General features: G+C 35.1%; 1 protein-coding gene and 1 long non-coding RNA gene across 3 annotated transcripts; one reads left to right on the plus strand and one right to left on the minus strand.

Annotated features, from left to right (window-relative positions):
- Positions 1 to 11,592: 11,592 nt before the first annotated feature.
- Positions 11,593 to 44,201, plus strand: LOC105842375 (uncharacterized). 2 transcript variants are annotated; one of them, XR_009974255.1, is made up of 4 exons: positions 11,593 to 12,164; positions 26,953 to 26,989; positions 38,012 to 38,082; positions 40,578 to 44,201. It is a non-coding gene; the product is annotated as an uncharacterized LOC105842375 (long non-coding RNA). The 2 variants fall into 2 exon arrangements; XR_009974254.1 differs by lacking the exon at positions 40,578 to 44,201 and adding an exon at positions 38,618 to 40,107.
- A 19,334-nt stretch (positions 44,202 to 63,535) lies between these two features.
- On the minus strand, positions 63,536 to 67,700 carry LOC101741894 (uncharacterized). Its single transcript, XM_012697196.4, has 2 exons — positions 65,475 to 67,700; positions 63,536 to 63,678 (listed from the first exon to the last, which is right to left on the minus strand). The coding sequence occupies exons 1-2, from the start codon at positions 67,545 to 67,547 to the stop codon at positions 63,586 to 63,588; spliced, it is 2,166 nt and encodes a 721-aa protein (XP_012552650.2). The 5' UTR covers positions 67,548 to 67,700; the 3' UTR covers positions 63,536 to 63,585.
- Between the last annotated feature and the right edge of the window lie 4,389 nt (positions 67,701 to 72,089).

The following is a 72,089-nucleotide window of genomic DNA, read 5'->3' on the forward strand; positions in this document are numbered from 1 at the left end:
ACGCATTACTGCTTCACGGCAGAAATAGGCAGGATGGTGGTACCTACCCGCGCGGACTCACAAGAGGCCCTACCACCAGTAAATGTGTGTTTGTGTGTCGCGTATGTGAATGGTTTCCGTGCTTATAAAGGCAAATATTTATTGCAATAATAAACAGCGTTGATGTCGAATAGATACGTAAGCATACTCGTCCAACACACACAGTCTAGTTAACAAACATAAATTATAATATATTGCAAATCTTGTCTGTGTTTCCGTAATACCAAACAATTTGAATGACAATCGCCTAAGAAGGTAAGCGCTTTCAAAGGGCGAACATTTCTATCGCCCGCTCATTTAACGCACGACAATAATAATGCTTCAATCACGACAACTGATTTGCACTAATAAACCATTACCGCAACACGATCGCTCAACATATAATCTCCAAGGAAATATCGCATCTATCACCATATACATAAGGACTTGCGCATTTAGAGATGGTATGTCTCGATTCGCGTAATCGTTAATGACATTCCAGCTGTGTGCTGATCAGTCACTTTTCAAGGTTAATACGAACAAAGCCCGTTGCAAGTTCTAGAACAAAGCTTCTACACATGTGCCACAGTTTATGAGATAAAACATAGATAAAATATAGAATCGACGCGTGTCTTATTTAAACATTCAATTAATACTTTGTAATTTTCATTCGCGAATGACACATCTGCACGTGTAGATGATAATGCTATTAGAAAATGTGTGGTGAATCATTGTATCAGATCAATAAAATAATGAAAGAGACAGAAATAATGTTACAGTGATGCATAACATTTGTCACATAATTCCATGCAGACGATCGTATTTGTATTGTCCATAGCTCAAAAGATTTTTTGAGTCTACATTCCGATCCTGCGGGCAGAATGGAAAGCAGTCGACGTCGCCCCAAACACGTCATCTCGGATCCTCCCGATCCACTAACGTTGCTTCTAGGTACCTCAAGCACCGGTCATCGTCCTCGTCGAACTCGTCGCTTGCGACGAAAGGGTTCGAAGAGTAAATTAACCCTCAGACACAGCCCACTGAGTTTCTCGCCGGATCTTCTCAGTGGGTCGCGTTTCCGATCCGGTGGTAGATTCTGCGAAGCACGGCTCTTGCTAGGGTTCATGTTAGCAACGTCATCAGGTTTGAGCCCCGTGAGCTTACCTACTAGTTAAGGCTACGCTGATATAGCCGCTCAAGGCTCTCAGCTTAGGTAGGAAAAAAAAAGTGAGTTTACAGAGGTATTGTTTCTATGGCTCTAGGATTATTATTTCAGATTATCCTGTTCCATCTTCTTTTTGCAGTTGCGCCACCCGCTAATGGAACGAAGCTACTCATTCTGCTAGGTTCATGCTGCTAGGTTCATCTAACGTGTCCGGAAATATATCTCTATCTCTTTCTCTCTTAAAGGAGGTTTAAATAGACCCCAGCGGTAGGCAAATTTATGTGCCCTTCATTGTAAATTTTTCTGAACTATGATTTTTCTGAGCAATGAACACATACCCAATAAGGAACAAGCTCCAGAGCAGTCACGATGTCGCTTCATCGAAGTTCTAGAATCTACGAATTCCAGTCATTAAGAACGTATGTGAATGAAAATCATGAATTTACATTAAGCCAGTCGATGTGATACTTCGGGACAATTTTTTCCTAATTATTTTCCTTCTTCAGGCCTCTACACACGCCACTTGTTGACGCTTCCAAAGAAACTTTGTGTGCCACAAGAAAAAACTGGAAACAAAAAATGGCTGTAAAAAGTCACGAAGTTGGAGCCAAATTAATGAAATTTCGGCAAATTTCCAAATATGGCCAATTTCCAAATATTCACCGGTAGGCAGCGGCTTGGCTCTGCCCCTGGCATTGCTGAAGTCCATGGGCGACGGTAACCACTCACCATCAGGTGGGCCGTATGCCCGTCTGCCTACAAAGGCAATAAAAAAAAAAAAATAATATTGTTCATCAATCTGCTCAGAAAACTCTTTGCCTACTACATACCCAATCCCAACAATAATAAACATATAACTCAACAAACAAAGCTACTTTAAATCTCAGTTTGTCCAATAAAATACGTACAATTAGGAACATTTGGTTTGCCTAGAGAATAAAAAATACACAGTTCTTAAGTAAAAAGTGAAAAAAAACCACACCTTTTTCATTTGATTATTTTTAATTACATGAAGTCACGTTTGAAGATAATTATACTCCTTTGTTCGAAAAACTATTGAGTCGTGTAAGAAAACAAAAATATTGAACAAATCAAATACACCGAGCGCATATTTCTTTTGAAATAAAATGATTCACCTAAATTCCAGTGCTTGGATGATTCAAAATGTAATTATCAAACAAATGGCGGTTACTGCTCACGTATTTGTCTAAGGAATTAATTTTAAATACAAAACAAACGCTTTAAAGAATTCATAACTAAGAACTGTATTCTTTACAAACAGAAAGGTGATTTTTATTATTATTTAGAAACTTATCACAATAATTATTCTGGCGCTCTAATCGGACACATATTGTATGTCCATTTTTGCCAAATATAAAGGTTTCTATTCTTATTTATTTATTTGTTTTTCTTTGTTTAAGTAAAAACCATACGTTTCGTTAGTATTACTTATAATCTATATTAATAATTTAAAGATATGACACATTAATATCCGACTCTATTTATTGGTATTTTTTTGAGTCTTTCCTAAGTTTCTACTGAAAAGGCTATTACGCTCGTAGTACAATTGGTGCAATTAGCTTATTGCACTAGATCTGTGGAACCCGGATCAAAAGGTCTTAAGTTCTAATTTTAAACACATCATAATCTGAACATCTCCGCCTACCTTGAAATATATGTATGTATTTTCAAAATTTGATTTATCTGCTTTTACAACAGTAGTTCCATGCTGCAACTCGGAACATATTATAACATCTTCACGGCCGAATCAAGTAAGATGTGTTAGGTAAATAATGTAATCTATGGCAATACTGCCAGACTACTTCCGCCATTAAAACAAGTCACACGCAGAGCTCATGTCGTTTTATTATAAAATATAGTTATGCCACAACCCGGCCATCCTATGATTTCATAAGATGGAGATATGCCAGTATACCAGGTATAGCTTTAATGATAATAATTTATACTATTTAATTTCTTTTCTTTTTGTCTGTTCATTTTACGCCGACAGATGCCAATTCGAGCACTGTCACTTTTCTATTAATGCGAACATCTGTGTGTAACTTAAAAAATAATAAAATTAAATAAAAACAAACACTTAGTGGCGTATGTCCATCACCAAATATACAACAATTTATTGGTATCAGGATCTCTTGTGAGTCCGCACGGGTAGGTACCACCCCCCTGCCTATTTCTGCCGTGAAGCAGTAATGCGTTTGGGTTTAAAGGGTAGGGCAGTCGTTGTAACTATACTGAGACCTCATATCACAAGGTGGGGGGCGGAATTTACGTTGTAAATGTCTATGGGCTCCTATAAACACTTAACACCAGATGGGCTGTAGGTTCGCCCACCTATCTAACCAAAAAAAAAACCTTCCTTTATGGCCTTCAATATGGGCTACCACCACTAACAGTTTGGTAAACAAGCGCATCTATATAAAAATACTCAGCAACAAATAAAAGTCATTTGATTAAGACTGATATGAGTTCATTGCACACTCGCGTCCAGTTAAACAGGATAAAGGTTAAGTAGAATAATGAAGTTCACAAACAAAGAAAACGGGTCAATTCGACCAAATGACATTTTAGCGCCGTCCGCAACCCGAGATGTGTTAATTTGTACAGATGAGCTCAATAGCTTTGTTTTGTACCGGCTTTTGCACTTCCAATGCTGGTGTTCAAGGATGGGTTTTGAGGATTTAACATATTTTACTGACAGTATTTTACGTTCCACGTTATGTTGAACCTGACTCATCATCGTCTTCCATAGACATTAGTAATGCCTAGTCGAATACGAGAAAGAGTTTGACGTGCGATCTAGCCTATAGATACAACGCACTGAGTTTCTCGCCGGATCTTCTCAGTGGGTCGCGATCTGGTGGTAGATTCTGCGTGGGACTGCTCTTGCTAGTATGTACCTGGAATAGTCCCTTAGGCTACCAGCTAATAATAGGTAGGAGAAAAAAAATGCCGGTGCCTTTTGAGTGGTTGTTGATTAAATCAAAAATTTGAGTAACTGAACTCCTGCGTCGAACCCAAGAAACTAGACCAGTTTTCTCGAAAGATTATTTTGATCCTTTTTTTTGTTTTTGTATTGACTGTAACTTAAGGTCCCCCGTCTTGATTATTTAAAACTTGTAATTAGTTAAGCCATTCCCGAAAAAATACTTGTCGAATAAAGCTAAGGTAGACAGACGATCCTGAGAAATACGGTTTCATCAGACTAAAGGAGACCATTGACACGACAATCTAATAAGTAGATTGAGGGAATCTTAATTAAATTAGAATTCGTCCAGTTCAGTTCTGAAAGAAACGATAACCATTTTGGATGACCACATAAAATTTACATAATAGTTAGCAAATAATACATAGTTATTAGATTTGTAGGAACCGTTGGGAATAAGAAAAAAACAATTTAGAATCCATAAATAAGCTAATTAACCTTTTTTTAATTAACTTATACTTAAAGTAATTTTCTTTGAAGCACTAGAAGTTTCTTCAGGAATTATGTAATAATACGTAATGACTACATATTTTATTCAATAGAAATCAAACAGAAAGAAAATACTTTAATTACGATAGAATTAATTATATTGATTATCAATATTAGTACAAGGCCAGTCAAAGGTCTAACATTGGTGACGTAGAGGCTTGTGTGACATAGTCTCTCTTGGCTCCATATTAGTATGTATTAGTTGTTTATTTTCATTCTAAATGACGTCACACATAATAAACTTATGTTTGAAAAGAATTCCCGGGTTCCTATGACAACTAAATACGGTTGAATATTGTTCAAATCGGAATGCTGGATTGCTTCAAACTAGGAATAGGCAGGAGGAATAGGTACAAAATATGTAACTGGCAGTAAAAAAAAAAATATAATTAATATATAGTCACAGAATGCACGTTCAGTAGACCCTGGTACGATGCACAAGTTATTTTTACTCCGTTTCTAAATTAGTATGACCTCAATTAGCACGGGTGTGAGTAAAAGATAATTACCGCTCGTTATGGACTTGTAAACGTTTGTTGTTCGCTCGCGAATTGTTATGTTATTATTATAAAACAACTTTAAAATCTTCGATATTTATGACAGACATTTATACATAGCTTTCATGATAATAATTTATCTACATATTAATACGTGAAGCAAAAACTTTGTATCCATTTTTACGAAAATTGCGCGGACGGAGGAGTATGAATTTTCCCAAACTTACAGAGAATATAGAGAAGGAGTGCAGAATGTTAATATTTTTTAATAAAAAAAAAGCGATAATAATACATTAAATCAATAAATAAAACATTATACACACTACCATATATTTGACATACACACATATAACAATATATTATACTCTATGTTTATTGTCAAAGTTTTGTTATTGCTTGATGTCTGTGGTCAAATTGAGAATAGGTTATTCAATATTTATCTTTAATATTATTTGTCTATAACGTAGCATTGGCGAAATATAATAGTCTTTGACAATAGAACCATAATGATGTTCAAGCTTATAATTTTGATTAATTGTAGTCGAATTTCGACTACTGCGGGACAACTACTGCGGGATGGGCTGTGAGCTCGTCCACTAATTTAAGCAATAAAAAAAACCGCTTGCAAGTGAATCACGTAATATTGATAAATAATTCATTTACTTCGAACTCGTATTGTAAAAGTTTCCTTTCCAAAACTTGCATCTACTCTGTGAAGTGATTTCTAATGATTCCAGTGAACAAAGAAAATGCGACAAGCACTCATTAGGACCGTTAATTTCTCTAAAAAAAAAAAAACTGCTCCTAACTCGCCCCTAAGTCATTTCCATCAACTTTAAATCCATATAAAGCTGTTCTTAACATATCATTTACATAAGCCGTGGCGAGAAATGTTGGACCGCGCCTAAAACGGAGCAAACGAGCTGGCATTAAAATAAAAATCTCCATTTCGGTCCTACAAAGATGTTTTCTTGGTGACATTCCGCGCGTCTGACTTTGGCTTGAGACGAGATCCACGCTGTAAATGTTGATCGTAAGAAACTGCACGGTTATAATTAGCTAGTCATTGATGAACTCGAGAAAAGAATAGTTTTCACCAAGCTACGTTGCCATCGAAGATACAATTGCAATTCAAAAGATCAAATATCTAAGTAATAATAGCGTGGTATGAACATGTGATGCGTAGAGAGAAGATGCATGTGACTAGGAGATGTATGGAAATGGTACTGCAAGCCTGCAAGGTAGAGGGGGAAGAGGTCGACTAAAGCAAGACATGGATGGAGTGTGTGAATGACGATATGAGAGAGAGAGGAATGAGTGTTGAGATGACGGCTGATAGAAGAGAAAAATTAACTGTGCGGATCCCACCTAGTGGGATAAGGTGGAGAAAAAGATGAAATATCTTAGTAATATAATATATTTAAGTGCGCATTAGATATATTTATTAAATTTACATATTTCATATTTTCGTATTATTTATGATATTTAATACCCATTAAAGAATTTGTAAAAATCTATATTTAACTTTTTAAATCCTCGTTGATTATAAGCATAGTGAGTATATTATTATAGAGTACGTATTTTTCCTTTATTTTATCCAAAAAATAAATAATGACACAATCAATGTTAATTCGTTAAGTGTATTGTTTGTAATTAATAATTTTAATTTTAATTTCATCAAGTGCTTTACGTACGAGAATTATGTTTTACGTCGTATCGTAGCTACGCGACAAGCACAAGGTATTTTAATTTTATAATTTACGGTAACTGCTGACTCTAATAAAATTGTGCTTAATCTCCATTAACCTATTCCAGTGGCTTATTACATCGGCCCACGCGAAGTATTTTTTGTACTGCTCTCTCGCATTTAATATAGTTGCTCCCCGTGGAACAGACTCACAGCGCCCCCTGCTGGCAAACACGGCGAAACGCGCAAATTAAATGCAAATTCTCGACTAAATCTGTTTCCATTAAATGAACAGACAACAACATTATTTTTCTTCGGTTGCGTCGAGTCGGCCGGTTCTATTAATTGATTCTCGGGCGCATTAATAAGCAATCTCGTTTACAAAGCCGCACGCCGCTCGTTATCAGGGCATAGAGATTTTATAGTTCGAATACTCGTATATGTACAAAGCGCCAGTGGTGCGCGGAAAATTCCAGAACTAATTTGACTTAGAAATAGCCCCTTTCACGCAGTGCTGCCGCCCTCGGAGAAATGCTTTCTTTTCCTTCAAGTTCCGCTATCCAACGCTAGGTGGCGGCAAAAACTTGGGCTCCCGAAGCATTCGACGGTGCGCTGATGTGTGCGTGAAGGAACGAGATAGAAAATAAAAAAATAAAAGGAGTAAGACAGACAGCGATATAACATGTGTATACTAAGGCGTGGTTACGTGCATGCACGTGATTTTTTTTATCGCAAAAATGGCCGGAACTTTACACTTTTTGCATTAGACAGAAAAGTCGCAACTACGTCGTGCAGTTGATATTTACAGCTTTATGACAATGCATTAAGGTTCATATTAAAGTTTAACACGATTATAGCGCCGTTTAGAATGTGAGGTATAGCAAAATAATTGGCGTCACCGGCGTCGCGTCGTTTTAGAAAGAGAGAACGTTAAGCTACCGGTGTTACGATGGAGCAGTGCACATCGCCGACCGTTAGATGGAGGGGGACGGAGATTTAGCGACGAGTGACGTTAGAAAGAGACGTAGTGAAAAAAATGACAGAAAAAAGCCGTTTTCAAGGTGCACGATAGAAATTACAGAAGCATGGGCGCGGTTTAAAAAATGGCAGGGGCGCCTGCGCCCTCACCAAAAAGCTGGTGCGGAAGTAAAGGGGAAAAGAGACGTTAGCGAACACAACGCGAGGACGAACAGTTTAGCGGCGCGCCGCGAACCTTTGCCACTTAGGTACGCGACCACTGAAACAATACACCCGCTAATTATTACGCTCAGTTAGATAATGTCGTACGAGTGATCAGACAAGTGAACGTAGATAACAAATTCGCTAAATTAAAGTGCGCGTGTGTGTTTTTTTTTTTTTTAATGATTATTCCGACGTAAACATTCAAGAGAAAACAGACTTAGTTGATACGTGTGTTGGCAACCAGTGTTTGTTCGATATCGAATGCTGTTAATGACCACGCCGGTTTTCCCGCTAAATATGGTAATGATCGAATCATTCTTGACAAGCGATTATTTCGTTATGTGATCTCTTTCAACATTTTTTATGGTCGAAACGAAACTAAATTACGTTTATAATGAACTTAGATTCATGTATCGAACGTCCTAAAATTGTGATAATGATATATGTAGCCATTTTTATTCCAATGCCGAATACAAATTACGATCTATCAAAAATAAAATATTTATTACATTGATTTTATTAGTGGGTTTTGTATTAAATTTGAATACATTGAAATTTTAATAGTTTGTGTTCGAGGCAGGGTAAATGTTATTTAAAACCTATAAATAATAATAGATGTTTATAAAAAATATTAGTATATCAAATACATTTTGAATTAATATGTGAAGCTAATATTCACTCTACTGAAGCCAATTTTATTCGTATGTAACCATAATATATTGCCGAAATTATAATTTAATAATTCTTGATGCATGAAATAAAATTAAATGTAATTTAGTAGCTTCAAAAATATATGAACTGCTCTTTATTAATAATATTGAAAAACAATTTTACTGTGCGAGAAATTTCTCGGTACATAATTCACAATTTCACACAAAAATGACAGTGTGTTTAAATCGTATGAAAATTATTTTGGTATCCTAAATTTTAGTATACCTACAGATATATATGCTGTCCTAAAACAACAAAAAAAACACAATACTAGGTACAGGTTTATTTAAAATTAAAAAGTAAACTCTTATTGAAATATTTTTACCTATAATAAAAATTATACAACACGGCCGAATTACAAAATAGCGCGTAATATCCATTTCATTTTATCATTTATCGTGAACACCGCAATATTATCTAATACTCCGCAAATAAATCAATTACAGTAATAGCAGATTTCTGGTAACAGTTTTCTTTACCGAAATTATCAATCGGTATCAGATACACTTAGTATTGTATCTGATAAAAAAAATTATCACGTACCTGGCCATCGCTATGTTTTGCGATAAAAATGGCTACTGTGGATGGCAGTGTTATGAAAAAAAAATTCGATCGAATTACTTGTAAAGTCAAAAACGAGCTATTTTCTTTCGAATTCGTTGTTTTCTTATTTTCTTCGGTTTTCGCAAGGCTTGGTAATTCAAATTACTTTTACGGTTTAATATCGAGTTTCTTATCGTCACAATAGTAACACCCACGCTTGCAATACTCTACAGTTTTCATGGTCACAGACGAACTATGGTGTTAAGCTTCGAAATTTGAATATTGTGTTAACACAATGACAGTAATAGAGATCGAGCCGTAAATATAGTTCAATCATTACATCAACAGTTTGATTACATATCTCAAAGAATCTCTGTGCAAGAATAAATTGTCTTCTATATCAACTTTGTAGACTGGAAACTGATTGAAAATTTTAAAAAATTCTTACATTCGTCAGTTTTACTATAAAATATCGTACCAGCTATTAATAATTTTATCAATAAATAGGAATTCTTGCTAATATGTTTATGACTCGATTTGTCAAAGATCAAAAGTGCCTGTCATAGTTAAAAATAATAGTTACGTTTCTTTCCACGCATAAGGACTGACTTCAGTTTTGACAATTTGTTTGACTTGGGGCTTCATGTAGATGATAAGGTGTGTCAGATAAATTTTCTATATTGAAATCCAGATATTTTAATAGTAGATAACCTTGCCCACTATTTATGGAATAACTAGTTTTTTTTTAGCTAATTTAGAAGTTGTTCGCACTGATAAACTGAATTAAAAAAGAACGAACTCAAGATTGCGGTTTTTAATTACGTCCGAATCTCGCGAAACCTGTACTTAATGTATCTGATTAGTCAACTTTCGAAAATCTTCGACCACAAACCCCGCCAATTAACGTTATAGTAAATGTACCGTAAAACGTACGTGATCATATAAATCAATTGACGAAACAATCAATAAATAACTACGAAGAACACCTGTGTGTGTCTACGCATCACGCAACCAGAATTCACATAAATCACATTAATTCTCGAATATACTAGAGAAAATCTTGTTCGAGATTAAAAAAGAAATAATAATAATACAAAAACCAGTTGCATAAAACATAAAATTTGAATATTTTAGCTGTTCGATGTAACGGCCCGGCCAATAGAAACGCATCGCTCTGTTTCTTGTGCTGAGAACGTGGGCCTATGAGTGGGTATCCACACTAACTTTACCAACTGTGTAAACGATTTTCTCTTGACGTGACCGTCCTAGTTTGTTCGTCGTATCGTCGCTGTGAAGGTTAAATGAAAAAGGTCTTTAAACTCAGCGCTCTGAACGTACGCGAGAACCAGTATTTAATCAGCAAAGACTAGATTGGCGTGTTGATCGCGGCTCGCTTACACCGTTTCAACAGTGTGCGACTAGAATAATTTAATATGAACGGTCGCCAATAATCTTTATAGAGATAGGTAAGACGATTTTGGTAAAATTTATTGGTCTGCTGAGTCACCGTGTACTTTCGACATTCTAGAAACAGTCAACAACCTCGATTTCGTCCGTGCAAATATATCTTGTGCGATACACACTCGAATATCTGTCTTGGTAATAATTAGCACTAGTATTTATCATCTAATACGATGCTAGAGTGGTTACAAACAAAGCTACTCGCTCGTGTCATGATGTCTCAAACGAAATTTTCATCAAGTGCTTATTTTTATATATACATAATATATCGGAGTGATTGTGAGCTTCAATTCTGTGAAAATATAGCCCGATAATGATCATTGATCCGTGAATGCCGAGGTATCAATTAATATTATAGGGACCGACGACCCGACCCGGCTGTGCGCCACATGTCGCCTCACAAACTCTCACTTACTCACTCCCATCAGTCTGAAATTAAAGACAACGATACCAACAGAGTCTCTTTCATTATAATCTAATACTAAGACAGTGGTAATTCTCATCGACACCACTTATAAAGTCTGAAGCTACTCTACTGACTCTACTATTGCATACCCGAGCGTTTTGTGAGGATAAGTACACATGCGTTACGCTGTTCAACTACCAATAGTATTCCGTCCCTCTCCTGCAAGTGTTGATGACGCATCATATCTTCTCCCTCTACACGCACGATCTGATGTCGGTTGCGCTTCGTTTGTCACATCCCTCGAGTCGTATAGCTATCGCATAGGAGCTAGATTGGCGCGTCGAGTATTCAAAATAGGAACGTTAGTAAAATGGACGGAGCGGTATACGGTGGGGTGGATGTGTGCGTGAGGAGAGCGACCCTCCCCCGCGCCTCCGCCCCCGCCCGTCGACGACGCGGCCTAAGCGAGTGGCGCGCGTTTACACAATTCGTTGGCTTGGAGTGCGGATGGCGCGACGCTCTTTCGTGAAGCGTCTTCTTGTGACGAAGATCGACGCGCGAACACGTATCGACAATTGTTTTTAACACGTCTTCAAACTCAGCTCCGTGAGACTTAGCGGGTTTTAAAACATTGCAAGTAACGTCCTATAATACTACGAGTACACTTAACCAATGTTTACGTTAGACACTTCGAACTGAGATTGGAGTGACGAACGGACAGTGACATATGGCAAGGAAAATATTTAAGTAAATTACTTTACGGATAAATAAATCAGAATGAGTAAACGGCGACAAAAAGATTTTAAATTTAAATTTTATTTTTTATTTTTTGATGTGAACTAATCTCAAAAAGTGTCGGCTAGTGCTAGTGCCTGATACGATATCTGAAGAAGGCGCGACGGAATTGTGCCTAAAGAATTTAAAAAAAAAACTTTACACAAATAATAATTTACACTTAGTTAAAAGTTCAGTTCGTGACATTCAGTCAGCAGAATAAATCGGTAAGTTTTTTTTTCAAATGTTTTAGTTACTATGCTATTTCTATAAAAAATATCAATTGAATTTTTACTTTATCGCATTGAAATATAAGTAAACACAACTCCGTACTACACATTATTTTTTGCGGTCGTTTTTTTTTCTGTCGTCACAAAAAAACCGTACTGACGCTAAACTATTAATCGAGCGTAAAAAAACAGTTATCTAATAGTTACATTGTTAGTCATGCCTAATTTTTTTACCTAATGGGGTATAATGATCAAAACTTTTTGTTCTTCATAGTGACTTTACGAAAAAGCGATTTTTTAAACACCATCGCGCTTAAACTTTTGTTCTCTTTCATATTACTGGTTTATATTAATATTTATTAGTTTTAAAACCGTCTCAGAACTGTAAGAATATTTACACAGGTCACGGCCTGAACGATTAACACAATCTAAAGTGAACAGCAAAATAATATACTTATAAAATATTGAAAATAGAGTTATTTTTAAATAGCGTAATTACGTAAGATATGAATTTAAAAAACGTAGATGAGTTATCAGTACGCTTGGCAACAGAATATTCGATGATAAAAAACAGTCACATGTTTTTATCTTGTTACTACGATTACATACTTGGCCCTTATCGAACATAGGCAAACATTCAGAAGACGTACCTATTCTGAGAACTAAAAAGGATACGGCAAGTATGAAACTTTAAAATTCACAAAGAAATGTTTAGAATGTATCTCTCGTTCAAATATAATTCTAAAATACAACAAAATACTTTATCTTTAACAACAACAAAAATACCAATTGATATAATATATACCTATGACTTAAATCTTTAAACCTAAGCGCGTCAACATAGGCGCGTGAAAACTTTATAACGTTAAAAATTATGTACTACATGTTTTTGTTTTGCTAAAACTCAGTAGGTATGTAACAAATACAATATGTGTATGATATAAAAGCTAATTTTAAATAAAACACGTCATGCACAGACATGCTAATGTTTTGTTAGCTGTATCATGTGAACTATAGGTACATGTGTTATCTATGTTGCTATGGCAGTAGTCGGTAAGTTTTCCGAGTTTACATTGAAAATGTTTTGTAAAATAATACACGAGAGCAGAATATGTACATTGTAAAACTATTATAGAAATGGTTTTTTTTTTGTAATTTTTTTATTTTATTTTTTCGTAATCGCCGTATTTTTTTTCGTTTCTGTGTTCACCTATAAAATGGGCTTATTAAATTATATGTTGTAAAAGGTACTCATGAGTTCCATTTAATAAATTATTGAACACCCACTGTAGCTCGATTTATAATAATATGATAAAGAACCATTTTTACACGACTTTTAATATTAAAAAAATTATATATGAAAAGAATCCTTTCTTAAGAAGCCATTTATGTGACCAAGTCTGAATAAGTGCATGAAATTAAATTAAAAACACTGTGTACGGTTATTTTAAAAAAAAAGCTGTGCAATAAATGAGCACAAATAAGAATAGTATCCAGTTTCGGGAAGTCATTCTGTGACATGTTAAAAGATAGATAGATATGATTATGAACATTTCCTAAATTTTAAAAATAAATTGCAATTAGTATAAAACGACAATTTGTTCCCAAACACGTTTTTTGCAATAGGGAACCAGGAGGAATAAATAAAAAAGTTGATAAAAAATTAAATTACAGGACTAGTCCTGTAAGTAATTTAATTTTTTTTTCAACTATACTTCACGGTGCGCAAATGTTTTAAGTGCATTAGTGCATTATATCCACGATCGAATTAACATGATGTCATTGTTACTAATGCAGCAGTTAAAATTAATATCACATATCCACCATATCAATTTTATTAGAATTAAAGCACATGCAAATGTAGTAAGATACAAAAAAACTTATTCCCTGAAAAATTACTTAAATAACAGTGATGTTTAATAAAAAAATTGGAATCTCAAGCAAGAAAATATTATATGAACTTAAAATTAACTTTTCTATGATGATCCCATTATTGTACTTTTATATAGATATATAAATAAATACAAGTTAACGAAAATGAATAATTGAAATAACCAACAGATCGGAGCAGTTGATTTCATCAGAAACACGTGCTCTCAGCTATGTTTTGTATCTTTAAGCACTTGTATTATTTAATTTAAAAAGTACTATGATGACTTTTTATTTTGATCGAATATATACACGTGCTTATAAACTGAATCTAGTCTCTGAAATGTTACAATCATACTCTGTGGCTTTATTGATTAGTGCGTGGTCAAATCGTTCGAGCATCGCTTAAACAATATTTTTACAGCTTTTAAAATTATTAATGGCGATTCAAGGTTGGTTTCTGGTATAATATAGTTAGCAAGGGTATGTGATTTTATTTTTTTATTGCTCAGATGAATCGACGAGCTCACAGCTCACCTGGTAAGTGATTACTGGAGCCCATAGACATCTACAACGTAACCCACCTTGAGATATAAGTTCTAAGGTCTCAGTATAATTAAAACGGTTGCTCCACCCTTCAAATCGAAACGAAACGAAAGCAGGGTGATGCTGCGGACTCACAAGAGGTCCTACCACCAATGTTTGGCTTTTCCCGGTATTTTTTATTTCTACGTAACTTTAGTATAGGGCGCGATGAAGGTGACTTATTTTTAAACAAAATACTGATGACTATAATTCGTCATAGGAAAAATATTTTACTAAAATTTCATTTAAAAAAAAACTGTAATTTACACGCGGTAGAAGTGAAATCTTTAGAATTGTACAATCTCTTTCTCTCGTAGACTAAATCGTTAAGATGTAATGTTTGTCTTTGTTTTAGTGTCGCATTTACGTTTCATCCAATTTGCAAACAGTGCCAAAGATGTTTAAATTTCAGATAATAATTTAAATTAGTTTCGAACAATAGGCGTAGCCGCCGGTGAGGACTAGTTGTAATTGGTCATTCGTCGTCATTAAGTGCAGTAGTAGCTCAGGGCAACGAGTCGGACTTTAATTTGTACGTCCGAGGTTCGTATTCCGGTAGGTAATTATAATTTACAGCTTTTCTGACTTGGGGCGACGTTTTATTGAACGAGGTCTTGAAAAACAAAAACAGTTGTGGAAATCACAAAAAAACAAATCTAGCTATGTTTTTTCTTTTCTTTTAATTGCCTTTGAAGACAGACACGCGTCACCTTTTGATTGTATTTGGTCATTGTCGCTAAATAGCAGCTGCTTGGCGTTGGATATTTTTTTCGGAGCCCATTCGAACGGGACCAAACAAGTTTAAGGGTCTAAATAAAACCGATAACTGCCAGCTAAATCCAGACGCAAGTGAACGTTAAATCGTGGCTTCATTCGTAAATATCTTTAACCATACACGGTCTCGCTTCCCTAGTTTTATTATTACTATTCTAATAATCTAAAATCCAAGACCCGTCTGGATGTCTGTCGGGTATTGTCACCAGTAAAATAAGTTAGATTTTTGCTGCAAAACAGTCGGGCATTTTGGTTTGAAGGGTGGGAAACTGTTTTGATATACAATTGAAGTCTGCGTTTCAAAGTGGGTGGAGGTAATCCCGTTAAATAATTATTGGGTGCCGGCGACCTCTTAACACTCGGTATATCGGTTAGCTCGTACCTTTATCAACGACGTTCAAAAATATTGAGAACGTGACACTCGAACTATAATTTAAAAAGACAATAAAAAACGTTAAAAATAACATTCCACGATCATCAACTTATTTAATTACAATTCTTGTACCGTACAAACAAAAAATGTTGTTAATGTTATCATTAAAAATTTTAACAACGACCTTTACTGGTACACGGGTTATCGAAAAAAAATATTATATTACCTGAAGAATGATTAATGCTAATTATAAATAATGATATAAAATAAAATACTTAAACATTGTTACATCATCGCTTCGTAAGTACGCTTCTTTTTATGTCCACCCGTGTATAGTGGAGAAATAATGGATTTCCAAACTGCTATTCCGTCTACATCTTGACTATATACATAACCTTTGTTCCTGTCTATATCTGTGCGGTTTTTAGTGCACCTTGTTTTAAAGTTACAACCAGAACTTTTGGATATAGCCATGCCTTCGCTCATAAAGGGATCTGAGGTCAAGTCGATTGGTTTTTTACAACGACCGCTTATGCATACCTACCTACTACGTATACTCAAGTTAAATACGCTGAATGAGTACTGAAACTCATTGCGAATCATGACGGAAAAGCGACATTAAATTCAAAAGAAACGGGCAGTAGAAATAAATAAATTATATCTTCAATAACTCAGCTGTTTCGTCGGGTTCTCACCTTGCCGTTACGAGTTGTAAATAATCTGGCTTGATGCCATTAATGCTGATAATTGTATACATAAATAAGGTTAATTGCGAACTGTTCAACGTCCATCATTCGGTTTTATTTTTTATTTTTTAATATTCTCATTACTGTACATTATTCTCCTCCGTTTAGAATTGGTAATTTAAATTTTGCATATCATTAAAAGTAACACTGTTATCGTGACGGCTTTAAAGATTGTATTAAAAAAAAAATAGGTATATACCCAATCGATTTTAGATTGAACACGAGCTAAGTTAATAAATATGCCTAGATTAGAATGACGACTTCTTTGGCAAAGCCTTTGAATCCGATCCTGAATTCCAGCACAGACATAGTTTGATAATAAAAAAAAACACGATTGAATGTCGTCTGTTAGGCTAAAAAGTACACAATTATTGTACTATCATTGACCCTTCTTCATACGTACGCAAATTTTCAACTTCATCTATTGCGTTAAAAATTGCGTTAAATGATTCTGTTACATAAATAGATAGATTCAGGTCAAGCCAATAAAAGCATGTTCAAAATCCTTTTTATTACACTTCTACGATACATTAGGAGTATTCCCTCCAAATTTAGAATTTGTGCTTTTTTTCATTGAGTCTACGTGAGCGGCCAAACATAAATTAATTTTACTACACAGTCTTTTGTCTATGAATTTTGTTGGCATTAACATTGAAATTATAACGCTTTGAAAATGAAATAGTTAAAAAAATGGATGTATGTAAGAGAAGAAAGGTACTTACTTACCCATATGAGTCGATTACATACACAATCCTATAAAAACGATAATTTTTCTTACTAACGAGAAAATAATCGAACTTCCCACAAAAACTGTACACTGACTAACTAGCTTATAAATTGTTTTCTTAACAATTATTTTCAAGTAAATTAATGGCTTGCTATTTTAATGGAACGAATAATAAACATTTTCGTTGTTACGTCGCGTCGGTACGATGAAAATATTTTGACTTTCATTTAGCTAATGAATTGCGCTTTTTGCTGTCAAATTACGCGAAGAATTCAGGTTGCCTTTTTGGATGAAATTCGTTTGGTAAATTTCGACGCTAATGAGGCTCTTCAAGCACTGGTCACAGTCCTCGTCGAAGCCGCCGTTTACGATCAGCGAATCAACCCATAGACAATTCACTGAGTTTCTCCCCAAATCTTCTCATTAGGTCGCGATTCCGATCCCGTGGTAGATTCAGCGTTTTTTTTACCCTACCCATGCTGATAACCTTGAGAGGCTATTTCAGCTTCTCCTTGACGTGTAGGTTAGCTCACGGAGCTCAAATCGAAGTGTTGCTAACACTGGCCCCAGTAAGAGTCGTGCTTCGCAGAATCTACCGCCGAATCGGAAACACGACCCACTGAGAAGATCCTGCGAGAAACTCAGTGTGCTGCTATTCAGCGAAGTACTGCTCTTGCTAGGGCTAGTGTCAACCAACTCTTTCAGATTGAGCTCCGTGAGGCTCACCTACCGCACGCCATAACGTAACTGGAATAGCCCCTTAGGCTACCAGCGAATTGGTAGGAAAAAAATCGACGATATAGAAAAACGCGGCAAGAGCGCGCGCGTAATGAAAACATTAGCCTTTTAATGCTAGTTCGAAAAGATACGGAACATAGTCCCGATCCTGTAGAGCAGGAATGAGCAACCTTTTGAATAAATGGGCCAATTTAAATTAAAATTTTTTTTGGCGGGTCCCACGTAGAGCAACTCTTATTGATTACGAAAATTTATTTGTAAAAATTATTAAAATAAAAAACATGAAACTTATAAAAAAGTAAAGTTATAACTATTAAAATTTGACTATTTAAAAAAAGGAAAAAGAAAACTATTGTACTTTTAAAAAATTCAACGTGACTTTACCTTAAGGACTAGTAAATTAAAGTGCTGTTGCAATAATTATCCTAAAACAAACACAAGTGAGGTCTAAATCCAAATAAACTCAATAAAAAAACATACTTAGGCAAAAGTGTAATAAAATTATTAGTGTTGACGCCCACTGAGCGCGTCGGATTGACGACATAAACTAATGATGTCTCTGTGAAAAATATAAGACAGGGAATAATAACAAATATATATATAAAAAAATTACTGATTGGGTGGCTAGTGGCTAGCGCCCCTTACAGCTAAGCCGTGGGTCGTTGATTAAATTCCGGCTTCATAATAAACATTTATATGCCGAACAGGTTTGTTTGTCTGGCCGGATATTTTATATCTAAATATTATGTATTAAAAATAATTAAGTATGTTTATCTGTTTAGATTTCCAGGGAACCCTAGTTTGAGGCCAGAAGACCACATATCTTTTGTCTCACATTTTCATTATTTTAATTAAACTTACTATATCCTGTTTATCGTAACATTAAACGTAAACTTGGACGATGAGGCTTTAAAAAACGCAAACCTTTGCTTTAACACAACAGATGATTTTTGAAAAAAAAAAAAAGAACATTATCCTACAGATCAGCTGGAAGTTCTACAAAAGGGACTACTACCCTTTTAAAGTTTCAAACGAATTCTACCTTATACTAAAATAATAATAGGAACTAGCATAACGATGCTAATAGCTATCATAAAGATTAGATTGCAAAAATAAAGATGCAAAACAGTCATAAAAAAAATATCTAAAAACAAATACCGTCCATTAAGCGTACCTTTAGCTTTTAGTTGTGTCAAAACGTCAGACTACTATATCACGTTAATATGCACTGTATCACTCTCGCAATTAAGACGAATTTAACGACACCTCACGTGAGACAATGTTGTAATTCATCCAGACGTTTCGGCCGCTGATCGTGCCAAACAAAACATAGAAATACTCTGAAGACTTTAGTCCCCGTGTGCTCAACTAAAGACTAGATTTTAATATGTAGCTTATATCTTTAGAATTAAATTTCGATGATTTCTCACCAATACAATTAACAAATATACAAGTAGATCGCAAAGCAACTTGTTGTCAATACATTTTTAAAGTTAGAAAAATCACATTATTTACAGAAAAAATAACTTTATTAATTAGTAAATAAATTTTAATATTATTTTTTAACGGTAATTGAATTATAAGTACTCTCTGACGGAATGGTGACGGTACACACCCTAAGCAATTATTACTTCACCGTATTTGAATACCGCTATAGGCCAGTATCGATTTTGAGTCGTCATCATATTCAATACATTCAACGGGAACGATGCCTTGTATACATAAAATAAAGGTCAATGAACTTGAATTAATTTGAACGGTGGAAGCTTATAGAATATACCAATTTCTATATAGTATTGTTATGTATATGTATATAGTTATTTTAATACTGAAGCTTAGACTGGGTTTAGTTGAAAACTACCAAAGCCAACCAAAGGTGTTTATTGCAAAAAACCAAATAAACCGATAGTTAACAAAAGAGTGTCTAAATACAAATAAAACATATTTATGTTTTAATCACTAATCATAGTTTAATCATAACTTCGAATGTGGCTAGACGTTGTTTGTCAGTGTTTAATCGGTGGAGTTGAGTTCGTTTAAAAATATGTCACGGGATGCAATTGCGTTCAGTCGAGCCCTGTAAAATTTGCGCGCTAATTTGAATAAAATTAATTTTCACTTTAAAAATTGATGCTAACGTTTCTTTAATATTTTAATTGTGTCTATGACTTACGCTTTTGATTGGACAAGGCCTTGATTTTAGTACCTGTCAGTTTTAGTATACATTCAATATATTTCATAAATAAATGTGTAAATGGACTTTTTGGCGGGAACGCGAAGAGTGAAGTTATGTTATTTATTTTAGTTTGTCTATTTAGTGTTTCTTCAGGCTTAAATGTGTAATAACGGTGGTTTATTAACTGTTTAGAATCCGTGAAAGTACACAAATGTGAGAAAATAAAACAAAGCCGCTGGACGTAAATTCTCGGGTTCCTCCAAAAAGTCCACTGAAAAAGTCTCAGTAAATGACCACCATTTTACTAAGATTATATGTCATCACATCTCATTTGTAAATTTAAATCGTTTTTAATCATTTATTTTATGTCGAGATTAATTTTCTTCGTTTTTTATTATTCATAAACTGTACCTAAATAATTAAAACGTGGAATCATAAAAATCTTATTACTTGACGCTGGCTAATGCACAAACCAGGCCAGAGCCAAAAAATAATAAAGAAGAAGAAGAAATGTGTAAATACATTTGACATTGGGTTGGCAATAGACAAGAAAGAACATACTACATTTTACTTGGCGATGTTGGCGTACGGAATAAATAATAATAAAGATAGCTAATTGTTATTGATGTTGATTGTAAGTATTTGAATGGCTCAAACTTAGTATAGATGGGTGCCCGAGTTCACGGCCCATCTAAGTAATGTTAAGTTGTTACCGAAGCAAATAGACTTCACAGCATCAATGCGGCCAGCCAACTTGTGAGGCATAGATGTAAATTGTTGAATAATTCCACAGATTTTTTTTCGTTATTATTACACATACTTTGATGGGTTTTTTTCTTAGTCACAAAAAAATTTACCACACTCTTAGTTCCTCTTTTCCTACCTCATCTCTGATAGCCTAAGGCGCTATTCCAGCTACGATCGGATAAGTAGCTGAGTTCACAGGGTAATTTTGAAAGAACTTCCTATAAGGTCTGCCCTAGCAAGAACAGTGCTTCTACAACACCGCTGACAACATCCGGCGAGAAACTCAGCGGGCTTTGTCTATCGGCTCACGTCGAACTCTTTGCCATATTTGACGAGAATGATGTCCGGTGCTTAGAGAGCCTAAAAGGATCGAGAGTGGATCGGGAGAATCCGATAAGACATGTTTAGGGCAATGACGGCTTTAGGTTACTCTGTCGTCTGGGTCGGTTTTGTCATTAGAGGCGGCTTCAGGCGGCCACGATAAAAGGTTATCGTATCGCGCCGCTTTTTCGCAGTAACACTCTTAGTAAGATGCTCCAATTCCATCACACTGCCTTCTTGTAAAATGAATTGTATTATGATTGACTTGGGTCCATCCTGGGATCGGCGCAATGGAACTATACGTTACGGAAGTCAGCCGAGAGCTTTGATCTAAACAAGCTTACTTGGTTACTGTAGAATAAAAACCTAAGTATCAATTATCTGGCATTCCGCGTTCAACAACTAGCGATCATACGTACAGCCTATATTACTATTGAAACTCATTTAATTTTATCTCGAACAGAATGCGGGTATCGACGACCTGAATAGCAATCGCTTTCGTGTTTTTATAATAGAATAGATACGTAAATGGGCTCACGGTCCACCTGCTGCTAAGTGATTAAGAGAGCATTGAAATTATAGCAAAGAGAATAAGCAGAATCGCACTCCTAATCTGTGCACTGTCGTGATCTGTACATAATAATAAAATCTAAAGCATTTTAAATATTCTTCGCTTCATTTTTTTGCCTGCCTATGCCGATAGCCTTTAGAGGCTATTTCAGCTTCTTCTTGACGTGTAAGTGAGCTCACGGGGCTCAAACCGGAGTGTTGCTAACACTCGCCCTGGCAAGAGCAGTGCTTCGCAAAATGTACCACCGGATCGGAAACGCGACCCACTGAGAAGATCCGGCGAGAAACTCAGTGGGCTGTGTCTATGGGTTAATTTACTCGTCGAGCCCTTCGTCGCAATCGACGGATTCGGCGAGGACGGTGACTGGTGCTTGAGATACCTAAAAGCACCGTTAATGGATCAGTAATGACGTGTTTAGAGCGACGTCGACTGTTTACCGGTCGACAGGATCGGGTATAACGCTCTTATTACTGATGCATAGGACAAGAGAATCCTAGCTAGTGTGTCATGATCGCTAGCTAGTCACCTGTTGCCTTTCGAAGGTCACCGACTCTTTGGAGATTGACGCTTCAGAGACCTAGAAATCTAGAGAGCTAGTTCGGTGTCAAGAACGACTTGTGCCAAAAACAACAGAGAGAATCAACGTCGTCCCGTACTTACGACCAGATTTGTTAACTACAATATCGACAGTGTCCGAGCATGTATCAATCACAAACGGATATATTATCATACACCGTGAATGTATCGTGTGTTTGGCATTTGGCACGAACACGCAAAACTGTTTGACAAACTTTCCGCAAAACAATTTATCAAATAAACACTTAGATAATTGGCAACATTTATCCAATGAGGGACGTTTGGTAAACATGTTCCGCGACTGAGTCATTGCGGTCACAGTCGCACCCCAGAATAGAATAAATTACTGTACATAGTATTCATTATATACGGACATATTATATTGTTTTAACTATATAGTTATTTACTGCAAACAAGGATGAGTTTTATAGGATAATGACCTTTGAAGGAATCGAATTGGTTACAGAAGATAAAGCAAAAATAAAATGAGTTAGTATCTCTCTAATGAAGGCTTTTTTTGTAACCATTATTGTTTTTCGTAATTCTTTTATTAAAATAATCTTGTTCTTTATTGAATATCAAATAGTAAATAATACAGAAAGGAAAAAAAAAACAATTATATATTAAGGAAAATAATGAAAAAAAACAAATTAAAATAAAAGCTTAAAACTATCGTGAATTCAATACGTCCGTTTTCCGTCGTCGTGTACAAAACAGGAAAAATAATTTAAAAAATAATCTGCCACGAACTGTTTGGCTGTGTGACTCAACGATCCCTGTGCCGAGATTGATATAAACGAGAAAAAGATTAGTTCCATCGGGCATCACGCAAACGGTAATTGCCGCAGCTCCTATGCAATTGGCATGACAGGTGGCTAGCAACGTAAATGTACACTTACACTCGACGTTTGCGTACGTGATTTATGTAGCACAGATTACCGTACGCAAAAACAGTTCTCTTTAATAAAACATTTTCTGTTACCAATTTTTTTTTAAATATAAAAATCCGTTCAAATGTCACATGTATTTTGACGGACCACAGATAATAATACGTTCGAAGCACACAACAAATATAAAACTCTTTTGAAGCATTAAAACACACTTTTCAGTTAATTTTTTAATGATAGAACAACAAAACACAGAAAATGATAAATTGATTAATTTAATCACAATCATTAAATATATAAACTTTTAAAAAGGCGAATTGAAAAATGCCTTATTGTCAAAAGAATCTAAGAATTCATTTTTGTACACACAAAGGTTACGTTTGACAGGTAATTAAACAAAGACACGATCTTGAGTGCACCGTCGTGAATAGATCGAGGTGGTTCAAACAAAAGGGCGTAACCGACATATTACACCGAAGATTTATTGTTGTGTGATACTATTTTTAATAAATCGAAAATAAAGCCAAGGTATATTTATTTGGTGTCTTCTTCGTATTTATCTGGTTATATCGTACATTAGCGACCCGCCCTCGCTTCGCTTCGGAAACATTAAATTTTATTTTTTATAGCTGAGTCCCGCGATGTTACCCGCGGTTATTGTCGTACCGCGGATGACGCCGCGGGGCGAAGCTAGTCTAAAACAACTAAGTTACTTCTTATATGATCAGGTATCTATCAGTGAAAGTCCCTTGAAAATTGGTCCAGCTGTACTAGAGATTAGCCGGAACAAACAGACCGACAAACAGAGACAAAAATAAAAAAATAAATTCTTGGTATATGTACTGTGGTATATATACTTACGCATTTAGTAAAAAGTGCTTATTTTATTATTACAAACAGACACTCCAATTTTATTTATTTGTATAAATGGACCAGTACAATCTCAACCGTTTCTAACTATCTATATAGTAAGCTCTTCTTACGACTAAGCCACGTACAAAAATGCCAAACAATCTCACACGTAAATTCCGATCCGCGTCTTAAGCTCTTTCAATTGTGAAACCCCCAAAATTTACTATTATCGATTGCACAATGAGTTCAAGGGCCATATTTTGACATTTACAAATGAATTTCCGATGTTTTTTCTGCCCTTTACAAAGTAAAAAACATTGACCCCCGTGTACATTGCGTCATAAATTGAACTTTTTAATTAAACATTTGAACTTTGATGATGTGCTTTTTGTTACTTCGTGACATGGCGATGCCGTTGCGTATCGTAATGAACTTCAAACGGTTTTTATATTAACATTAACATCCGATAAAAAGTTTCCCAGTAGTTTAAAAGCTTAGGATAAAAAGACGTAACTACATATCTAGCAATTAAAAAAGAAAAAAAATAATAGACAACCTCATTTTTATAATCACGCCGCAATGTCTTTTAATGCTTAATGAACTTAACATCAAACAACCCGCCGCTGTCAAAACATGTTTGACATCTCGACGTAACAAGCAATTCATTACTGTCTACACAAAGAATGTAACTCACGGACCGCACAATAGCACAATCACTAAGCCGTAGGCACACTTTGCACTCAAACATTACTATTGTTAAGTCATAGAAAAAGTTTCAAACCACCTTTAATTGAGCGGTTAAGATTTTTTCACTATATATTTTTTTTTCATACATAATGCACGGTGTTTTTTTTTCAATAAGCGTTTTGTTATCATTTGACTTTGACATTAAAGGACTGAAGTTCAGAATAAATAAAATACACAATACAAAATAATCGGGTATCATCACTATTTCAGTAGCAATTCAGAAATCTAGTAATAGTAATAAAGCCATGGTAATATTAATCCAGTGATGGTAACAGTAAAATTAATATCATCAACCTAATTGCTGAAGCTATTGGTAATAACTGTTGCAGTAGTTTACGAAAATACGAAATCAATTAAGCATTTTTAAAGTTTACATACGGCCGTCGTTACTAGATGTTTTAGCCAATGTTTTTTTTTGTTTTTTTAATTTAACTTCAATAATATTCTCGGCGGAATGGCGATAATTTGAAGAGACCTAATTATTATTTTTGAAGAACCCGTGATATTCATATATTCGGTTCTATTTCTCCATATTTAGCACATTACTGTCAACTAACTTTATTTATCGAATGATTAAGAGGTCTCCATTGTTTTCACGTTCAAGTCCAAAGAAAACGTTTCTCACAGCGTAACAGTATCATTCGCGTAGCAATTTCTTTGGGCTCTGGTAACCACTCCATATAACGTGGACCGTGAGGTCGTCCATCCTTTTTCCGAATAAATAAATAAAGTAAAACTCTTCGATTTCCCGCTTAAATACCTTTCTATAAGGTACACCTACGTTAAACAGAGTATTACAGCTTCAGATTTAAAATAAAACAAATGATCCAACTTAAAAATTTGGCTTAAGATTTCAATGCAAAATACATTTTGAATATCCAAATATTTTTATTGTGTAAAAGTCCGTAAAAGAGTTAGAGTTTTTCTTGAATGATTATAAAAACGGAATTTAAGTAGGCTTAGGTAATTCCGAACTAATTAAAGGAAGGTCGTAAATACATTAAAGTTATTCTTGGAAGTTCTAGATTCGCGTCTTATCTTTCAAATATTCATCTATCAGATTATCAGAACATTCTGGACGATGCTGTATCGAATTTGAAAATATATGTCACAGCAAACACATACGAACACAGACAAAAAAAACAAAAAATTTACACTTTTCGCCCTTTAAAACTGTATGCAAATGCTGCTACATACAAAAATAATGCATGGGGCATCAACCCGTAGATAAGCGAGATAAATATTAGACAAAGACGGATGCTTTAGTAAGTACAGCTGACATCTCGGCGTGATAAAAAATATTTTTATAATTTAAATCATCCGTCTTAATTCGATTTATGTTCAAGACCAACTAACTAATTTGATCGATTCGATCGCTTGTTTGGCTTCATTTGAGAAGATGCTCATTGATTTTGATAAACTCTGGTATTGACCAGACCTTACTAGAAATATGAAGTTGTAGTCTTGACTGTATAATAAAAACCTCACACTTCGGACCGTGACATATGACCACTGAAGTCGGAAGGATAGAATGTGCACGTTCAGAATACTGTTTGATTTTACTGAATAGTACTAGAATACTTTAACAATACGAATTTTTCGTTCTGAAGACTTCATGGTTATTAGATATACATTTCCTTAGTAAAAAAAAGAGTTAACATTACTATTACATAGTCGAAGTAAAATACGATCTGTGGTAGCTGTCGCTCATATAATAAAAAAAACAAAAATATGACTACAATCACAGAAATAATATCAGGATTGATTGATTTATTTCTGTGACTACAATGCTAAGAAAATACTAATCTTGGGTGCTCCTACACAAAGTCTATAATAAAAAAAATGGTTAGGGTCTAATAATGAATTTGCCACGAAATCATGATAGAAATACTTAAAAATAAATGGTAAAAAACCCCCTCATAGATATCGCATTCAGATTATTAACATGGGGCGAACTGTCATTTCGAGTACATTCAGTACTCTATGATTTATTAAGAAATACAACTGGAATTGCAATACAAACCAACTAATTACTAAAGCTTTGAATTATTTTCATATGAGCCCGTGCACTAATTTTATACTTTTTTTTATTTCAGAACAAAGATGACACTTCTGTTATTCAACAGCTCTGTGGTAAGCGATATATCTATTTTATAAAAATCTATAAACTTTTTTTCCCATACCTCCTCGCTGGTAGCAAGGAGCTTTAATTAACAGTAACATTGGAACTTGGCCATTTTCTTCTCCCTGATTCATAATGGTGTGAATTTTCATGTGTCACTGAGAATCGTTTGTACCTCAATAGTTAACGCCGTAAGACCTCGATCGAAGGTACCTCGGTTCGGAGCGAGTCTAGATTCCGTTTTCTTGGCCGATACGAAGCTATGTATTTGTTACATTAAATATGTAGTCAACATCCTGGCCTATACAATAATGGTTTCAACGGTCGCGATTTAGGCTCTGTGCCTCTGTGGCATCACCCAATGTAACCGATATCCGTATTTTTGTCCTTTTTGTAAAGGCGGGTGATTTTTTTGTGATATTTTTTCTAGTTTATAAAAAAAAGTTTTTTACTTTTAATCAGCCGTTATCTAAACCGTGAATGTATCCGTGTCGTTTATGCAATTAGGTCATTAATCATGAGACAGTTTTTTAATTAAAATAATAGATAATAAAATAAAATAAAAGAAGACGTGGATAGAGTTTGAGAATGACGATATGAGAGAGAGAGGAGTGAGTGTTGAAATGACGGCTGATAGAAGAGAATGGAATAGAAAAATTCGAAAAAGAAGAAGATGATGAATAAAACGTTCACGATACGAGAGTTCTTTGTGTAATAAACTCAAAGCTGCAAAATGTGTAGATACTTAGGAAGATGTGTTGCCACTTTCTTGCGTATTTCTGCCGCGTTCCCGCTTTAAGGTTGCAACTGGCATTTTAAGGTAAAATGAAGTTTCTCTACATGTCCTATTGTTGTTGTATCAGTAGCAGTAAAAGTAGGTACTTAATTATCAGGTAATAAACTATCAAAGGAAACTTCATTTGCATCCTTCTGCCTTTCGAAAGATTAGCGCAAAATAACATTACACTCAAAGATAATTCGTAACATTTCTCTTCAATGTCACAAAACTTATGTAAAGTGCGAATATATCGAAGAAAGTATTCGATAAACGTATTGATTGATGACATTATTGTTATCGCACTCGATATCCGTAAGCACTTGCCTTCATTATTCGATTAGATTACTTACAAAAAGAATTTCTCCTTGGAATATGTCATTCAGTCGTTTAATACAATGTCATTATATAAGTACACGATCGTGCAAGAATCATTCTTAGTACAAAATATACGGGTACATGTACAAAGTTTATTTTAAAAGCAAAGATGAGATTCTTCGTATTGGAAAAATAAAACACCTTGTAAGTAATTTAAAAAAAAAGCCTTACTCAATGTTTTTGTTTTGTATTTTATCTATGACAAGAAACCGTTATGAATAAAATTACTGTAATCAATGAGCTACCACCAGATATTAGAGACCGCAAGATAGAATGACGATAATTCATTTCATAACACAATGATAACTATTATTCCTTGTTCTTTACATTAACCCTAACCCTTGCAACGCCATACGGTGTCTTCCATATCCCGACTTTCACATCCTTCCTGTTTTTAAATGTATTCATAACGCAGCAAAGCAAAAAAAAAATATTAATGCGTATCATTCGAACGTTTCTAGACAAAAGCCCCACTGTCTATTGTACGTTTAAAAGGATTTTTTTTGTCATCTCCGAAATTGGTTCGTACGATGCAACCTAGCCGAGCTGCGTTTGATGTTTTTTTGTGGCACGACTTTCAGTTGTTTTTTTAAGCGTGTGTGTAATTGATACTTCGGATTTTATTACGACGATTGAATCGGGCAAAATGTAGGTCACGGAGCAGTGAAACTCGGGTTGATTATTTTAAGAGCGCGTATCTGATTATTCTCGTGGCGATCGTGAATTGAGGAAGTCAATCCATTTCAAAGTTATTACAACTCGTTATTGACTCCTAACCGAGGAAACATAAAGTATATTTTCACTGTAATTGCGTGATTAGTGCCGACGATAAATTGCTGTACACTTTATAAATTGGTAACGATTTTATCGTAAATTAATTTAAGTGAAAATATCTATCGGCAAGTTTAAATTGATTTTGCAAGATATCGTCCGTTAGCTTCTCAATCATTAGTAGCAAATGCTTCGGGCATTATGTTTATTGTTTTATGATCATGGCTACTTAAGATTTCGTGTTGTCCATCATAATCATTATAACCTATAAATATACCAATATAATGGACGTTTTGGTTCCCATTTAAGGAGTTATTTTGATGGTTTGAAAGGTATTTTGATGTTTATAGTGTATAATGTATCCTCAGATTTGTTTTTTTTACCGTTTTACGTAAAAATTTCCTCGTCCGAGCGTAGCTATAGCAGCCTCTTTAGGCTACCAGTGATTAGGTAGGGAAAAACAAAATTCACTTTACAAAGTTGACCGAAATACAAAGTCGACGAAAATCTGTAAACCGTATTTTAATTGCGTTCCTATCTTTGACAATCCGTATTAATGTAATCTAAAGATATTTACAACCCCATCACTCTCACCTCGTTAGTTGAAAATACTCGGGAACCGACAAACAAAACAAAAAAAGCATCTTACAAACCGCGATCACAGTACGCCATTGTCGTTTCCTACCTTATCTAACAATGAGCTACCGTGTATCAAATCACCGACAGATACTAAAACTACTTTGAATAAAGAATCCCATTGTGATTATTATAAATATTATGCTAATATGATAAAAGGAATTTCTTGACTCCCGGCCCTAAGCGGCCAGGTGTCGCGCTCAAAGGGTTAGAGATTCAAATGTCTTGCACCCCTATTTGAATGCGATCATTTATTAAGATTTAAACCTTTTGTTTAGCGCGTTATTCCCATAGATGTGCACGCTCGGATAGTAATATATGTGAGAAAGGAGGTATTGATATATTTCTTTGATATTCTAATGTTCATTACGAATGTGCGCGCTACAACGGTCTTCGAGACGACATATCGTAAATTTTAGGATTATTTTGACAAATGTTGTCATGTGTATTTTATGTTTTTTTTTTTTTTTATACTCCGAAGATTTTTAATGAATTACAACTTTATGAGATGTCACGAGTTAGGGTTGAACGAACTTGCTTGTGCTACTACACATATGTATATGTGAGTAAATTACTAACAAAGAACGGAAATTTTTAGCAGAGCGATAATAGCATCTAAAATCCGATGAATAAGGTACTTTGTAGGGCTTTCACATAGCATTGATGCCTCGGTTTCATGTCTCAAGATGAGTGACGTTACTTTGTGGTCTAAGGGCTCCGGTGACCACTGAACAAGACAATTCGCGAGAGCTAGTCATTTAAATTTAATTACACAATTAACTAAAAACACTAACCCATATTCTCAAAAAAATTCAACTCCTCATATTTATTTTAAACTAATTATAATAATACGTAGATAAAGTAATCCAATTGAATCACACAAAAAACTTTATAAATGATTAAAAGTAAAATATTGCAATTAAAAGTTCACAGAAATAGATATACGCGAAATCACTTTAAAATATTTTTAGCGCGAACTGCATTTGTTAGAATAATTCGTTTTATTAAATGTTCGTTTGTTTTGTGATAAGCATTGAGGCGACTTCCGTTTCAGTGTTGGTTAAATAGCAAAAACATTATAATATGCAATAATTTATGCTGATTCACGTAGTGCTAATAAAATCATCATTTTAATCGTATTTCTTGATGCCTCAAAAATAATTTGTTTAATAATTCGGCATTCATTATTTTTCAATTTTAATAAATGTTTTGTCTTCATTATTTTTAAGTGTTAAGACACATTATAATGTAACAAAAACTAGTAGTAATAATAATTTAATTCGATCTGTGTCGAATTAAATTATTATTTAATGCTTTTTTTTTAATTTTATTTTTTCTTTGACTATGTTACCTTTTTTCTTTCTTACAGTGCATGTATGAGTGTTGAATTTTTATCACTACTATTTAAATACCTGTGAATATCTTTTTGTTTTCAATTACGTTAGTTATAGTTCCGTACACCTATAAGTTTATTATTAAATATGTAAATCATGAAAATAAACTTAATTACTATTCAAGAAACTTCGTGAAACATTATTATGTTAATTATGAAATATCGCATGAATTTAACACGTAGCTTGTTTTGAAAATTCAATTATCTGCGTAATTTTGTTTTTATACCATATATCCGTGACCACAAAATTCTAGCAATTAATAACAAATATTTAACCAGTACAAACATGTTTTCAAAAAAATTTAATATCACAATTAACAACTCGTTTATTAACATAATCGTAATACGTATATGTATATATATTTCAATAAAAAATAATCTAGGCCGCCATATTTACAATAAGAAACATTCAAAAAGAATAATACGTTTGAACAAAAATGACATGCTAAATGTATGTTTTTATTACTTAAATAAACAAGTATCCAATCGTTAATTGTGTCCATATGTCGGTCTGTCACGGAAATAATATAATACGGGATATGTCGTATCACAAGCCAACATGTATCCGTGCTGTTATTTTCAGGTTATTTTCAATGTGTCAATGGATATTACAACAAATTGATACTCACATTATATTCAAGCACTGAGAAGTTTTTTTTATTTTTATTTTGTGGGTGGACGAGCTCACAGCCCACCTGGTGTTAAGTGGTTACTGGAGCCCATAGACATCTACAACGTAAATGCGCAACCCACCTTGAGATATAAGTTCTAAGGCCTCAAGTATAGTTACAACGGCTGCCCCACCCTTCAAACCGAAACGCATTACTGCTTACCGGCAGAAATAGGTAAGGTGTTGGTACCTACCCGCGCGGACTCTCAAGAGGTCCTACCACCAGTAAAAAAGTATTTGTAGGAAACGCTTATTTTAAGTGAACTCAGTATTTGAAAGTAGAACAATCATATATTTTAGACATGTTCGCATAACATATCTCTGGATACAACGTCGACTTTAAAAATTAGCATTTCTGTCAAAGTCAATAAATATAATTGGAGATATTTCACAAGCACAGCGTTTTGACAAAGATTAAAATATTTAAGTAAGAGGAAAATCGTTTAAAAATACAACTTCGAAACATGTGTCATTGATCCACAAATTCGTAATCTCGTTAGGGCTAGTGTTAGCAACGTCCTCAGGTTAGAAACCCATGAGCTCACCTATTCGCTCGATGACGCTGGCATAGCCCTCTAAGGCTACTTACTACTAAGCTAGGTAGACACAAAAAAAAGACCAATTTTTCATCAACTACAATTTTCGCGATTAACAAATCGAACCAACACTCAGCAAAAGGACACTCATTCACGAGTCGATAAGTGCGCGAGCAAAACTTAAACGCTCCAAACAATCCTATCAATCTTTACAGATGGCCTGTACAGCTGTTCTTGCTATTATTATGCAAATTACGTCATACTAGTGTTGTATGCACACGGGATAACGCACGTGTTGAGAACAACCATACAGCTTGGAGTTGCGAGTTTGTACCGGTATAAAGTTTAATTCACTATCGTCTTCACCATAGTAAGACTCAATCCTCGTATCGATTCTTCTAGATATGATACCGAACAGTTATTCTCAAACTGCAATCTAATACTGGTGGCAGGACCTCTTGTGAGTCCGCACGGGTGGGTAGGTACCACCACCCCGCCTATTTCTGCCGTGAAGCAGTCATGTGTTTCAGTTTGAAGGGTGGGGCGGTCGTTGTAACTATATTAAGACCTTAGAACTTATATCTCAATATACGTTGTAGATGTCTATGGGTTCCAGTGACCACTTAACACCAGGTGGGCTTTGAATTCGTCCACCTACCGAAGCTATAAAAAAACTGCTATTAATAACTTAAATAAATGCAAAAAAATAATTGCTGAAATAATATAAAGGTATCATGATTAATTATGCCACGTATTATCCGATGTGTCTTCCCAATAAACCGATTACCACTTAATGCGCGGAACACCTTGTAAAGTCATTAAAAAAAAAACAAAGTCATTATAATTAAGTAACACAATTTTATACAAATGCAGCGTGCTTGTGTAGAAGCTTTTATTGAACTCGTAAAACAACTAGAGAACAGAGATAATTTATTTTGTATAACTTACGACTATCACACTTAATACTTACTAGAATTAAGTTTATTATTCCTTTTGAAATGTCGTTTATAACCTTTTGACTTGGATACGTTGCGAATGTTTCCAATTATTTACAGTTTAAATATAACGTGATGACAGTATTCCAATTAACTGAAGAACTAATTTCTAGGTTATTAGTTGAGTTAATATGAAGAGTTTTTTTAAAAATAGACAAGTGAGCGAACCCTTTCATTAACAGTGAAAATGTTTAAAAAAATGTACTAATGCAGAATTTCTTTTTAATGTGAACATGGGCATTAAAATAAAATAAAATATGTAAAATAATTGAAAGACGCTATAATCCGTACAGATATGGTTGTAACGATGAGTTTCATTTTTAAATCAACTCAACATCCAATTTAAAATGGTGATGTAATTTGAAAATAATTGCGAATATTCAAACATGAGTGAAAGAGACAAAAGATGTGAGCTAAGAACATTAACATTGAGTTCGTTATTTCGAATTTCAAAAATATAATTAAACAGCTTTCTTTGTAATATAGTGCATGAACAGTGCGTGCAGTAACAGTAATTCAATATGCAGCATATCTGTTTTGAATCGAGTAAATAATTATGCTGAAATGTGTTTTATCATTGCATGTGCTTACTCGCATTGATAGCGTTTTCATGTGATGCTGTGCGGCCGTTGACCCCGACGCGCTATATTTTGTAAGGCTCACGGTCACGCTTATTTCATTATGATACTAAATTAACAGCGTCAGTCTAATTTTTAAATCAACATGGATAGACCAACTGAAATAGATACGAAACACTATTTTGCAAGTATTTTGGTAAAGATTTTTTTTTTATTGCCCATATATGTATGTACATCGTACTATGAATGCCGCTTTCCACATAGAAACGCGATCATGAAATCTCAATTGTATTGTCTATGGTTTACCATTCTTCACACTGAAACGCATTGTATTTTCGGTAGAAATAAGCAAGGTACCTTACTTACTGACCGTACAGACTCATAAGACGCTCTGCAATCAGTAAAAAAAGAAGTTGATAATTACTTTAAAAGAAATGTATTTGTGTTACGTTAAAAAACCATTAATTTGATTTAGAAGTATGTTCGATTATTTGTCAATTTTAGCAAAATTTCTAAATATTGTTAGTGTTCGAATTCTTATTTTCCATTTTTAAATAGCCGTGTAGACAATAACGTTTCTTTAGTGAAAACATGTTCTATTTTCGAAAGTTATTTATAAGTGTCTAAGTCCTTACATATCATAAAGCATGTTCTGGTTTTAAAAATTTAAGACGGTTTTCCCGCCCGTTGCTTGGCATGGCTTAGCGTCATACAAAACTATATTAACACGTTGCCTAACTGATTAACACTTTAGTAGTTATATCGTTAAAATAACATATTATATTATTACACAGCATTATTTGCACTGTACTTATCACAGGAAATAAGTTTAAAAATATTATTCCCAACATCATAACAGTGTGAAAAAAGTTTTCGCGTAAATAAATTTGTTAGCGCCTATGACGAAATCCTGAGATGGTCGTTTAGATGGTAAAAAGTAAAAAAAAAAAACAGGACATCCTCTACATCGTCGTCTAGTTCATTAAGATTTTTTTAAATGACACGAACACAAAAGGGATCCAGAATTAGGTAGTGTCCTTTCGAAATCATTCCAATGCATTTCGATACAAGTTCTTTGTGAGAGGATTTTTTTCCAAATCGGCAAAAATAAATCTGAACTATCAATCGGATTAGAACCTATTTACGCTAATAAGTGGAACGGTCACATATGTCGCAGAACCGATAACCGTTGGGGTAGACGTGTTCTGGAATGGAGACCGCGAACCGGCAAACGTAGTGTAGGACGCCCTCCTGCTAGATGGAGCGACGACCTGCGCAAGGCAGCTGGCAGTAACTGGAAGCGTAGAACCGAAGATCGGATTCAGTGGCGAGCTTTGGGGGAGGCCTATGTCCAGCAGTGGACTGCCGCAGGCTGATGATGATGATGATGAAGTGGAACGGCTGTTTTGCCGTAGAGAAGGAAGCAAGTGAAAAGCACAACTCTTACGGTCTCACATAATACCTAGATCCTTTCGTATCAGTGTATTTCCAGTTGTTTTTATCTCAAGCCGATTTCATCGCGGAAATGTACCCAACCTAATAATGAAGCATGTATTGAAATTGTAAAAAAAAAAACAATAAATCTGTACGAGCATCGAAAAGTCGTAGCCATTACAGAGCATTACAGAAAGAAAAAATATATTAACAATTTATCAAACAAACAAAATTTAATTCATACCTATTCTAGTAAACTCGAGAGATAATACTAGATTCTACGGGCGAGTAGGTGAGCTCACGGGGCTCAAACCTGCTAACACTGGGCCTAGCAAGAGCAGTGCTTCGTAGAATCTACCACGTTAAAATGATTTGAGCATTTATTCTATACATCACAAGGTACAGATTTCCGTGTAATAGTGACAGTCGCGCTCCGTTTTAATCAAAATTACCATAATAACCCTTTACTTAATTCATAATTAAAATTCAAATATCGTTTGTGTCTGAAAAAAAAATAAAAAAAAATACTTCGAGTTTTTATTCGTTAAATACTCGAAAGGGTTTTAATCGGGCGTGCTTAAAGAAACATTCAGATTTATCGTTTGACTTATCACCTGTCGTCGCGTACAAGCGACACTAGAAAATAAAAATTACTGTAAGCAGAGTAGCATTGGTCACGCCACAAATATACCCTCTTGATCCATCACGCGGGCGGGCCTTCCCCTCACCCCCTGCTCCGATGTCAGCCATTTTGAGTTATATATGTACTTACTTAAAATACTACCAAAATCACAATCTTAATAAAATAAAATGTAAATTAATTTATTAACTTTAAAACTACGACAGTTGGTAGTACTGAATTTTTTTTTCACGTTGGTCACCCGTCATTCACAGAATGCCATAATTTTTTTAAAATCATATATTCCAGCTGTGTGCGATAAAGCAAAACAATAATATTTTTTTACGTTATATCAAAATTACATCACAAATCAACCCCTTTTTTTTATCACGTACACGCGATTCCACGTAAACCCTTTTTCACGTAATTGTAGATATTAATCTAAAGATCTGATTATACCTGGCGGTCTCAGTTAAAGCGACGTACTCACTCTCTCGTTTTGTGATAACTTAAACGGAACTTTAGCGTAGAGCGTGCAAACTATATCTTGAACCGGCATCACCATTTTGTTTTTAACCGTTAGTGCTTATTATAACGTGAGGTATGGCAACATTTTTGTAGGGCTGCCCAAGTTTAAACGTTAATAATGTTCGTTGTTATCGAAATAACAAACCGCCGCTAAGAAATGGTTAATATGTCCATCCAGTAAATAAATAGACACAAACACCTTTTTAATTACTACATCCATTACATCTAACATTCAATTTAAGTATTAGTGTTACTAAAAATATATATATATATATTGCGCCTACAAAATTTATAGTTTCTTATAAAACATTGCAGCTTTTAAGATTGTTAAAATTTACTATCATTTAAAAAAAATTAGCTTTTCTCATTTCGCACAACGTCGATGCTAAATCTGTCCACCTTGAGACATCAAACAATATATTAAAGTATTTAATGGTAGTAATATTCTTCTACAAGCAACTTTTACGGCTAAATGTCATATCGAATACTGTACAGTTTTCGTGGTCACGGAAAACTAAATTGCTACTCGTCGACAATAGAATATCGAGGTAGGTAGTTAGTGATTTCAATCGTAAAACTACTTTTAATTACATTTAAAACTTTTCAGTACAAACAGACAGAACCAATCTAGATCATTGTAATTAATACTCCTCGAATATTATAGATTCATCTGTTAAAAATTTAAATTATAATAATGATACAAACATTACAATGGTAGCGCCAGAATAATAATATAATATTATAATTAGTTTTAACTAAGCACATTTAAGGAACACGTGAAACGAATTAACTTAAGCGAATGATCGACTAGAACCGTATGTGCAAATTCATTTTGTATATTTAATTTTATTTTATTCGAATTTATATGGCATTGTACTGTATTTACTGAACCTAGTAAAAGTTATCGACCGAAAATAGGTATCTAAGTCAAAATCTTATAGTAAAATTCTGTGTGTTCTGTAAGGTTTTGCGTAGACCCGTTGCCGAAGGCGAAGATAAAAATGATGAAATATGAAATGAAAAAAAAAGAAGCAATGTACGTCAAAACGAAGATTAGTTGACACGCAGTGAATATACTTTGTATGTTCAATACTGTGTGACCGATGTTGTACCTATGATATTTAAAAAAAGTAAAAAAGGATGTTTATCATAGCACTTACGAAGTCAAACTCAGCATTACTATAGATAAATAAATACGCTTCAGTTGACTGGACATCCGTAACCTCTAATGCTGATTGTTTTTCTCTGAAATGCGTAGGCAAAGGAAACCGAAGCATAACTTACACGCTTAGTGACACACACACATTTTATATTTTACCTTAAGTAAACGTCATACTTAGTAAGAAGTCTATAAGTTTAATCTGTCTCGCACCACCTATTGGATTTATATAGTGTGCGAAAGGGATAGCTGTAAAAGTTATCACTTTAAAACGTTCGTCTCAGTTCAGTTACATTCAAAACGTAGAGTAATAAGGTGAGAAGTAAGTCAGTTGGGGAAAATCAGATCGAGTTGACATGTCCATTTTTTTGTTAGTGCCATAAATATTTTATTCTAACATTCTTCATAGTTTCATCAAAATAAAAGAATTATAATGCTCAAATTTTTAAATATTGATTGTTTTCGAAAACAGTTGTAGTGATATTTTATATGTGTGTGTGTGTTTTTTATTTTTTATTACTTCACACAAAAATCGATTTTCAAATTTATTTTTCGTTTCAGATCACGACGTGCTGGATGTGTGATGGTTAAAAAAAATCGACCGCGTCCAACCTGTTGCACGGAGACATTTGGTGAGCGATCCAAATTTATTCTTTACCCCTTTTTTGTGAACTTTTCAAGGTATAAAAACAACAATGTAAATAATACGAGCTTTTAAAAAGGCTCACATTCGAGTGCCGTAAAGATGGCGATGCACTGAGTGATACTGTTAAACATTGTTATTATTTTTTCAAAAGCAATATTAGTGTTAGGGGCTTGCTTTACGATGGAAAATTGATTGGTACGAATCTGCGGTCTAATATTTTTCTATGACAATAAAAGGAAGTGAAAAGCGTATGATCCGCATATTTTTTGCCATTTGTACATTGTAGAGGCATAAGCAAGCATAGGTAAGCACCGGTGCGTCTCTGGCCTAGCACTGACATTGTCCATGGGCGTCAATAAACACTCCCAACACTTCTATCACATTTATTACATGTTTTTTTTTGTTTTGTTATCTTAAAGTTCACGCCCCATCTCGTACTAAGCAATTTACAATCAAATTTGTTTTTTTTTTCATTATAACAAAATAAAATTACAAAATTAATTTTTAGTATTAATTTTCAGTTTAAAAAAAAATCCAATTTGTTAGTAATCTTTTTTGAAGCCCATTGTGCCACTGACCTTTCAACGAATGACGGGACCACTCGGGCGGAGTTGAATCAGGTATCAGCTTTAACTTTTTTGTACACATATCGAACATAACACAGCCAGCGTATTGAATAGCGAATAGAACGAAATAGAACGAAATTGAATGTTTGGTTTGGTTACTTGCTGTCACTGACTTAGATGTACATATTTAGTGCATAATAATATTAGTTTTAGTGTGAATGTGAAATACATCACTGTATTACTTAGAAATTTTTTTTTCCTCTACTCGCTCGGAAGTAGGTTAACCTATTTCGTTTTCGTATTTAGAATACTTTAAAAGATTATACGTTTAAGATGGCCGCACAAAATAACCGGATTAGGGTTTTTCATTTCGATTGGCCTTTACTTAAATCGTGGATAAATTTAATTTGCATTTAAATATCTTCGAAGTGAATTTTTAATTCAACTATTCGTATAATCTTGATGAAACAGTTTCTTAGAATCACATTCAGAATTTACGTAAAGCAAGACGTAGTCCGATCATTAACCTTTTAAAGTTCCGAATACGAATCTATGTATTTTGAAGCAAATTCGACGAAAACCACAACAATCAACTTCTAATTTTAAAACGACCCTTCAATTTTTAAAACGCGTCCGAACCTATAGAAGATCTCGGCATTTAAACCTCATTACACACTTTTGAATAAAACGCCGCGAATCGCGTTCAATAACATCGCGTTCTAAAGACGTCATTCTGCATGAACGAGTCATCGCACGGAGATGCAATCAAAGGCAAGAACGTTCTTGCAATTTTATTAACATTAAAAAAAAAACAATAAGCAAAACCGAATCACAGAGTTCCAGCAATCATTTATAATTTGATTAGGTTTTTGTGACACGGCCTGATACGTTTTAAATTGCATATAATACATGTTTTTCAGTCTATCCTATTCATTTGTTCGATTCAAAGGAATTTAGGTCTTGTTTTGTATGTGTGTGAGGCGACAATCGTCTGCTGATGTTCTTAGCGATCAATTTTTCAAAGAGATACACGTGAATGCTCTACCTGCATGCCGCGACTTGATATGTGAACGATATTATGCATTGTGCCAAGTTGAATTTAATTTCGGTAGTAAAAATCAAGATTGAAGCTGATCAAAAGAAATTAGCGTAATGAAATATTGTATTTTAATTTTCGTGTTAGTCGTTAATTATCATTAAGATATTCCGTTAGTGCATATTGGCTGTGCCCAATATTTACCGTATTTTTTCGAAAAGCGTACCAATTTCAAATCATTTACCGCTATTCTGCTTAATTGAAGTACCGCTTTAAAAGGCTCAATAACGAAACTGATTCTGAGAGGAATCTTTTAATAAACAAAACATAACAAAATTAACGCGATCAACAACATCTCACAAGAGTTAATTCTCATACATTAACATTTCGATATTGTTTACGTTATGTATTCCTCAAATCGTACACATGTGGTCAGGATGCGTTCATCCCGCAAGTATGATTTATTGTTATGGTAACAAATATTAGAATATTATTTACATGAAATATGTATATGTTTGGACTCGATGAACTATTTGTATATATTAGTCAGTATCTTGACCGTTTCCATGGATTGCAAGGATCTGCGCCCTTGTGGATCTTGAATATATTAATTAATACATTTTGTTTTTATGAGATAGTTATGTTCGTGTTATGAGAAAACTAACCTTGAAATAATCTACGCTGAACAACTTTTTTAATTACATATTTTTAATTGTTTTAATTGGATCATAAATAAGTTCATTACAAAATGATTGTACGTGATCACATGTTGCATAGTCTCGTCCCGCGGCACCTGCTCTCGGACCGGTCCAAGAGAAAAAAAAAACCGTTTAATCTTTCCCATTTTAAAATAACATTTTTTGTTTTTTTTCTGTAAAGTCCGCATCGTGGGACTACGGCGCTGTTTACGTGATGCCTTAGGTGGACTAACCTTGAGGCTGTACAAGTAAGTTATCTGGATATATTACTCCCACACGTGACGCAACTGGGAATCCGTCGTTGGCATCTTAAGTTTCTTCCAACCCCAGGTTTTTACCCTCGCATAAACACCTAGGCTACCAGCATAGGTAGGGAAAACAAATCGTGCAACCAAAGTCTACCATCATCAAAGCGACTTTGACGCCGGAACAGACAGTATATATCTATCTCTTTCTCGCTGTTTAAAATAGAATATGAAAATATCTCGTAGGTTATAGCTTACGTCATCGAACATATTAGTATCGAATTAAGTAAGATGCCACTAGCGTAAAATGTCAAAATATAAATAGAAATAAAAGACATCTGATTTTTAATAAGCTATACGAAATTCGTAATTTGTATGACTTTGTTTCTTTATGTGACTGACTGCATCAGCTAGTGGTAAGTAAACTATTACGTCAATTAATTGAAACTAGAGGTCCCGCAGTAGTCGAAATTCGACTATAATTAATTGGAATTGTAAGTTTGTACACTATTATGATTGTATTTTATACTTCTATAATCACAAATTTCGGCAAGACTACACTATAAAAAATATTAACAAAGACAAACAATATTTAATCTCAATTAGACAAAAGACGTCAAGAACAAAGGTTTGACAATAAATAGTATGCATGCATGTGTGCGTCAAATACATGGTACGTAGTGTGCGTAATGTTTTCTTTATTGATTTAATGTATCTTTTATGCATTATTAAAAAAAAAAATTAGCATTGTGCACTTCTTCTCTATATTCTCTATAAGTGTGGAAAATTTCATACTTCACCGTACGCGCAATTTTCGTAAAAAGGGATACAAAGTTTTTGCTTCACGTATTAATATATAGATTAAAACCACAGAGAAACACGAACGGTATGTTGTCAACACATTTTTCTGAAACAAACAGCTTCCTCTCCAGATAACAGCGTAGCTATTTAAAACCGTTCAAGAATTGACGACACAACTATTTTTTAAGTATCAAAACTATTAACTTATCTATACTAACGATTTTGTGCAGCATTAACCCGCGCCTTTTAGATAAAAACAAAAGAAAAACACACAAAACGTAATTTGGAAATTTCCCCGGCCCTTGCTACGTAGACCGCTCAAATTATATATAAAAAATTTGTTGAAAACTCTTTATATTGATGGTTACGTCGAACAGGTTTTCTAAAGACCGGATCGACTTCTCTGTGGCAATGCGCACACACCTTAATTTACCATTTAAGAACGCCAATTCGAAGCTGCCTTCAACGAAAACAATTCTGACATTTAAGAAACTTTATTTTGATTGTACGTTCAACTAAAGCAATATCCAATAACGCGGCAGCGCCCTTAAAACAAGATTTCTACTGCAAAAAATTATAAAGGACAGCTTAACAAAGAGTTAGGTCGTGCAGGTCGCGTCGGGCATTGATCGAATATAACAAAAAAAAAAAAAACGCAAAATCATCATCGATGCAAAAACATCGTGACTCATATTTTTATACCTTCGCTGTGGCTAATAAAGGAAAATTGTTGTTGGCAACACTAACAAGTGTGCCGGTCGAACTTAGCTACCTGTCATTTGTCATTTCGCGTGTGACACAGAGGACGTTCACACCAACTGAAAATGAAATATATATAATTTGCACATCGCAAATTGTTTACTATGACGTATGAATCAGAATTAATGTCCTTTTGTTTTCGTAGCTCGACCTTGTTCGAACACTCACATAAATGACATCGGAATGAACCTTTTGTGTTTTTGTGGGCATTTTTTTGTTGTGTCAGTCATTGTTGGTTCGTTAGTGATGCAAATATGTACGTTTTGCAAAAAAAAAAAAAAACTAAGAAGCAAACGGATTCCAACTAGTATAAACAGTTGACCGTGACAAGGTCGCGAGGATTTTGAACTTGGAGATATCAGAAAAAAATTGAAAAATTTGAATGTTGCATTCGACTCGGCTGATTGATGGGATCCCTTTGCACGCGATTGAATCTTTTGTTAATTTTTTTACCGTCAATCCATTCACGTTGTTTTTTTCTTCTTATTGTTTTAGTTTCGAGAAGTTTTTTTGTTTTAACCGCAGATCTTAAATTCAGATACAACATCTCGTGGTCAGGGCAACGGATAATTGTAATGAAGCGTAATTTTACGTTTACCGATCCGGATAATCTCGACAAACGGGCTAAATGAATTTACAAGAAAAACAACCTATAATTACGAAGCATCTTTCGAATATCGAAATTATTTCAACATTTTCGTAAAATGATCATTTAAGTGAAGCATTGATTTACGAATATCAGGTGTAACGAAACTATGGAGGGTCGAAGCATGGAGTAGGTACCATGTCAGTGTATTAAAAAGCGTCCGCTGAAAGGGAGCAAATTAATGTGGCGCCATACTTAGTAAATTGTTTTTTTTTAAAACAGCGTCATGAACTACCACACTTCAATTCCATCCAGTACACTTCACTCTATTCAAAATTGCTATATTCATATAATTTCCACTTCCAATGACTCTTCCAACAATAATTTTTTGTTTACATGTAAACACTTTTTCAACACGTCCCTTAAATAAGATGATATTCCTTACCTCTACCTACCAGAAACTAAACCAACCATTCCTTTTTTGCTTCAACTATCTATCAGCTTGAAAATCGAGAGCCACGTCTTCACGCAGAATTAAATTACTAAATGACTAGATAGTGCAGTTTCGTAGAAAACAACCATGCATGTATGTACTATATTAACATATGAGACTGTCAGCGCAAAAGTGGTCTAACCCACAATTTTTTATATTCGCGTTTATTTATTTAAAATATAATACATTTTAATGCAAAACCGGCCTATCCCTAGTCTCACCCATAGAGGACAGATGGCTTTGTAAACATTATTTTTGTACGTATTGTTTTTGCCTACGAAGCAGTGTAAAAGTTAATTCCAACCTCCAATCTCCATACTAACTATGATAAGCTTAGGACACTTTGGCGCTGACTGCCTCATGTATCCTAACGCCCCCGATATCCGCTATGCATAATCGTGACACGGCCTTACAGTATTGTCTCGGCGCGTGTGACTCAATCCCTTGTACTTATCACAATACCTGTCTTTGTGCATTGTCCCACGGACCTTAACGTTACATATTTTGTAATTAGTCAACTATTTTCAACTGAATCACCCATTCTCATTTAGGAGTATCACGACACAAGGCAACATGTAGATAATTTAAATCGACGAAAGAGTTTCAGTGTATTTTGATAATTAATATTAATTTAATGAAACCTCCTTGGTTGAGCGGACTGTTTCTGTGTGGTTTTGATGCCAATTTAAAACCAAGATGCCAAAGAAGTAAGTACAATTTCGCGCCATTTTTACTGTCGCTTTTGTAATTAAAATATCAATTGCCAAAACTATACAAACGAATACATTAAGTGGCGATTTGGTTCAATTATGTTCATGTCTTTACTATACTAATAAACCATAATAATATTTACTTGCTTTATTTAAAAAGCTAAAGTGCTCGATCTTAGACCAGACACAAAAAGTTAAATTAAAAAAAAAACATTCGAATTTCACTTAAAAATCAGTCAGTGGCCAGTAGTTATTTTATCGGCGATGTCCAGGATTCGTTCCTGGTTGGTCAGGTCACTTCCGTGAATGATATTTGGCCTAAGTGTACTTATTGTAAATCATTCGCCTTTGCTGCACCCATTTGCTCAGGAGAAAAATCAACTTTAGGGTTTTTCCTTGACGCGTCTTTTCTTGTTATCATGCCTATGTTTGATCTCAAGAATTCTGTACTAGAGGCAATATTACACACAATATAAAAATTTATTTTCAATTTTTAAATATTAAATTCACATTTCAGTGTACCTTAAAAGAAAATCCATACTGGTTATGACACGTGCTCATAGGGTATCGCCCCCTTTTACGAAATACGAATATAAAGAAAAAAAAATCGAATAGGGTCCGGTCATCATAATAGATATGCGAAAACTCAATTGCAGTGGCTCCGAACAATAAAACCCAATGATCTCCGTTCAAATTTAACAACGGTCAAATGAATTTGACCTTTAATGGCCAACAAATACGAACGCATTTTCATTAATTAAATAATTTCGTGTTCGGCATCCCCCTTTGTGCTTCGAACGCGGCACAAGTTGTAGGCGGGAAAGTTGCCGTACGCTCAGAAATGTCAAAACAAATTAGCAGTATAACTGTATAAAATATGTTTGTGTGTGTGTTTCGGAAGCACTATTTTATACTATTATCGATCTAATAGGTGTGAAAAGGATGGATATCTTGCATGAATATTGATGTTAAAAACCGGTTTTCCCCTTTAGGAGTTCGCATCCATGTGTGGGTGAGCACGGTTTTTAGTTTCATACTATTTTAATGTCAACAAGAATATGACCGAACTATGAATTTATGGAATTTTTTTTTGTAGATCGTAACAGGCCCTAACAGTAAATAAATCTTCAAATCTGCCACTAAAACTATTATAATTTTTCGAACGAAAATCATTTCGTCTCCCAAAAGACAAATCAAATAAATTCTTATCCGACTCAATTCAAAAACTACCACTGCTAATTAACATGGCGCCCACCCCAACATAAATTCTATGAAAATGATTACTTCATACATCTTTGCTAGTTCCATAATTTAGCCGACAATACTATATTACGTATAGTGTAAAAGACTGCAGGAACTTTATTAAATAAAATTATTGTAAAATTTGAGTAATATTAATTAAATAATTTCATAATGACTCATAAATAGAATACTAGGTACTTATAGTTGAAATAAAATACGTATCTGTTATTTTTCCAATGGTATTATACTTCTGATTGTTCTTGTATTCTTATAACATTGATAACTCAATTGAATATCAGATACTCATAGAGCTATAATACCTACTGACTTCATAATCGATGCGCAATGGACGAAGCCTCGCGTTAATAACATATTTAATTACGGTCAAACTAAAAAACAAAAACACGTTCATAAAAAAACCAAATTGCCGTTAACTAATTCAAATATCGAATGCGTAGTGGGTGGCGACGGTTCGGTAGGGTAAGAATTACCCTCGGGGGTACGACGTACCCCCTATGTGATGTTCCTACGTATGTGTTGTTTATGTGTGAAAGAGGGTATGATAATGGTATGCTTCCTGTAAGCGGATCCCCTCTAGAGTGTAAGTACTAATGTCGAGTTTTGCGATGAGCACTCGAAATTATAACAAATGTGAATTTTAAGTGATAGATAGATTTATAGTAGTTTTTTTTTTTTTTTAAATTGGACCTGGCAATTAGTTTTTTACTCTTTGTTGCATTGAATACACAACTAAATTCTCAACTGTGTATATATTCACAGCAATAAGGTATCAAAATTATACATCGTTCCTAATTATCCGGCTAGCGTACCATATACCGTACTTGGGTTAATCTTACTTATTGTCATTCAAAAATCTACAATTTCATTATATTATACAGATGATTTCAAAATTCGAATACACAAAAAATGCAGTAGCAGTCGCACGGAAAAAAATGGCAATTAACTTTAACCGACGTCCATAAAAGTATACAAAACGGTAGTTAAACACATACGTTTATGCCGCGCTGTAAATTACACGGGCGTTATCGTTTTACAAATGTAACAACTACATACTCGAATAATACTGGTAACATTAAACGTTTGACAACTAGGATGACAGTTGTTTTTTTTTCTTTTCGTTTGCACGTGGAATCCCTCGTGGAATCTCTCCTTACACGATTTTCACTGATATTAACCTGCTTTTTTACATAACTTTTATTAGATTAAAATTTACTCTGACGGCACTAAGGAAACCACAAAAACCAGTAAAAATAGATTTTCTTCGATATTTGCACTCGCAAGTAATTTTAATTATGTCTTCCGAGTGGAAGACACGGTTTAATCTAGTGTTTTAATTGTCACTGCATTGTTTCCGACGCCTCAAATACTTTACAATTGTCGTGATCACCTAGTTTTATTTAAAAAAAAAGATTGCATTTATGTGGTAATGTTTACAATTACATATTAAGCACACATTACGTATTTAGTTTAGTCTAACCTAAGCAATCTACCTATTTTTACTTAATACGACAGAGAACCGTGGTGTGTTCGACGTCGCCCAAAACACGTCATTACGGATCCTCCCGATCCATTAACGGTGCTTTTAGGTACCACAAGCACCGGTCACCGTCCTCGTCGAACCTGTCGCTTGCGACGAAGGGCTCGACGAGCGAATTAACCCAACCACAGCCCACTGAGTTTCTCGCCGGATCTTCTCAGTGGGTCGTGTTTCTGATCCGGTGGTAGATTCTGCGAAGCATTGCTCTTGCTAAGGCCAGTGTTAGCAAAACTCCGGTTTGAGCCCCGTGAGCTCACCTACATGTTAGAGCGAAGCTGAAATAGCCTCTCAAGGCTATCAGCATAGGTATAAAAAAAGTGGTGTGTTAAAAAATGCCCCGTGAACCTTTTGTGTGCATATATAGCTTAATCGCTACAATAAAATTTGAATACGAAACGAGAAATGCTGTCATAAAAAACGTACACTTTGGCAAACACTGCAATTTCCGGTGCAAATGGCTCGAATCCAAAGCCAAAGGGTAGTTTATTGATAATTAATGGTATCGCAAGCAGTACGGACAAAATTATTATGTATAAAGTAGAAATAAACTGCAATTTCTTGCCTCAGTATAAACACGAACATACATAGATTAAAACTTTTGAAAATCTATTATTATCGTTTAAACATATTGATGGTAGGGCCTCTTGTGAGTCCGCGCGGGTGGGTACCACCGCCCTGCCTATTTCTGCCGTGAAGCAGTAATGCGTTTCGGTCTGAAGGGTAGGGCAGCCGTTGTAACTATACTGAGATCTTAGAACTTATATCTCAAGGTGGGTTGCGCATTTACGTTGTAGATGTCTATGGTCTTCAGTAACCACTTAACACCAGGTGGGCTGTGAGCTCGTCCATCCATCTAAGCAATAAATAAAAAAAAGACATAACGCTACAGTCAAATCCGACGCAAAGAATAAAAGAATTGCATTTTTTTTTTACTTTTCACGGACCACGAAACTACGAAATCTTCGCACCATTTTCAGTCAAGCGATTCAATGATTTTGATCACAGGTAACAAACAAGATAATCCAAACGTCAGAGCTGCCAATATAATCGTACGCCATGTCATACCGTATCATAGTGCGTTGGAACACGCGAGTACTATCTAGGGATGCTAGTTCTGTTACTGAACATAATCGAAAGACAAAATTTCGAATATAAATTTAAGTTGAATTTAAAGTTGGAATGTACGGATGTAAATTGAAGCAGAAAATATTTTTAGGCACTAGAATGAGTATTTCAAATAGAATAACTTTCGAGCTATGAAAACATCATAAAAGAAAGCTAATCCCAAAATATCAACGGCTCAAGTCTTAAAAATATTCAAGTGGACCTTAACAAAAAAAAAAAAAACTGCCTATTCGCTGGTAGTCTACGGGGCTATTTCATCTACGCCCGGACGGGTAGGTGAGCTCACGGGCTCAACCTGAGAGAATTTACTAACACTAGCCCTAGCAAGAGCAGTGCCTCGCATAGTCTACCACAGATAGGGTCGGAATCAGATAAGGTGTCCAATCTGCTCGTCCTCACACGAATATGAAGTGGATTTTGGTATAATTTTTTCTGAATATATGGATACGTAATATAATCACCAACGACGTCCACGTTGTAAGAGCAAGCAGCATATATATTTTATGTGTAATCATAGGCATCGGTATACTATGAGTTTGTGTAATACTACTTCCCAAAAATAAGCCTTTCGTTGCGATAAGAGCAATGTGAAATCATAATGGAAACATATTTTAGGTTTCCGACTTTATGTCTCAATGTAGGAGGTACAATTCACAGGAAGTCAATGAACTCCAAAAGCGAAAAACTGATATTTTTATTAAAGAAATAACTCCAGTTGAAATGGGCACACTCCACTCTATATCAAACTCTGGCTTGATCATGTATTATCTTAATCAGTTATGCGGAATGCAGTTCACAAATAGGACGTAGAAAATCAAAATATCAATGCATAAAACCTGTCTTTATACAGAAGCCACTTGGCCCTAAGTTAAAATAAACCTCCATATCTTTTATTTTATGAACAGACATAAAATACCTTAACATCCCTGATCAGTCGTCTACGAAATTCAATAACTCCGCTATATGGAGACATTTTATTATTCAATGCCACTATAATAATATAATGAGGTCGTTTCAGCGTAATGAGGTAGTTTTTATCGCACCGAATGTATAGAGCGATCATTATTGCACCGTTTTGCTTTGTGAACAGTTTTTTATATAATATTCAATTAATTTGATATCAGTTTTTGCTCGTGTGGTCTTGTGAATCCCCAAGAGCTTATACGTGCATCGTCTTGTCTATTTGTACAGTGAAGAAATTATTTGGCACCTCCCCTTGAAACGGCAGCATTAATGTTGCCATGTCTAGGGTATCGGAAAACAATAGTCGGGAAGGAAGTTCTTTCCCGACATACACCTATAATAATATGTGAAGCAAAAACTTTGTACCCCTTTTTACGAAAATTGCGTGGACAAAGGAGTATGAAATTTCCCACACTTATAAAGAATATAGACAAGGAGTGCAGATAGCTAATATTTTATTAAAATTATGCATTAATGATACATTAAATCAATAAATAAAAACATTACACACACTAACATGTATTTGACACACACACACTTAAATACTCTTTGTTTTTTGTTAGTTAGTTTTCAACAAGGTCTGAAGTGTCTATTGAAGATTGATTGCCTATATTGGCGCACGGCCCACTTGTAGACGAACTTTCCTTTATGGACATTAGCAAAACCAGGAACCAGACGAACCGCCGCAAACGAATTCTTTATTAATAATTTAATTTATTATCAAATCGGAAAAATAATGTTTGGCAAGAAAATGCGTTATTAGTATTATGAATTAATTTTGGAATGTTTAAAAATAGAGATAAATTCGCTTCGTTATACACAAATTCGGATAATTTTTAATAATTCGATAAATTACTTTTCATAAATTATATTTTTCCGGTTTTCCATTACAGCACAGCCCTAGAGTGCGCCGTGCGTTTTAAGATTCCGCATTCGAAGCTCGAGTCGTGTTGTCGTGTGTAACAGCACTTATACGCGTCGCGTGGCGTCACGTACCAACAGTGTACACGTTTATACATATTTAGAAGGAATTCGAAAGAAGAAAAAAAAACCGGGAAAAAAAAAACGAGGGAAATGGATTAATCGACTATAAAACTTTACTTTCACATAAACACGTTTTACGTAAATAAAGAAATGAAACGTTAATGGTAACGTTGCTTTACAATTTATTTACGTTACACATGCAAAAGTGTTCGCTGGGAATTTTTGTTGGTTTTATTGTTACTAATTTGTTGTTAATTAGGGCGGTAAAGTGCGGGTTAAAGAGGCATTTAGTAGGCACAAGGTTGAACGAGTTCACGGCTTACTTAATGTTAATTGGTTACCGAACCCAATGGATATCACAATAACCTTAATCATATTATGTATACTGCGACTGTTTCGACTAATTCGCGGCAGAAATAGACAAGATGACGGTACTTACTTGGGCGGGTACATACATACATCATCACACCTTGTCATCACAAGAGAACAATAAATTTTCAAACAAAAACGAATCCGCGGGAAATAACCTCAAAACGTTAACGAGACAATAAAAAAAAAACACAATAAGCAAAGGGAAACCCATCGGAATCCTTCCCTAGGTTATTTATCTGCATCCCTTTGCGCATCTACATCTGTAGCGGGCTCCCGTTAAACCCGAGATTTGCGAACTAATTTCAACTGCAAATCCTCAGAATGAGTAGGATTTACAGGAGACGAGCGCGCCCGTGTACCCACACCTTTACGGTTATTCGTTCGGGGATAATGGAATCACAACTTTATATATTTGTGCAGTGTTTTTTTTTTTTGTTATTGTTTCAATATTTTCTGAAATCGTTTGATGAATTATACCTAAGTTCACCGAGCTATTCATCTACCATTAAAGTGAGGCGGTGAATCTAAATATTCGTCAAACATTTTAAGTAAATGTGAGCTATGAGCTTCATCGCTCATCAGCTTGGCTATAAGAAATTAAATTATTAAAGCATTATTTACAATTTGTATGTTTTTTTTTAAAGAAATTAACTTAAAATTAATTAACTCATTTAAATTCAATCTAAACCTAATATAAAATAGCTAACCATTTAAAATCACATAACATGTCAATTCAAACATTTTTTTTTTTTAAAGTCAACATTTTTAGCTTGTAGCTTACGAAGAATCCGATCGCGCTGTAAAATAAAAAGATTTCTTAATAAACCTATAAAATACACCCTGTTGTTTTTTAAAAGCATTGTAACTTTTTAATAATCACAATAAATAAGACAGCGAGAGATACCTATCTATAAATGGTAACTTAACCATTCGAGCTTAAGCCACAATGTCACGGGCAACCGTATGAAGGATTACGATTCGCGCGGGTCAAGTTGACTTGGACATTTGTTACCTACCACCCGCCGTCCGACTAATTACAGGCAGGGTGCAGACACGTCAGTTGTTAGGTTTTGTTACGGCTCATTAAAAATGAACTTTCAAGAACATGTGTACAATGCCTTAGGCTCGCTTACGTGGGGCCAGAGCTTTTAGCGCTCATTACATATGTGGCCTAAGCTTTTTACGTTTACAGCCTTAGGCTTTTTTCCCTCGTGCTTCGTTTACACCTTTCCAGGTAATACGTGACTTTATAATAAGGAACAATTTAATTAATCAGTTCAGAGCTTTGAAATTTTAATCATTTATATAGAGAATGGTATGTATTTTATAGAGAGATAAATAGTCTACTAATATACAATTACAAGCATAATGTTCGTCAGTGGTTTTTTTAAATAATTATAGCACTTGCTATTTAAACTATACTGAATTGTAGAACATTTTGACATGACTGTTTAGAAATAAGAGATCCAAACACAACTTTTTGTAATTCTACAACCCTACTACAAACTATAGTCTCAGCTGACGCAGTCTCAAACAAAAATTTAACAATCCTTCTAAAAATTCTCACGAAAATCAATCCAAAAATATATGCAAAACTCGAAGCTATTGTCAAACATAAATACAACCCTAAAGAATTCAATATCTCAAACTAACACGTAAATTGAAGGCTCGCCCATAAATTTAGATGACAAAAAAAAAATTCGCTACCGTTCCGAAATCGCGCATTTCTTATGTAAATAACTCAAGTTCTCACGGAAGAATTTGCATAGCCTTAAAGGGTTAAGTTTATCAGCTTATCCGAAACTTCGGTTATGTAAATTACGATCACCTAAAGGAATTAAAGCGAAGCTTGGCAGCTGGCTTGATGCTAATTCGATGCATTCGATTTTAGGGCTTAGCATCAAATTTAATGTGAGAAAAATTTAATCGATTTTTTTTCTAAATCGATTTTGTTCTCACTCCACTCGATATCGTTTGTTTCGACGCACATTTTAAACTACATTACTTTTAAATATCAGTTTTATTTGCTTCATCCCAGGGTAAGTAACCATCAGTTTAATAAGGGATCAGTGAAGAGTTGTTACAACAGTATAAAAGTATATGTTATTATCCGGAACATGCTTCGTCAACTTTTAAATTATGTTTCTAATTAAACATTTTTTTTAAAAATTCATTTTCAGTATAATTTTACAATTTCACCAACATCCTCATATACTGTAGTTTGTTATGTAAGTAAAACCGTAATCAATTTGAGTCTTTAGATTGGAATAGATCCGAGAAAATCGCAAGAAAAGAGAAGAATGAAATAATTGCAGAAATTGTATTATTGCCTTGTAAATTGGATTAGAAGAAAGAAAACAAAAGAAGATACTGGTAATTACCACTAGCGAGGTATAGAGTTCCTACGTATGCTAACACTGTAGGAACTTCATACCGTGCTCTTGGGTTTGCCAAATTTCACCTTTACTGCACAGGAAATAAGAAGTGAAAAATAAGAAGAAGATTTGTGACAAGCAGCAAAACGTATGATAAGTATGTCTCTTATAATAATGGAGTAAGAAATAAACAATAAGTGTATTTATGTTAAAGGAATACTTTATAATATTCAGCTACTCGCAGAAGTTAAATTAAAAACAAAATTTAATCCAGTTAATAAGTCAAGCACTTTATATCCTTACGCTGTAGTCCAGAAGCGTCGGTGAGCACATACAATCACGGGGACAGTTAGAACTTCAACTACAAACAGATTTATATTATATTTAAAAACTAATTTAACACGGGATCGTATTTTCGTATCGTAAATTCATGGTCCTTCCAAAATCAATAAATAATATTTCCATTCTATTCTCACAAATATAATGAATTATATATCAGGATAACATACGTATTATTACGGATTATTTATAAATATTAATCAAGTTTTATTAAAACGATTTTTATAGCAAAGTAGACACAAGGCAGTTTTTTTTTTGTATTGCTTAGATGAGTAGACGAGCTCACAGCCCACCTGCTGTTAAGTGGTTACTGGAGCCCATAGACATCTACGACGTAAATGCGCTACACACCTTGAGATATCAGTTCTAAAGTCTCAGTATAGTTACAACGGCTACCCCACCCTTCAAACCGAAACGCATTACTGATTCACGGCAGAAATAGGCGGGGTGGTGGTACCTACCCGTGCGGACTCACAAGAGGCCCTACCACCAGTAAAAACACAATCTTTAGCACAATCTTTAAAATTCGTCTGCACTTTAACAGTCCGTGGTCACAGAAACTATAAAAAACCTAATAGAAATGACGAAAATAATAAAATAAAAATTTTATTACGCTAGATCAAACCTTGGTCAGGCAGTTTTAATTATTTCTATGACTCGCGGAAACCAAAGAAAACACTTCGGTTCGGGAAGTTTTTTTTTTCCCTTACCTAATTTTTGGCACCTTAAGGGGCTAAGTTATATAACGTAAACGGCTTTATTGTTGTCATGGCAACGATTCACTATCGCGTAATAGCAATGTACAATCACATCTGAAATATAAGATTTGTCTACGAATCTAGTTTTATTGTATATTGAAAAAAGATATACGGCTTTGTTTGTTTATACGTGCTTTTGTTATTAATTTTTTTTTACGCTTTAGACACGCTGACAATCTCACGGTTCACTTGTTGCTTAATATTAAGCAAGTCCATTCACTTTACAGCGTGAAATGCCACCCACCTTGAGACATAAGATTGAAGTCCCATTTGTATTAGTAACCTAACCTAATGCATATAAGAACTGTCCTATCTTGCAAAAAAATACAGAAATAAACTGGATTGTGGTATCTACCCGTGCGGGCGAGTACAATGCGCCTCTATCACCAATCATCTACATTTACAAATTTAATTTGTATTTTTAATACACGATATATCCTTGAATAGAAATAGAATTCCTTAATCGTACTAGTAAATTTTATGAATTATTAATTTTTGTTTATTTTTGCTTAGATAGGTAGGATGAACTCACCAGCTGCTAGATTCTGCATAGCACCGCTTTTGTTAGGGCTAGTTATGGCATATTCTCCGAATTTGAGCGAGGTTGAGCCCGTGAGCTCACCGTCCGCGCGAAGCTTAGGTTACTAACGAATAGGTAAGAAAAAAAAGAACTCATACCCCACCTGTTGCTAAATGGTTACCGGACTGCATAGACATCAATAACGAAAATGCCGCCACCCACCTTGAGACATGAGCTATGTCCCTTAGCTTTAAAATACAACGACTGCCACACCCTTCAAGCCGAAACGAATTTGTTCTTCACTACAAAAATAGGAAGGGCTGAAGTCCCTACCCGTGCGGGCTCATAAGACGCCGCACGAGACCTATAAATTGTCTAGGCAAAACAAAAAGAACCCAGATCCGAGATTTGCAAAAATCCACAGCATCGAATGCGGCATCCGTGGAACATCAAGTTCACCACACCAACCAGGTTATTCCGCAGCTCCATTATCAAACAAATCCTTCTGAGAGCAGAGGAAGTTTCCCGAACTTCATCTATATCCCTTGACCAAACCAATGTGCAGGTATTCAAAAATCTGTGTATTAAAAGATGAAGCAAAAAAAAAACCCTTTTTTACGAAAATTGCCGCAGACGGAGAAGTATGAAATTTTCCACGCTTATAGAGTATATAGAGAAGGAGTGCAGAATATTAATATTTGTTTATTATATTAGCAATATACATGAAGTCAATTAAAAAAACATACAACACACACCACCATATATTTGACATAACACATATATATGTAGGTATACTCTTTGTTTATTGTCAAACTTGTTATTGTTGAAAGTCTCTGGTCAAATTGAGAATATATTAATATTGTTTTTTCTTTAATATTACTTATTTGTTTATAGTGTAGTGATGGCGAAATCTGTGATTAAAGAATTATAATAGTCTTAGAGAATATAACCATAGTAATGTTAAAACTTAAAATTTCAATTAATTATAGTCGAATTTCGGCTACTGGGCTACCACTAGTAATAATAATACGATGCTGTCTCTTCATCTTGAAATTCATTCATGAACATATATTTGGTACGAATTTCTTTATCCAATTTGGTACATGTTTCTGTATCAGAACATTCAAGCTCACATGAATCGACACTGGTTTGACACATTTAAGATAGAAGTCAATCCCAACGCGAATAACCAACTATCAGAACAAACCAAATTCGACCATTGAAATTTCTAACCTCTCACAATTTAGTCTATTTATGATAATCCATTGTTATTGTAACAGTAAAAATGCCTATAAGTCGAAGGAAAATTCATTCCGAGTCGATCTTTTAACCCTTGGCCCAAGAGTGTGCTCTGAAGAATGATTTTAAACAATCCTACCATCGTTTTAAAATCGCATCGTGTCGCCCTCAGAGCACAGTGTATCCCTATCTTTTGAATCCACTAACTTCAGGGTATTTTGTGTTTTTTTGTACTTTTTAGATTGGGTTAAACACTCTTCAAGATATGCTATGACATGTGCCTATTCATACATAGTTTGAAGAGTGCTCAGCGGTGGGTTCGGCTTTGCTGCATCACTGACATTGATATTGACAGCACTGGGTGCTCTTCTGTCATTCGTGGTAATAAATAAAAAAAAAACAAGAATCAAATAGTTTGTTTTATTACAAACGATGCGGGAGGGTGATTTATAGATTGAAATAGGCTTTATAGATTCCATGCGGGCCTATAACAGACTGCAACAAAACCTATAAGTGGCATAATTTCTGCTGAATTAGAAATTTTAATCCGAAATCACTTAAAAAAATAATGACAAAAATACATTTTTATTACATTAAAACACCGAGAGCGCTGATGTCTTATTCATTGAAATTAAAGAATATATCGGTTATTCCGAATAGCTTACATAAATTTGCGTTAATATATGAAACTCGTTTTCTTTTTTCACATTATTTATGAGATACCAACTATCGTATTGAACGAAGTGCTTTGGATTCCGCAGTGAGTTTCTTAATGATACATTTGATACAAACACATCGGTTCTAACTGTTTTAATTGGTAATTCCGGCGTTATTGATGTGGGAACATTTCTATACTGCACGCGGACAAGAAACTCGATAACGTTTATCGCAGTTTACTTATTCTTAATGTGTTTTTTGGAAATCTATACATTTCTGGATATTGATAATTTATTTATAGCTTACGGTTACGATTTTTTTTATAAATTTCCTTTCACGACGCTACGACATATTCCTGTAGTCTTCAAGTCAATTTAGCTGCTTGGCTGACATTCCTGACGTCCAGAAGTGACGGCGAACTCATCAGGTGGGCCATACGCGTCTGTCGACAAAGGCTTTAAAAAACTTTCGTAATAAACATTTTTTCAAAAGCTCACCGGATATCATCAAGCTTGACAAAAACAATACTGACAATGTAAAACACATACCTAACTCCACATCCTTTGAATTGGAAGAGAAAACAAAAGATCGTTTTTTTTTTTTTTTGTTTAGAGAAAATTTAAAGTAAAAAGAACAGGAATTTAAAAAAGTACCAATCAAATATCGAATATGACATTACGCAATTACTTTATACGAAAGAAAATGTCAAGAACATATTTTGTCGCAGGTGCTCTGGATCCTATAAGAACATAACTACCTAAAAGTTGTGTTCAGACAAATAATTGCTACCTAGAATTCTCAATCTAAATTATATAATACGTTAAATTGCAACCAGACGCTATAATTTTTACAATTACTTAATTCTAAGTCCCTTAGGCGCTGTGAATTTATATCTCATTGTTCTAATAAATATATAAAAAAAAAACCGAAACACGTCATTGCCGCTAGCTACCTAGTAAGGGCTCGTACATACACACCTGTCATCTATTTTAATTAATCTGCTTATTTCAATTTAATTTTACTAATATTGACGGTACTTTCTCGAAGTACCAAAAACAACTAATCCTACATCCGATAAAGGAACATATACAAATAAAAAAACATTTTCTTTTAAATATAGTAGATTTAGTGTCTTAGGATCTTATTTAAATCTTTCAGTCGTTATTTTTTTAATTGTCTGGAGTCGGTTGTGTAGAAGGAAATGAATTTTGTATGTGTGTATTTTTTTTTATTACGGTCCACCTGATGCTGATTGGTTACCGTCGCCCATGGACTTCAGCAATGGGCAGAGCCAAGCCGCTGCCTACCGTTAAGTACTCTCCACAAGCCTCGTTTAAAGAAGGAAATGTACTATTGTCTTCGCAAAGACATTACCAGCGGGTGAAAATATTACGAGATATCACTGATAACACTCATCTGTAGACTGGAAATCAAGAAACTTGCCGACCGATATTTAATGGAGGTTTATGCTGCCTTCGTTCCCATCACGTGTCTGTTATAAAAAAGCAAAGCAAGTAAATTATTATGTTTATTTTGTATCAGCTTGAGCGAGACTTAAACGGGTCATAGTTTGGACGAAAAATAGGAGAGTTGAGGGTTTTTTTTTGTTTGCGCCTATTGTCTTTCCTATTATTGGCTGCGGTCACGACAGGCTTTGGAATGCGAGTGTGAACGATGCCCGGTACAAGTAGGATAAGTTTGAAATGAATAAAATGAAGAAAAAGAAAAAAACAACAAACATAATGGTAAGAATTACTCGGATTGTTTCGATCTCTGATTGTAATCTATCGGGAACGCCAAAGCGAAGATCTTGTATCGAGCTGGTGATTTTTGCTCGGGAGACCGCCGTTCCGAATATTAATGTTCGGAGCCTGCGTGTATGCAGGCTCTCTAAGTAAACGTCATTAGCGCGATTCTGTTTTTTTGCCAGATTTATGATGAGTATGAGTTTTGAAAAAAAAAGCAGAAAAATTATGTGGTTTATACAAATGTATATACTTTTCTTTTTTTTAGATGATTTAAAAGAATGTCTTAATTCAAAAGTATTATAAGACATAATCGTGAAATTGTAAATGTTTTTGTTCCTGAACATGTTTGTACCATTGAAACTTGTCACCTATGTGTTGACTGCTGACGCTTCATTTGATTCTATGATGTTTGTGTAATGTATTTTATTATATGTCACATTTATTCCGTAGACGGGTGAATGAACTCACGACTCGACTGGTATTTTGGGAGTACCCGCAGTATCAGGTGGTTGCCCATAGATATCAAAACGTCAATTCCACTACCCCTCTTGATGCATGAATTCTAAGTCTGAATTGTTCAGTACAACGACCCCACCCTCCAAACTGGTATGCATTATACTCCATCGCAGTAGAAATAGGCGCCTACCCGTGCCTACCCACCAGACAACGCCAACACAAAATAATCTAATTAATATTACAGATATGGATGACATGTCGGGTGACAGTTATTATTGGGGTATAAATTACGTGCTATAGTTTATTAAAATTTAATTCAACGAACATTTAGAAATAAGTATGTGTACTGAATAATTCATGAAAAGAATCACTTCTAGTATTCAGCTGCTATTTTAAGCCATTCAAAGTTAAGTAGTGATGTATGAAACTAAAATGTTTCCATAAGACGTCCGTGTCCATAATGTTCCGACAAATAATAATATGTAAGTGTAACTCTTAGTGTAATTTCATAGGTGATAAATAAAAATCTATCGCACAAATCCGCTGGGTTGGACACACATTAAATTAATGTTTGTCAAAATTTCAAAGATTGAAATCTTTTGAAATTTCAAAAACCACATCACGGCCATTTTGTTTTATGGCTTTACCACATTTACATAACTATTGTAGTTTTATGGTGATCGGTACTGTATCCCAAATATATGCCGAGATCAAAAACTGGTCGGGGTCAATGGTCCCCACTCATTAGTTTCTGATCACATGCCGCAGAAACACAGAAACGTTACAACAGCCGTTGGAATTTTGAAGAAAACGCGTTTTATCACGAAACCTTAAAGGCTATATTCGAGCGGACAACTTTTTAAATATATTTTTTTCAATAAAGGCACATAACTGGTTCTAAATGTAGACGCTTGAAATGATAAAATTCCTCGGTTGGGCACCTATAGATTAGGAAATTCTTCTAAACTATAAGTTAGAAATGTTTATTGGGACTGAGCCCCGGGCCGGTTTGCACCGGTTCCATCTGGCTTTTACCTGATATATTCGGTTGTATTTCAAATCATTTTTCATTCGTATGAGCGATACGAGTTTGTACGCCGTGATTGAATGTGGACGCGCGACTAAAGATCCCGTATATTTGCATTCAATCGATTCCAAATTACATATTCTACACTCAAAACAATTGAGTTTGGCAATTTACTGGTCCTTTGTTACTATGTTTTAGTAAAGAAACTTGCGCATGAGTCATCTGTCAGGAATTCAGCATAAGACAGCGAGGCGCAAGCCGTCTTTTAATTGAATGAGTAATTACAGCTATTTTTAACTGTTTCAAAATGAATCAGTAACTGTCCTCTTTCACAGCGACGCGTCAAGCAATACATTTTTGATGTTATCGTCTCCCGTGACATTTTTTGATCAAACTCCACCTTTGACTATTACTTCAAGCTGGTAAAACACTTGCCAGTGTCATTGTCAATGTATATAGTGAGCTGTGAGAGTATACGTGCTTACGGGTCATACGGCATTAGGTGGACCCATAGGCAACATAAGCGAATGCCGCCACCCACTTAAACTTTTTGAAGTTATACTTCTTTAGGCGCGTTATGAAAAATTTATGAGAGTGAAATTTTACGATGCGCGCGCAACTTGACACAAAATTAACAGAATGAAGTTGCCCACCAAATCGTTCGTTACAATACGACCGACGTAACTTGGCGAGTCTGAATATAGCCGCAGGTGAACTTTCCGAACCGTACCGAGAATTACCGAATTTATACGATGTCAAGAAAAGGGATGTCCAATATGCGTGTTTGAGGATGTTGTTTAATCGATTTTTTTTCAAATTGATTAAAATTTAAATTAAAAAAAAGAAATAAATTTAATAAAAATAAAGTATAACTTCTTACGCGCGTACATAAGTACACGCACCCTTTTTTTTCTTCTTAATTTTATAAAATCGAAAAATCTTGACAAATGAACCCCTCAAAATGAAATTGGTAAATAATATTTTTGTATTTCTTATTAAAAATGTTTACTGAACCGAAACAATTAAGCACTGATCACCGCCTTAGCTTAATGGCCAGTCGGCCAACAACTATAGCAAAAATTTCAATCTCCGGTCGGGATTAACTTCATTAGTTCTTTCCCACTAATACTCTACAAATTTTACAACTTCCAGTTGGGACTAGTTCCAGTAGAGAGAGAGGGGGATTAATGTATATTTTTCATTTAAACTTTTATAAGCACTTGTACTGATTAACTGAATGATTAACTACAGCTGGTGGTGTTTTATTAACTACAGCTTACTGGTGGTAGGACGTCTTGTGAGTCCGCACGGGTAGGCACCACCGCCCTGCTTATTTCTGCCGTGAAGCAGTAATGTGTTTCGGTTCGAAGGGTTAGGTAGCCGTTGTAACTATACTGAAACCTTAAAATTCATATCTCAAGGTGGGCGGCGGCATTTACTTTGTATTGTCTATGGGTTCCAGTAACCACTTAACACCAGGTAGGCTGTGAACTCATCCACTCATGTAAGCAATGAAAAAATTAAAATTAAAGCTGCTACATTTTAAGATGGAGACATCCAACTAAGGAACGTTATTTTCGAAATTTCACCTCTGAACAGTAAATAAGGGAATTAACGCCCTTGTGGTAAATAAACACTTTAAGATAAATGAAATTTCCTATATCTTATTCCGGTTAGAAATAGATGTCCATCTATGTGAAAATCTGGGTTGAGGCCGTTTAACATGGAACGTATAACTTCAACACTGTTGCATCGTGCCTTATAGGCGTGAATTTCTAGCCTCCTTTGAATAGAATGCATCCATTCCCATACTACATATTATGTATATAAATGAGAATTTGGTACTTCTGCTAGCTCGGTTTCTTCGGGCGGTCAGGCTTGGGGTACAAAGATATTTTGCCTGGCTATACTCCATCATGCTTCAAACACAATACTTCTGTATTATTTACATATATGTTTGTTCTTCACATATAGATGTGTCTGTTAAAAGAATCATGACCTATTAGGACACCCACCGCCATGTAGAGCTGTATTAGCTATAAAATTGAAAATACAGACTCCTAGATTCATAGAAGTCACTAAGGGTATGCGTATAGTGACTTGACCATGTCGCTGACGTTATTGATATCTCTGAGCTACGATGATGACAGTAAGATGAACCAAGGGCGTTTGCTTTCGATGAACTGAGAAAAGAATACAAAACAGATGTCGACACCACGAAATGTTCCAAAATTTCAAACGCTCCGAGAAACTAAAGTAACTGCAATGAGTATCATAATTGAGGGTATCATTTAACAGTCCGTTGCGTTCCATTCTACACCATCTTAGAACGCCTAATTAAAAAACGTGTTAGCAATAGTTAGCTGGACGTAAAACGGAACGCATCGCGTACAGAATACAGCTTTATTGTTTCAAGCTTGTTATCGGAATTAGCGTGTTTTTTTCAAATGATTCACACCCATAGTTCACGGACGCTTTTCGTACGAAAATTCATGAAATACACTTTGAGGTAAATTGTTTTTTCACTTCTTCTATATGTTATCCATAGGTACAAGATTCGTTGAAATTTAAACATTGTAAATGACGGCAGTATTTTAGATATCGCCTATCAGCACTTACGCCGCTTTGTCGCTTCAAGCACACCAGTAATTTAGAAAGGGTTATTTGTGGCTTGACTCATATTGTGGCAAAAACGTCCCGATTTGTAATTTTCAAATCCAAAGTAGGTACATTCCCGTCAAAGTTAAAAATCTTATTCACTAAAGTTGTGCACAACATTTATTTCCGATATTTTGCAAATGTACAGTTTCCAGACAACATTTTGATCGAAGTTTTTTTATTCAAGTCTTATCGGAAGACCTTAACTTTCAAATCAACTACTTGCCGTTTCCCGAAAATCTAAACCCCAGATCACAGTTTAGCCAACCGTTATACTCAATTGAGTCTTCGACCACGTGTCCCAAAGTGCCAAAACTTCAGGATTCACGATATAATGTCTCGAGCTACGAAAACCACTCAACACCGGTACTTCCAATTCCACTTAACAAGGTGGGCCGCCATATAACCTGGCTTCATTACGATAAAAAATGAAAAATAAAACAATCTCTATGTAAATATGTATCTCCGAAACACAAGTCGGCGATAGCTTTCAATATAAACAGGAATATAAGTAGCTATTTACAAAACCCATATCTCGATAGTGGAAGTTATTTTATTAATGTTCCTTCAATTTATCTAATCGTGTTAATAAAACAGAAATGTTACCCTAACGTCAATTATTACTCGTAGTATTTGACATCAGAATAATAAATTTGGAGGTACCTTGTGCAGAAAGGTATTTTAGAATGCTTAGAATATTTTAGAGTGTGTGGTCGCCTTTTTATGGAGTTGCGATGATAATTTAATTAAACTAGTGGTCACCTGACAATCGAAATTCGACTATAATCACTGGTACCTAACGACTTAGATTCACTTTACGTATTTACATTTTCTTTTTTGTAATGAATTCTTTTCTTATTGTTTTTTTTTTATTAAGATCAAAACTCGTCAATAGTTAGACCAAAAAACAGTTGGCAAAAACAGGACAAAAAGGTATTTGGGTGTTTCGTTATTATCTATTTATATTTAGTCTTATGTCAAAAAAAATCGCCTATTTGGCGTGTTTTCCATTTAGGGTAATACAAAAATGTTCTTTTCGATTTAGCTCCTGCATATAGTTGGATATATGTTTCATTTCATATCCAATAGCATTCGTACTTTTCAATTACTAATAAATTAGGTATGTAGTCCTTTGAGTTAATTGTCAGTATCTGCTTACTGATCTGAATTTAGTTTTGTTTATTTTAATATATAACATGCACTGTTGGTTTCCCAAATAAATAAACACTTTAATACATCAAAATCATTTCAGTTCAGAATTAGTTTCAGAATCATTTGGGGCATAAAAGTACTGAAGTGGAGACCTCGTACCGGAAGTCGTAACGTGGGCAGAAAACCAATTAGGTGGACAGATGACCTGGACAAAATAGCTGATAAGGACTGGATGCGAAAGGCAAGAGACTGAAGGTAATGGAGTGCATATGAAGAGTGAGTGACACGGTTTGGTAGAAGGCATCTGAGAAGTTGAAGCTATTGAATATCGGAAGTTCAAAATGAATACCAAAACGAAGCAAGAAAAAGACGTTTTCAAAATACAGTCTCTTTTCCTTAAATTTTATTAATCATTGTTTTCACTAACGCCGCTTTTTCATTTGTATAATTTTCATGAACATGTTCTTGCATACATCTTTTTGGGTGACGTCTTGTTCAACCCACGAGGTTCGCACCTGAAAATCATAAGTATTATAATTGACCTAAAAGATAAAACGCTGGGTCTACGCATATTGAGTGGTGCGAACATGCCAGTGTTCAAATCCCGCAGGATCCCGGAATCCGAGATCCCGTTTTTTTTGTACTATAATTAAGTATGAATCGCGTCACAAAAATTATTACTGCAAAATTTATAACTTTCGTAATCACTATCCAATCGATACATAGTCCTGAAGTTTCAATGCACCTAGTGGCATTTACGTTGTCACGTCTATGGGATCACATAACCACTTCGCATCAGACGAGCCGTGAGCTTTTTTTATCCTTCAAAAAACTTAGTAAGTTACGGTCACAGTACACTGTCAAAATTTACGAACAATGCAAAATCAAGCCACTTTAGATTTAAAAAAAAAAAAATTATCCAAACTTTTATTACTCAAACCTACCTCAAGCCACAGCGCAACAAACATCAGAACTATCACAACTATTCTAACTGTTCGACTATAATTATCAGAGCACGTAAATATAAACGAACGCAAATCAAGAACACGCGAACCTATAAATTATAGTTGCTGCAAGTTTCATAAACTGTCAAGCCGATATAGTCTAGGAGACAAGAGTCAATTAACATAACAATTTGCGCGTCCCACTCGACTCGTGTACAAGAATGAGATATGCAATACGAAGGCGGCGCTCTAATATTTGTTTATCGTGTGGGCGTTAGTGCTAATAAGAATATGTGGGCTATGCACCTAATTTCAGACTTGATATTACATTAAGATGCATGATAAGGTGCACTATGGAAATAAACCATATAAAGCTATATATACTTGTTAATGAGTCGATGGGAGAAAGCGGAAATGTCGTAACTTGCATTTTGGGCTAAATCACTTTTTACCATGTTCTTGTATAAAAAAATAACGCTACCAAAAGTCTGGATCTCGTTTTCCTATGATTAAATTTTTCATCAAATTCCATATCAACTTTAAATATATATTTTTCCTACCTGAGCAAATAGCCTTGAGTGGCTATGTCAGCGTAACCCTAAGGTGTACGTGAGCTCTCGGGGCTCAAACCTGGAGATGTTGCTAACACTAGCTCTAGTGAGAGCAGTGCTTCGCAGAGTCCACCCCCGGATAGGAAAAGCGACCCACTGAGAAGATCCGACGGAACTCAGTGGCTTGTGTCTATGGTTTAGTTTACTTGCCGAACTCTTCGTCGCAAGCGACGGGTTCGACGTCAACAGTGACCGATGCTTGAGATACCTAAAAGCACTGTTAGTGGATCGGGAGGATCCGAAATGAATTTTCAACTCTCTATCTCTGTACACATAATTGGGTTTTTCATGTTACGACAATTCCACTTTCTTCCGTCGATGTTTTATACATATAGTACCCCTATATAACTAAATTCATGGCGATGAAACCTAATTATAGCATTTAATTATTTAAGATTTATCCTCTTCACAAATAATTTGTGAACGAAGAAAGTGTTTCTCATCACTAAGGTCGTAAGGCAAATGAATCCTTCGTATCTGCGCAAAAATGATTGCAGTATTTCTTATCGTGAAATATTATACATAAAACCAACAGAAAAATAAATAAACGTTCCATGACCTCATTTAACCCAAAAACTATAAATAGATGATGGCATGTCTAAATGTACAACGAGTTTAAAATAAGTGTGAAACGATTGTATTTTTTTACGCTCAAATACAATACTGACACGCAAACATTTTAATAAAAGAAAATAGTATGGTGAATTGATTTTGTCTCTAAACAACTCGACACCCGTTTGGGTACTGGGAACATACTGAGATCATTTCCTTGGCAGACTTTCTGCAGCACGCCGGGATCATCTCACACAAGGGCTGGTGGACACAATCAGGTATTGCTTCAATTGGTACACAACTCTCAGGAATGGCGCTTCCTAGACATTTCGGTATAAACACACAGTGAGGTTGATGTCGACAAACAAACTTGCTTTGTGGTCTTACTTGAGTGGCTACCGAATCTTTGGCGGTCAGAATGAGATAGTCTCTTGTGCATATCGGTACTTCCGCACATCTTGGCTTGTGCTCACAAGACCCAGTCATCAGATTCTGTTTAGTTCTTTCAATCATACATTCCGGCACTTTCTGGCACATCGGGACGTGTATACAAGAGTTTTTTAATTTCGGGTCATATTTGTGCTTGTAACAGCATCTAACTATTTCGCACGGCGGCGTGTGGTCACATAGACTCTGCACAAACTTCTCAGCCTTTAAATTCGAAGTCTGACAATGTCGAACTTCGACACTCGGAATATCGTATTGACAGCTCTGATCGCAACCATTCTTGAGGCTCTTCAAATTTGTGTAGACGTCGTAAATGCTGCCTCTCGTCTCCGGAACGGACCAAACTCCGATCGGATTTTCTTTCGGTGGAGGTAAGTTTAGACAGCCATTAATTAAAACACAAGGAGGATTGTGTATACAGAGGATTTCACCTTTGTATTTAACCGTTAGAGCTTGAGTTATTTCGTCGTGAGGTTGCTGACATGGTGTACTAGCGCTTTGGATCATATGAGTTCCTTCAATGGATTTGTTTTTGCCCTTCGTTTTCTGTTTACTTTTTTTGGGAAAGCATTCGCATTGGATGTTCGCAGATTTTGATTTGGAATTCTTTTTGGTGATTGTTTTCGTTTTAGAACTATTAAGTTTGCCAGAAGCATCAGTGGCCTTAGCGGTTTTTGAAGAATTATCTGATTTTTTATTTTTTTCACAAAAGCATCGATGCTGCTCTTTGAGAAGTGCAGGCGAAATATCAGTGCAAGAACATTGTATGTCTTTTGATTTATTTGCTGGGTCAGATTTGAAAAACTCGCAGTTAGCAGGCGAGCATACTGGCTTAACATCTTGGCATACACAGGGTTTTAACGATCCTGCCTTATAGTTAGGTTTATTTTTACAGAATTTGTCCACAATATTGTCCCAAAAACTCGAAGATCTTGACGGCAGATTCGAAGAAGACGATGTATTCTTGCTTTGTGTTTTCCGTAAAGTAGTTTGCTCCTGGTATGGGTTGGTAAATACCTGATATGGACCTAGTTTTGAAGGAAATTGTTGTTCCTGGTGCTTACGATACTTTTTAGTTTTATACATCTTGTATTCTCTTCGTATTTCATCTTTTAATATCCTTTTACAGTCTCTTTCATTTTTATTGCTACCGTCATCGTGTTGAGACGAGAGAGAAACTGTTACACTTGTATTAGAATACTGTTTAACGGGAGCTTTGGGCTTTCTCTGGAATAGAGACACCTGAGTTTCTTTCATGTTACCAAAAGCTCTACAATGAGTGGTACATACTGGTTGTACTATGTAATTATTACGCCTTGCATAAAATTTATTTCTGCCCTTCCTGTTATTTCTCTTTTGGACTTGACAAATCTTATCTTTGGTGTTTTTTAATTTTGTTTCTTTCACTGCGTATAGTTTGTAATAAGACCTACCAAACATACTTGAAAAACATGGTAGAAGTTTGTGTTTCAATAACGAAACTTTTGATTCATTAAGAGATTTACGTTTATCTTCATTACATTCTTTTGTCACCAGTGTTTTGGCACTTTTCTTTTTAATAGCTTTTATAACTTCACCCGCTTGAATTGTATTAGATGCGTATATAAACAAATCACTTCTGTTTTCAATTTCACGAGTTGCAAATGAAAATACATCGTTCAACTTGTGCTTGTTTTTCTTTAGTATTGGTGTTTCACTGCTGGTTATATTATGTTTACTACGAGTATCTTTTGGGGTTTCAAGTATGATACTGTCGTCGAAATCGGAACTGTCTGAATGTACTTCAATAAGTTCAGGGTCATATGTCTTTAAGAAAGATCCTTCGAACATGTTGACCCCTCACTTCAATGTGACCTTTCGGCATAACGATCTTTTTGGTATTTTCATAATTAACACTGTTCATTAATTTTCCTCACATCTTTATTATTTTATGTTTCAGATTTTTTTGTGACAGCTTCGAATTTGACAGCTTCTGCCTAACGTTTTTTTCTATCATAGTGTTATAAATTCAAACTGTGTTGATTAAAAGTAGGTGTAATTTCAAAGAGTTCTTCATTCTTAGAGCATAGAGTGCTTTTTCACATACACGTGGTAAAGGCATTGCTGTCTAAAATAGTCGTGTGATAAATGGAAATAGAAGAAAGGCATGCTGTGCCGATCTCACAAAATGTGATGTAAAGACATGAAGAAGGTCATTATAGAAATTACGACGAAGGAAAATCTTCCACCGAGTCGTTGACATAGCTTGGGAGACCGACGATCCGAATGCTGTTTTTCAGAACTTGTATAATCATTTAAACTAGCTTATCTTTAAAATGTCGTAAGCGAGGTTCAGGCATCTGTCAAATATCTTTAGTTCTGTGGTGGCTATCCGCTATGGTCACCAAAACTTACGAAAAAAATATTTTAAATGAAGCGTTTTACTTTCGATTGCCAAATTATTTTCAAAACCTATATGACTTAAGTCATATATTCATAGGTAGTTGGAATTAAGGGTTTATCGGCTGATTGTAGAACGTATTAGCAATGTGACTTAAGGAGACGCTTGCCCAAACAGCAGTTACTAAATATCGTATACTTAATGTAGCCGGAAAATTTAAAACAGAAGCAATGAAAATTAAATTAAAGTAATGAATACAAGCGGACTATTGCAGCCTAACATCTGTGAATAGATGTGCGTTTTTCTTGTTTCATTGATGCGTAATGCTATGCTCTCTACATCGTTACATTTTTGTTATTCAAACAGAATCCAGTTCGATAGCCCTGACATTCCAAAAACAACGAGGTCAGAAACAAAAGAGTGAAAAACAAAAAAAAACAAAAAAAAAACACAACTAAATTAATTCCGTAAAATTCATAATCTCTCAAAGGAATTCCTTGCGCATTGTTCGTTAGCGTACAAAAAATAACATCACAGAATAAACCGACCGCTCGAAGCCGGGGTAATGCACTAAAACAAAGGGTACAATGTGCCCGCTGAATATTATTATTATATGAATTAAACGGTGAATTAATATGCTGACGTGATACGTCATTGTGGAAGCGTTGCGCTTTCGAGTGGAGGGGATTATAAACGACACGACACGATTTGATACTTTAATTTATTGTTGCCATTATAATCACCTCAGCTACATGTCTAATGACGAACTCGCTATCCTCAGATATGTTTCCTAAGGGAGCAATTAAACGCAGTTTCTAACTTAAGACACTTCTCTTGAACTGTCTATCCAGAAGAACTAGTCAATAATAATTCTGATCAATGATCAGCATCTCAATCTGCTATAAATAATAAATTTAAAAAAATATTTCAAGCAGTGTAACTAAAGCCACTGAAGATGATAGAAATTTACAAGAGTGAGTTACCTAGGCATTGATATTGGTAATGATATAGATATACTGTATGAGAGAGACTTATATATATATATTAGTAATATATAATAATAATAATATATAATAAATAAAGGATAACTTAACTTTTTTTTCCAATTCGCTGGTAGCCTAAGGAGCTAATCTAGCTACGCCCGGACGGGTAAGTGAGCTCACGGACTCAACCCGAGAGAATTTGTTAAGCTTATAAATTAATATGCTAATAAACCAGTAACTACCGTTATGATGCAATCGTATCCTCGATTTCATCATACCAGCCAGTATCATTTATTTTTAAAGAAGCCTTTCATTGGTATGTAGCATACATTTATTATTATTTTCTCTACTTATTCACTAGTAGCCTACGGGACTATTCCAGGTAGGTGAGCTTACGGGCGCAACCTGAGATAATTTGCTAACACTAGCCATAGTAAGGGCAGTACTTCGCAGAATCTACTACCGAATCGGAATCGCGACCCACTGAGAAGATTCGACGAGAAACTCAGTGGGCTGTGTCTAGAGGTTAGGACTATATTCAAGTCAAGAATATAGTCACTACAATTTCAGTTGCTAAGTTTTAAATTTAGCGTTTACCACTAGAAATATTAACTTACCTTCACAAACATTTTCAGCAAATAGCTACAGCATCATTATTTGTAAATGTTTAAATTCTTTTTGTTTTCACATCAAAAAAGCATTTATATATTTCAATCGCTACGATCAAATTGAACAGTCCCACTACAAAACTATACCCGACGTCACACCGTAAAATAAAAGGGAATAGAATTAAAAAAAGAAAAAAAAAAAGCAAGCGAAGGTGAATGCTAGTTCGTTTTAGACAAAATGAATCGACCGAAAGGGTTAGCATATTAATGTAATAAAGGTGGGGTCCCTCCGTAATCATACGTGATCCGGCAACGGTGCGTTTATTTCTTTTTTAGTTTCACTAAATTAAAAACGGGACGGATATTAGGAAGGCAGAGACGATACTATTACCTGGATAACGAATTATATGTTTGTATCGACAAAAAGCGTACAATACTCGATTAAGTGCGATGCATGTATAATCTAATACATGCATTATGCACACACATAAGATTACTCTTTCACTATCCTAGAAAAAATTTGAGGTAAAAACCGTACAATATTAGATTAAGTCTAAGCGTGCGATGTATAATCTAATAGTATATAATATTACTATGCACTCAAGATTACTTTTTCATTATCGTAGAAACCTTCGGAGGCTTTCACGTTTCAAGGTCTGGTCTGGTCTGGTCATGGACTACGATATCACTTAATACCAGGTGGGACCGGAACTCGTATTACGATAGAATCCAGTTAAAAAGTTAATTAACACAACGCCTACTGTTCGGTTAACCTGAGACAGAATTAGTTTAAAAGTAATATCTGGTTACTGGTGATTTATTTTGAAGAAAACGTGTAAGTATAAGATTTGTAATGTTTGATATGTTATTATAATGTTTGATATGTTCTTTTTTTTCCTACCTATTCTAGTAACCTCAAGGGGTTATACTAAATTTTCCGTGTGAATAGGTGAACACACGGCGCTCAACCCTGATGACGTTGCTAACACTAACCCTAGCAAGAGCCGTGCTTCGCAGAATCTTCCCAGAATTTTTACTGGTGGTAGGACCTCTTGTGAATCCATGCGGATAGGTACCACCACCCTGCCTATTTCTGCCGTGAAGCAGTAATGCGTTTCGGTTTGAAGGGTGGGGCAGCCGTTGTGCTCGGAGAAATTGTTCGAGATGATACCAACGTCTCGTTTTTACCATCGCACCGCCCGCCACCGGAGTAGAGTTCATCCATACTACCTGGAGCCACTGCGGTCATCCACAGTGCGTTTCCAGAGATCTTTTTTGCCACGTACCATCCGGCTATGGAATGAGCTCCCCTCCGCGGTGTTTCCCGACATGTCTTTCTTCAAACGAGGCTTGTGGAGAGTATTAAGCGGTAGGCAGCGGCTTGGCTCTGCCCCTGGCATTGCTGAAGTCCATGGGCGACGGTAACCACTCACCATCAGGTGGGCCGTATGCTCGTCTGCCTACAAAGGCAATAAAAAAAAAAACCTTAGAATTTATATCTCAAGGTGGGTGGCGCATTTTACGTTGTAGATGTCTATGGGCTCCAGTAACCACTTAACACCAGATGGGCTGTGAGCTCGTCCACCCATATAAGCAATAAAAAAAAAAACTACCACCGGATGGGAAACGCGACCCACTGAGACGATCCAGCGAGAAACTCAGTGAGCTGTGCCGTGGGTAATATCTTTACGGATATGTGTAGGTGCTACGCTTTGTCTTCAACTCACTGGTAGTTCAATTTTGAACTCTAAGACAGCAGTAGCGTGCTACGACTGGAAACTTAGAACACCAGTTATACAATTGCAATTACGCCCTTATGTCTTAAACTGGCAATATTCAATGTGAATTCTTATTAAATTCAATACAGCGCTTTTATCTCAGAAATAATGTGTGTTGTATTGCAAGCCCCTGTAATTTTTTAAAAACAATTTTCGTCATTCGGTAGAAGCGTCTGACTAATTTTGATACTAGAAAAAAAAAAAACAAAAAAAATTAACGGTGCGCCTGCAACTTGGTGCACTTGAAAGAAGTGAAACTCTTTCTGAGGTGGGTAGTGTTGTGGTTTTCTTAATTTTTCATCCTTAAATCAAATTTCTCTTGTAATAGGGAATGCTGTGTATAAGATAAAAACGACCTCTCTCCTAAGTCGAGTGGTTTGCGAGACGCTTTGTATATTTTCTCACTCTCGCTCGTCCTAAATTGTATCTTTTCTCTCTAGCCATAACGAATCTGTCGCGAGTTAAATTTTACTCTCAACTCGCAATGAAATTTCACTTCAAAAACTCTTAGAAAAAAAACAGTTACGTTAAACACATTAAAAATGACGTAACGACAACGTTAGGGTACAAATCTAAATTTAAACATAATTAAAACTTAATTATTTTGTTGGCATCGATGAGCA

Source organism: Bombyx mori, chromosome 11 (assembly GCF_030269925.1).
Source record: "Bombyx mori chromosome 11, ASM3026992v2".
Classification (NCBI taxonomy): Eukaryota; Metazoa; Arthropoda; class Insecta; order Lepidoptera; family Bombycidae; genus Bombyx; species Bombyx mori.

Bases quoted from the DNA above. Each gene is read 5' to 3' on its own strand.
- LOC101741894 (XM_012697196.4), bottom strand. From the start codon at position 67,547: ATGTTCGAAGGATCTTTCTTAAAGACATATGACCCTGAACTTATTGAA. The intron at 63,679-65,474 runs GTATGTTCCCAG...TATGATTTTCAG, and splicing joins CTGCCAAGGAAATGATCTCA to GTGCGAACCTCGTGGGTTGA.